The sequence below is a fragment of the Crotalus tigris genome, unplaced genomic scaffold (genome assembly GCF_016545835.1).
Source record: "Crotalus tigris isolate CLP2741 ecotype Arizona unplaced genomic scaffold, ASM1654583v1 scf7180000020216.623372, whole genome shotgun sequence".
Taxonomy (NCBI): Eukaryota; Metazoa; Chordata; class Lepidosauria; order Squamata; family Viperidae; genus Crotalus; species Crotalus tigris.
Genome location: NW_024097909.1, coordinates 428,058 through 489,754, shown reverse-complemented (window position 1 = coordinate 489,754; position 61,697 = coordinate 428,058). Strand labels below are relative to the sequence as shown.

Here is a 61,697-nt window from a genome sequence, read left to right as displayed (position 1 = left end):
CCCCTGCAGTGTGAGCCCCTTTCCTAGTACTGAAGGGGCTCCCTTAGTTGGGGTGGGGGGACTTTTCTGCCGCCCCCCCCCCCAGAACTGCAAGACCGACTTGGCCAGGGGCTGATCACACAACCGAAGCGTGTGGCTTCCTGTCCTCGCGGAGTCCTGCGTGCCAATCGATCCCAGGAAGATGCTTTGGGAGAGGGGGTAAGCAGCTCCCCCCATTGCAGGCTGCCAGGCATGGAGGAGACCCCGGCCAAAAGGAGACAGGAGCCCCCCTGCACCCTCTCGTCCCCCGGAAGATCCGGTCCTGTCAGCAACCGAAGAATTTTCCTGTGGTGCCACTACCCACACAGACCATCCCCCCTCCCAAGGTGGTGGGGCTCCTGGCCGCTGCCCCCTGGGCCGCAGGGTGCTACTCCCCCATCCCATGCCTGTTGGGGTTCGCCTGCTGTCGATTGTTGGCTGCTTCCCTTGCTCTGCGCATCGGCTTATAAAGATTTCCTTTTCTACGTGTCGTGTGATTGGAGGTCTTTGGGGTGCGGGGGGAGAATGGGGGGGCTTGCAGGATAAGGGGGTGCCGAGGAGTCCTCCTTCCACCACACCCCCCTCAGATGGAAACTTGGGGTTCCATCCTTGGCAGACGGTGAGACCTTTCTTTGCTGGCACTGCCAAGCACTGGGGGGGGGGAGAGGGGGAGTCAGATCCCGGAAGCAAAGCTTTTGTGTCGGTCAGCTCCAGAGTGGCCGAGGACTTGGCGTGAGGGTAGCCCCCCCTCACCCTGCTGATCCCATCCTGTTTCTTGAGACGGGGAGCTCCTCCCTTCTAGGGGTGCCCCCCATCTTCCCCAAGCTGCCTGATTTTGGGGGGAGACACACCGGTGGGTTGAATCGTCCGGAGGCTCCAGAGAGGCCGTCCTGAATCCTGCAAACTGGGGGGGCTCCTTGAAAGCCCCCTCCGGGTCGGGTTGAACCCCTCTGAGGGAGCCAGCCCACCGTCCGGGGTCCTCCCCGGGCTCCTGTTGGGGTGGCCGTGGGTGCCAGGAGTGCCCTCTGGGGGGTCAATGGGCCACTGGCTGTCCCTCGCTCGGGTGTGGATGCCCGCCCTGTGCTGGTGTGGGGCTGCGGGAAGAGGCGCCCCAAGTGCCAGCAGGTGCCAAATGCAGCCGGGCAGGCAGGCGCCAAACCGCTGCGCCGGTCCCCACATCAAAGGGACCCCGGCCTGCAGATTCTTTTGGGGGGAATCTCCCCACGAGGTGGGTGAGGGGATGAAACCCAGAGGGTGATCAGGCCCCGGTCTTAATTCCTGGGGTGCCGTTTTGATTATCGTGGCTGTTACGGCCTCGGTTCTGGAGCTTTAGGAGGTGCCCAAGATAAAGCAAAATAGCCCTTGGAGTCCCCTTCCTCTAAAAGATGGAGGTGGGGGAGCAATTAAGGAGAGAGTACAGGAACATACAGGCAGTCCTCGGCTTATGACCGCTAACGGGCCCAACATTTCCATCGTTAAGTGAGACACTTGTGAGTTTTGCCCCACCTTACGACCGACTGCCGTGGTTGCTAAGTGAATCGCTGCAGCTGTTAGTTAGAAACCTGGTGGATTTCAATTCCCAGAATTCCTGAGCCGGCCATGCTGAGTGAGGAATTCTGGGAGTTGAAGTCCACCGGTCGTGAAGGGGCCATAGTTCCTCCATGGTGGCTCAAGAATTCTGGGAATTGAAGTCCACCAGTCATAAAAGAGCCAAGGTTCCCCACCCTTGGACTAGTCTAAAGAAAAGAAGAAATAGGGGAGACACGATAGCAGCGTTCCACTATTTGAGGGGCTGCCTCGAGGAGGGGGGGTGTCAAAGTATTCTCCAAAAACACCAGAGAAACAATGGTTGGAAACTGACCAAACAGAGAAGCAACCTGGAATTAAGGAGAAACTTCCTGACAGTGAGGGCAATTAACCAGTGGAACAGCCGGCCACCAGAAATCATGGGTGCTCCATCACTGGAGGTTTTTAAGAAGAGATTAGACAGTCACTTGTCTGAGATGCTATAGATTCTGCTTGAGCAGGGGCTGGACTAGAAGACCTCCAAGGTCCCTTCCAGCTCTATTCCATTCTATTCTATTCTATATTCTATTTTCCTATTCTATTCTATTCTGTAATTCTATATTCTATTTTATATTCTATTCTATTCTATATTCTATTCTATTATTTCTGTTCAACTCTACTCTACTCTACTCTATTCTACTCTACTCTACTCTACTCTACACTCTATTCCAGTCAGAACTAACTAGCACATTGCTCCAGGGAGAATGGGTGCCAGTTTGTTGTAATGCGGAAACCAATAATCTTAACCACACATGAGAATTAGCCCAGGTGCTGGAAAATGTGGGCATAGAGACCACACAACGGTTGTCTGTCTGAGGAGGGGATGTGGCTGGGGGATGTTTCCAAGAAATGTGGGACAAGCGAGGCCCTCATTGGAACGAAGGAAGGTGTGACGTGACTGTGGGCAGGGGGGGCCAGGCAGGGGTCTGGATGGGAACAAGGTTCACCATTAGCAGACTAAAAGCGCAATTCCCCCCCACAAATAAATAAAGAGCCAGGCTGGTCTAGTGGTTAAGGCCCTTGAGCTAGAAGGCCACAGACCCTGAGTTCGAGTCTCATCTTGGCCATGAAAGCCAGCAGGCTGACTTTGGTCAGTCACTCCCTTTCAGCCAAACCACAGCCCAATCACAGGGTTGTTGTTTTGGAGAAAAGAGGAGGAAGATTTCTCAGATGGTATAGGACGGTTCTCCTGCTTGAGCGGGGGGCTAGACTAGAAGACCTCCAAGATCCCTTCCAGCTCTATTTCTATTCCATTCCACTCCATTCTATTCCATATTCTATTCTGCTCCATTCTATTCTTATTCTGAATTCTATTCTATTCTATTCTATTCTATTCTTCCATTCCATTCCATATTTTCTATTCCATTCCATTCCCTTTTCTATTCTATTCTAATCAAGAAGGTGTGATACAAGTGTAGGGGGGGCTGCCTGGAGCCAGAGGTCCTCCCCCCCCCCCCGTTTTTCCAAATGGCTGATACAAGCCATTGACTCTAATTGCCACGACTGCCAGGGGGCTGATAAACACTGTCACACACTGACTGCCCTGGCTGGGGGCTGATCCTCTTTGTTCCTGCAAAAGCCTTTGATGAGGAGACGCTGCCACCCCTTCACTGGGGGTGAGGTCCCTACTTAAAAAGGACACTCTATCCACCCCTGGAAAGCCGGACTGCTGAGTGTAACTGGAAGGGGGGGGCTAGGAGGGCCTGGGGTTTGGTGGCCACTGAGGGGGTTATGCGACATGCTACCCAAAAATGAAATTTGCCTGCAAGCAAGAACTGGCGGGACCACAAAATAGAGAAAGTCGTACAAAATTAAGATGTTAAATTGCTCTGCAACTTTAGAAATCAAACAAATAGGCAGCTGCCACATAACACCCGGGACTTCACAACTGTCCATAAAAAAAGAGAAGCAACCTGGAGCTAAGGAGAAATTTCCTGATAGTGAGAACAATTAACGAATGGAACAATCTGCCTCCAGAAGCGGTGAATGCTCCAACACTGGAAGCTTTTAGGAAGAGACCTGTTTGAAATGGTATACTAGAAATGGCTGTCCAGACTCTTCTTAAAAACTTCCAGTGTTGGAGCATTCACAGCTTCTGGAGGCAGGTTGTTCCACTGGTTAATTGTTCTAAAAGTCAGGAAATTCCTCCTTAGTTTCAGGTTACTTCTCTCTTTGGTTAGTTTCCATCCATTGCTTCTTGTCCTGCCTTCAGGTGCTTTGGAGAATGGCTTGACTCCCTCTTCTTTGGGGCAGCCCCTGAGATACTGGAACGCTGCTATCATGTCCCCCCTCGTCCTCTCTTCGTTAAACTAGACCTACCCAATTCCAGCCACCGTTCCTTATATGCTTTAGCCTCCAGTCCCCTGATCATCTTTGTTGCTCTTCTCTGCACTCTTTCTAGAGTTTCAGCATCTTTTTTACATCGTGGTGACCAAAACTGGATGCAGGATTCCAAGTGTGGCCTTGCCAAGGCATTGTAAAGTGGTAGTAACACATCCTGTGATCTTGATTCTGTTAATGAAGCCTAGAAGCACTGTGTTGGCCTTTTTGGCAGCTGCAGCACACGGCTGGCTCCTATTTAAGGGATTGTCCACTAGGACCCCGACGTCCCTCTCACAGTTACTACTATTGAGCAAGGTACCCCCTATACTATATCGGCTGGGGGGAGGGGCAGCCCGGGGGGGGGAAATGACCGCAGTGGCGTTCATCAGCATCCTTCTGGACCCCTGGACACGGAGCAACTTCAGGCACTCTGGTCTCCCTCCCTCCCTCCCTCCCTGAGGGGCCAGAGGCCTGACCGCTTCCCCCACGCTTGGGTGCAGCCACCTTCGACCCCAGCGCCCTCGGTGTGGATGGCGTAATAAGGCTTCTGCCTTGACCACGGAGGCGGGTGGGCTAGAAGACCTTTTGAGGCCCCTTCCCTCCATGTCTCACAAGACCCAGAAGGCTGAGCCAGGAAGGGCATCCCAGGGGCCGCCTTCCAAGCCTGCCAGAGACCAAAACCTTGGGGGGGGGGAGGGTGTCCCCTCCACTTGCCAGTCGGGACCGGAACAGCAATCTCTGCATTCTCAGCGGTGACCATTTCACTGGGCAGATGCTGGCAGAGCCCCAACAGGAGGGAGCGATCGGGGGGGGGGGGGGAAGCGAGCGGCAGAACCTGAACTAAAGGTAGAGGGAGTCCTTGACTTAACAGCCGTTCATTTAATGACGTTCAAAGTTACAATGGCACTAAAAAAAATGTGACTTAGGAGCGCTTTTTAGTTAGAATAGAGCTGGAAGGGGCCTTGGAGGTCTTCTAGTCCAGCCCCCTGCTCGAGCAGGAGAACCTATGGAACTCTTTAAGAACAGACTGCATAGCCACTTGTCTGAAACGATATAGGGTTTCCCGTCTGAGCAGGGGGTTGGACTAGATGACCTCCAAGGTCCCTTCCAACTTTATTTTTGTTATTATTAATTATACCATCTCACACAAGTGACTTTCCAATCTCTTCTTTAAAATCTCCAGTAATGGAGTGTCCACGATTTCTGGTGGCCTGCTCTTCCACTGATTAATTGCCCTCACTGTCAGGAAGTTTCTCCTTAATTCCAGGTTGCTGTAAGGACCCACCCCACTTTGCATCTTAAGAAGACAGAACTCTTGGAATAATTCTTCCAACAGGAATCCTTTATTAAGAGAAAATGGTTGCAGGCATGCTAGACAGGACTTGGGGTTCAAGCTCTCCCATTCAAGGTTTTAAGGGGTTCCCCAGTAGTCCCACCCAATCAACCCCCCTTCCAGTGATAGTTTCAAGTATCACAATTCCACTCCCTTTCTTCTTTCTTCCGTCTGGATGGAGACTTCAGATAACTACATGAAAGGCAACTTCCCTCCTTTGATATGTTAACGCTTCGAGGTTACAATAAACACACATTCAGCATTCAGCTCTTTGAAGTGTAAAGAAGGAAGTGAGGGCCATAAAGCCCCTTTGTTCTCCCCCTTCTCTCCCTCTTATGGCAGAATCCAGAGAAGGCAGAATTGGGAGTTTCTATATTTGATAATTTAAAGATGAAATATAATTGGATTCTGACATCCGGCCCCTCTTAACAATAAGAGAGATCCACCTGAAGAAAACACAAGTATAAAATTTAGTCAGGCTTGTTAGGATACTCTGTGTGAAACTTCTTCAATAGCTTCGGGGCTCTGACATGACGTTTATGGACCCACTCATTTTGTGAGGGAGGGAGGTGTTTCCAGGCAACTAGGTACTGAGTTGCTCCATGATATCTCCTAGAGTCAAGGACTTCCTTTATTTCGAAGTGTTGTTCACCCTCCACCATGATTGGAGGTGGTGGGGGGGGGGATTTTTGGCCGTAGAGGTGACTGATGCTCTCTTTTCAGCAAGCTGCAATGAAAAATTGGGTGTATTTGCCTGAGATTTTTGGGTAATTCTAATTCTACTGTTACTGGATTTATGATTCTTTTGATTGGAAAAGGTCCTATGTATTTTGGTCCAAGTTTTTTACAGGGCTGTAGGGACTTTAGGTATTTTGTAGATAAGTACACCATCTCTCCTATAATGAATGGTGTAGGCTCAACCCTTTTTTTATCGGCTTGTGTTTTGTAAGCCTGCCTAGCTTCATCTAGTGCTTTTCTGACTATTGGCCAGGTGTTTTGTAATTTTTCCATCCATTCTTTCAGCGAGGGGATCGTTGGTTCGTTTGGGGTTAATTCTGGCATGGGGTTGAAACTTTGACCGGTGGCTATTTGAAAAGGAGTGTAACCTGTGCTGGAGTGGACTGCATTATTGTAGGCAACTTCTGCAAAGGGGAGTAAGTCCGCCCACTCGGTCTGCTGGAAACTAAGAAAACATCTTAAATATTGCTTAAGTACTGAGTTCATTTTTTCAGCCCCCCCATTTCCTTGAGGGTGGTGGCTAGATGTCAGTCCCTGAGTGGTTCCTAAGAGGGATAAAAATTCCTTCCAAAATGCAGACGTAAATTGCACCCCCCTGTCAGAGATGATGCGTTGGGGTGCCCCATGCAATCTGTAAATGTGTTGGATGAAAAGTTTTGCTAAGGCTTTTGCAGTGGGAATCTTTTGGCAAGGGATAAAGTGCACCTGTTTGGAAAACAAGTCCGTGACCGTCCAGACCACAGTATTCCCATTGCTTTCTGGCAATTCCACTATAAAATCCATGGCTATTTCTCTCCAGGGGGCTGAGGGACTTGCCACTGTTTGCAATAGTCCTGGCACTTTCCCTTGCAACCTCTTTGCCGTGGCACATTTTGGACAACTGGCTATATAACTTTCAATGTCCTTTTTCATGGATGGCCACCAAAATTGCCGTTTAATTAAATGTAAAGTTTTTACAAATCCAAAATGCCCTGCTGATTTTGTGTCATGGCAAAGGTGCATGAAAGTTACTCTTTGAGTTGTTGGTATATATAACTTTTCCCCTATCCAAGGCAACCCGTCTTTCATTGTGCACACATTTTTGTTTTTCTGGAACCAATCATCTGTTTCCAAACTTTTTCTGAATTCAATTCCAGTTTGGCTGTCCAGTTGTGGTTTTAATTTGGCTTGGGTTCTTGTGGTTACTGGTGCTGCCAGTTGTGACTCTGCCATTATTGGTCTAGAGTCTGTGGTTCGTGCGCTGTTATATTGGGGCATGCGAGATAGTGCATCTGCCAGGAAGTTCTTTCTTCCTGGTAAATGTTTGAGCTTAAATTGGAATTGGTGAAAATGCTGGGACCAGCGGGCTTGTTTGGGATTGAGTTTCCTGGAAGTTTTCAGGGCTTCCAAATTTTTGTGATCAGTCCACACCTGGAAGGGGATTTTGTTGCCTTCCAGGAACTGTCGCCATGTGAGTAATGCCCAACGTATCCCATAAGCCTCCTTCTCCCATACGGGCCAGCGCTGTTCTGTTTCCGTGAGTTTCTTGGATGTATATGCACAGGGTTGCAATACTGCATCATCATTTTCTTGTAATAGCACAGCCCCCACTGCCACATCACTTGCATCTGCCTGTATTATGAAGGGTTTGTCCATGTCTGGGTGCCTTAGTACTGGTTCGGCAGAAAAAAGTCTCTTTAGTCTCTCAAACGCTGCTTGGCACTCCATTGTCCATGTTAGTGGCTGGCTAGGTTTTACTGAGGATGTTCCCTTCGTTTTTAGTAAGTTAGTGAGGGGCAAGGCTATCTGTGCAAATGAGGGGATGAATTGGCGGTAAAAATTTGCAAAGCCCAGGAAACTTTGTAGTTGCTTTCTTGTGCGGGGTGGTGCCCAATTTAGTACTGCTTTGACCTTCTCTGGGTCCATTTCAATGCCCTGTGGGGATATGCGATAGCCTAGGTAGTCTATCCTTTCCTGGTGGAATTCGCATTTTGAGAGTTTGGCATATAGGTGAGCGGCTCGCAGCTTCTTTAAAACCGCTCTGACAAGTTTGACGTGTTCTTCTTTTGTTTCGGTAAAGATAAGAATGTCGTCCAAGTAAACAAGGACCCCCTTAAACAGGTGCTCCCTTAGAACGTCATTGATTAATTGCATAAAGACTGCAGGGCCCCCTTGTAATCCAAATGGCAAGACTTTGAATTGATAGCACCCCATGGGGCAGTTAAATGCAGTCTTCCATTCGTCCCCTTCCTTGATTCTCACTCGATAGTAAGCTTCCCTTAAGTCTAGTTTAGAAAAATTTTTCCCTTTCGATAGGTGTGACAGCATGTCTTTCATGAGGGGCAGCGGGTATAGGTTGCTTTCACTGATTGTATTCAGGGCCCTATAATCCACGCATAAACGTAAAGAGCCATCCTTCTTCTCTCTAAAAAGGACCGGGGCAGCCACTTTAGGCTTGGCTGGCTCAATGAAACCTCTCTCCAGGTTTTTTTTTATAAATCTTTCCATTTCCTCCTTCTCCTTTGGGCTCATGGAGTATAATCTGGGCTTCGGGAGTTTTGCCCCAGGCTTGAATTCAATGGTACAGTCTGTGGGTCGGTGGGGGGGAAGCTCATTCGCCCTCTCCTCACTGAAGACTTCAGCAAGGTCCCTATATTCCTCTGGTATTTCTGTTAATCTTTTTTCCTCTCCTATGGATGCTTTTTCTATTCTTGATTCTGGTAGCCTCCCTTGGGGTTTTAAGTCCATAGGGTCCCCCTTCGGGAATTTGATTTCTGTCGTCCTCCAATTTACCCAGGGGTTCCATTTTTTCAACCATTCCATCCCTAGAATCATTGGGCATTCCATACCTGGGGTCACCACAAACGTTAAGTCCTCTTCATGGTTGCCCAGGGAGAGGTGTATTGGCAGAGTGGCTAGGGTAGCTGGCACCCCCCCTGCTATGGATCCATCTAGCTGGCCAAATGAGATTGGTTGTTCCAGTCTCCTGGATGGGATGCCCAGATTCCCCACTAGTGTTGGGCTAATGAGGCAGCGGGTACAGCCAGAGTCTATTAAGGCTTTCACCTTCACAGCTTCGGGCATGGGGGGGATTAATATAGTCACTGTTTTGAAGATGGGTGTGATGCATCCACTTACCAGGGGTTCGCCCTCCGAGCTGTCATCTGAGGCATCCACCGGCCCTGTGGTGTAGGCTGGAGTCCTTTCCCCTTGGTGAGCAGAGGTGGGGGTTTCTGCAATTTCCATCATTCTCATGGCCGTTTCTTTTGGCTTAGCTGAATACTTTCCGGGTTTGTTGATTGGGGATCTGTCTGGGTTGTGCTGGGGGGCCTTTGAGCGGCATTCTACAGCTCGATGCCCTTCTCTTCCGCACTTGAAACATCCCATTTGCTTCTTGGCTGTATCCGATGATTTCACCGGTTGGTGTGTCAGCTCAGGCGGGGGGCGGCTCCATTGTTTTCCTCGGCGGTGCCTCTTCAATATGTCGATCTCTGCTTCCTCTGCCAAGACGTACCATTCCTCAAGTCGATGTGGGTCCCCTCGGGGCAGGCAAGCATCATATAGATCATAGTTTAGTCCGTCTTTGAAACGGCCAAGGAGGATGTCTTCTGGCCAATTCAGTTTGCTGGCAATGGCTCGGAATTCTTGTGTATACTCAGCCACTGGGCGTTTGCCCTGCCTCATCGTTGTTATTCTTTCACGGGCTTTGCGATCAGCCAGGGGGTCTTCAAATCGTCTTCTCAAAGAGGACATGAAACGGTTGAAGTTACTGAGTTCTGGGGCATTGGAGTCATGCAAGTTCACTACCCAATCCGCAGCTGGTCCATCCAGGGCAGATTGCACGATCCGGATGCGGGCTTTGTCGCTGGGAATATCCTGCCCATATTCCTCCATGTAGCTGAGGATTTGGGTTAGGAAAAACCCCAAGCGTGTTGGCTCCCCTTTGAATTTCACTTCCAATGGTGGACGTCTTGGAATGGATCGGTGCCTCTGTTGTGGGTGGTAGTGCCTTCCGTCCAGATTGCCATCTGTGGTCCGGTAGGGGGTGGGAGCTCCTGGATCAGTAGATGTCCCTGGGGTTGCAGGTTCCATGTCCCCCTCGGTGTCTCTCCCTTTGCGGCTCCAGGAACTGGGGCGGCCGTAGGGTTCAGTATTCTCCTCTCCTAGGGAGCTGAGAGTTCTCTTCATCAGGTCAATAGCTTTCTCTAGGATCCAGTCTGAGTACGGTGCCCAGCTTCCTCCCTCTTCACTTGCGTGCAGGGATTTCTCCATCTCCTGCTTCCATTCTGGTTGCTTGGTCCCCCGTCTCAGGGTCACCTTTCTTGATTCCTTTCCCCACTCACTTTTCTTTCCAACGCCCATCGACCAGCGAGGCTTGTGGTCCTGTGTCTCCACCACTTCTTCTCCTGAGGAATCTGGCCTCTCGGATCCCAACATCTGGCAAGGTTCCAACTGGGTCAGCGGCTCTCTTTCCAGGGAGTTTTCCCCCTCTCTTGCTCCATTGTCTGACATGGTAAATTTTTGCAAAATCCCCCGGCAAGGGTCTTCCTTCCAGGTGGATTAATTTTGCAAGTCCTGTCTAATGTAAGGACCCACCCCACTTTGCATCTTAAGAAGACAGAACTCTTGGAATAATTCTTCCAACAGGAATCCTTTATTAAGAGAAAATGGTTGCAGGCATGCTAGACAGGACTTGGGGTCCAAGCTCTCCCATTCAAGGTTTTAAGGGGTTCCCCAGTAGTCCCACCCAATCAACCCCCCTTCCAGTGATAGTTTCAAGTATCACAATTCCACTCCCTTTCTTCTTTCTTCCGTCTTGATGGAGACTTCAGATAACTACATGAAAGGCAACTTCCCTCCTTTGGTATGTTAACACTTCGAGGTTACAATAAACACACATTCAGCATTCAGCTCTTTGAAGTGTAAAGAAGGAAGTGAGGGCCATAAAGCCCCTTTGTTCTCCCCCTTCTCTCCCTCTTATGGCAGAATCCAGAGAAGGCAGAATTGGGAGTTTCTATATTTGATAATTTAAAGATGAAATATAATTGGATTCTGACAGTTGCTTCTCTCTTTGGTCAGTTTCCAACCATTGTTTCTCTGGTGTTTTTGGAGAATACTTTGACACCCCCCCTCCTCCTTGAGGCAGCCCCTCAAATAGTGGAACGCTGCTATCGTGTCTCCCCTATTTCTTCTTTTCTTTAGACTAGTCCAAGGGTGGGGAACCTTGGCTCTTTTATGACTGGTGGACTTCAATTCCCAGAATTCTTGAGCCACCATGGAGGAACTATGGCGCCTTCACGACCGGTGGACTTCAACTCCCAGAATTCCTCACTCAGCATGGCCAGCTCAGGAATTCTGGGAATTGAAATCCACCAGGTTTCTAACTAACAGCTGCAGCGATTCACTTAGCAACCGTGGCAGTCGGTCGTAAGGTGGGGCAAAACTCACAAGTGTCTCACTTAACGATGGAAATGTTGGGCTCGTTAGCGGTCATAAGCCGAGGACTGCCCGTATGTTCCTGTACTCTCTCCTTAATTGCTCCCCCACCTCCATCTTTTAGAGGAAGGGGCTCCCAAGGGCTATTTTGCTTTATCTTGGGCACCTCCTAAAGCTCCAGAACCGAGGCCGTAACAGCCACGATAATCAAAACGGCACCCCAGGAATTAAGACCGGGGCCTGATCACCCTCTGGGTTTCACCCCCTCACCCACCTTGTGGGGAGATTCCCGCCAGAAGAATCTGCAGGCCGGGGTCCCTTTGATGTGGGGACCAGCGCAGTGGTTTGGCGCCTGCCTGCCCGGCTGCATTTGGCACCTGCTGGCACTTGGGGCGCCTCTTCCTGCAGCCCCACACCAGCGCAGGGTGGGCATCCACACCTGAGCGAGGAGGGACAGCCAGTGGCCCATCGACCCCCCAGAGGGCCACTCCTGGCACCCACGGCCACCCCACAGGAGCCCGGGGAGGACCCCGGACGGTGGGCTGGCTCCCTCAGAGGGGGCGCAACCCGACCCGGAGGGGGCTTTCAAGGAGCCCCCCCAGTTTGCAGGATTCAGGACGGCCTCTCTGGAGCCTCCGGACGATTCAACCCACCGGTGTGTCTCCCCCCAAAATCAGGCAGCTTGGGGAAGATGGGGGGCACCCCTAGAAGGGAGGAGCTCCCCGTCTCGAGAAACAGGATGGGATCAGCAGGGTGAGGGGGGCTACCCTCACGCCAAGTCCTCGGCCACCCTGGAGCTGACCGACACAAAAGCTTTGCTTCCGGGATCTGACTCCCCCTCTCCCCCCCCCCCGTGCTTGGCAGTGCCAGCAAAGAAAGGTCTCATCGTCTGCCAAGGATGGAACCCCAAGTTTCCATCTGAGGGGGGTGTGGTGGAGGGAGGACTCCTCGGCACCCCCTTATCCTGCAAGCCCCCCCATTCTCCCCCCGCACCCCAAAGACCTCCAATCACACGACACGTAGAAAAGGAAATCTTTATAAGCCGATGCGCAGAGCAAGGGAAGCAGCCAACAATCGACAGCAGGCGAACCCCAACAGGCATGGGATGGGGGAGTAGCACCCTGCGGCCCAGGGGGCAGCGGCCAGGAGCCCCACCACCTTGGGAGGGGGGATGGTCTGTGTGGGTAGTGGCACCACAGGAAAATTCTTCGGTTGCTGACAGGACCGGATCTTCCGGGGGACGAGAGGGTGCAGGGGGGCTCCTGTCTCCTTTTGGCCGGGGTCTCCTCCATGCCTGGCAGCCTGCAATGGGGGGGGGCTGCTTACCCCCTCCCAAAGCATCTTCCTGGGATCGATTGGCACGCAGGGCTCCACGAGGACAGGAAGCCACACACTTCGGTTGCGTGACCAACCCCTGGCCAAGTCGGTCTTGCAGTTCTGGGGGGGGGCGGCAGAAAAGTCCCCCCACCCCAACTAAGGGAGCCCCTTCAGTACTAGGAAAGGGGCTCACACTGCAGGGGGAACCAACATATGCGGGGGGGGGAACTCGGCGGGCTTTTCAAGGCCTCCCCCCTGGGGGCCCAGAGCAGGCCAGGCTGGCTCCGTTATTCTAAGAGCCCCCCCAATCCAGCACTTGGAGGGGGTCTGCACGAGGCCGGCCACACAGGACCCTGCTCTGGAAGCCGTCCGGGGGGAGAAGCGAGGGCAGGGCCCCGACCCTCCCAGGGGCCCCGGGAACAGGTAGGGAGGCCCCCCATCTTGCCAAGGGGGTGGGAGGGAGAGGGAACAGGCGGGAAGGTCAGACAGGCACTCTAAGCAAATTCAGCATCCCCTCCCCAATTGCCAACTAAGATCCACAGGGGGAAGGGGGGGCTCCCAACACCCCACCCCGTTCATCTGCAGCCCTTCCGGGAGGATCCAGAGGGAGGCTCCACCCCCCGGCAGGACGGTCACTTCGGGGTGGGCTCCGGCGACGAGGACCCGGCTCCAGAGGGCTTCCGCTTGCCGGCCCCCTGGCCCTGCTCGGGCGGAGAAGCCGCGGCCGGAGGGTCTTCGGGCGGAGGAGGGCCCTGGGCGCTCGGCTCGGCCGTCTCCTTCTTCTCTCCGAAGACTGCCAAGGAGAAAGACGGCCAGTCAGGGAGCAGGGGGGGGGGGCGGGGATGGGGGGGCGGCAGTCGCTGCTCACTCACCTCGCTGGGAAAGCATCTGCAGGCAGCCCAGCAGCAGGAAAGTGACTAGGAAGAGGCCAATGGCGTCCTCCACGGAGGGGAGCGAAGACCCTGGAATGGGAGGGAGGCGGGGGAGGCCCGGAAATGGACATCAACTTCCCCCCCCCGGAAGGGGGTAGGCTCTCCCAGACACCCCCTCCCCTCAGTTGGCCCTCGCGTTCTTCTCCACTCCCCCCTCCAGGCAGCCCCCCACACGTGGCCGGGCCCCTCCCCTGCGCCTACCTGCCACGTTCAGCTTCATGGTCTTCTGTAGCCCCTCCTGGCCCAGCCCCACGTGGCTCACGTGGCAGCTGTATGAGCCCCCCTGGTCCCCCGGCTGGAGGGCTGGCAGGCGGGCGAAGCTGGTGAAGCTGTGGGTGCCGTCTGGCGCCTGCCGGTGCCCCGATTCCCAGGTGTCCAGGAGGGCCTGGTGGGGGGCACCGGGGCTGCGCCACTTCCAGACCACGGAGATGCTCTGCGGGTAATAGCCGGCCACCTCACAGGCCAGGTCCGTGTGGGTGTCCAGGGGCACCGGGAGGGGGATCGGGCGGAGGGTGACCTTGGGCGGCTCTGGGGGGGCAGAGAGAGAGGGGGAGGCTAAGGGCGAGGGTTTCTTGCCTGAGCAGAGGGTTGCACTAGATGACCTCCAAGGTCCCTTCCAGCTTTTATTATTATCATTACCCTGGAAACCAGGGAGACGTTGGAGGAGACCCCCCGTCCTATGGGCCGGCTCCACCCAACCCGGGGGAAGGGCGTGCAGCAGCACAGGGGGGACAGGGGGCGCTGGGGGGGCAACTCACGCACGATCCTGAGCTCCACGGCCTGCTGGGCCTGCAGCTGGGGCAGGTAGACGGAGCAGATGTAGGTGCCCTCGTGGCGCACCTGGGCCGTCTGCAGCTGCAGCGAGACGTTGCCGCCCGCCTGGTCCAGGAAGAGCCGGGCGCCCTCCTCGGACACCGTGACGCGCTGGGCGGCCCCGTTGTAGGCCAGGATCACCCGGCCGGCCCCGCTGTGCTGGTGGCGCCACTCGACCGAGAAGGCCGTGGGGGGAGCCGAGAAGCCGCAGTCCAGCAGGACGTCATTCCCCAGGCGGGACTCCAGGCGGGGCGTCCGGGTGAAGACGGAGAGGACGGCTGTGGAGGAGGAGGGGGGAGGGGGAGGAGGAGGAGGGCTCCTTATTCCTTGAAATGAGGGTCTCAGAAAGGGCTTCATTGGGGACCTCCGGCTGCCTCCTCCCAACCACCACACTAGGGAGATAGGTTGGCCTGCAACTCCCATCCTCCCCAGCCAGCTGGGGAACGGATCTGGTCCCCCCATCTACACTGCGGCTCCTGCCTAGGACAAACCCTGCACATTAGTCCAGGATGGCTCCTGCATTTATTAAAGAAAAGCCCAGATGGGGCGGCACCCCCCCAAACAGGGATAGGGTGTGCGTGTGGGTGTACCTGTTGCCACGGCGACCCTGGGAGTCTGCGGTTTCCCGGGCAACGGCCCCTCCTGGTGCAGGATGGTGCTGACGCCGAAGCCCGCCTCGGGGCTCTGGATGGTGGCGATGACCCAGCGGCCCTCCAGGCATCGGGGGGAGCCCGTCCGCCCCGCCAGCCCCGCCGCCCAGGGCACGTGCGCCTCCCGCGGCGGGTAGGGGTTGATCTCGCAGGCGGCCTCGGCCCCTCCGCGGCCCGGCAGACGGGAGCCCTGCCAGCGGGGACGCGCGCCGGCCTCCTTGCCGCTCCAGAGGGTGCCGGAGGGGTCTGCCCAGAGGGGGGAGACGGGCAGGGGGTCAGAGCCGGTGCCCCCCGGAGCCCCCCGCCCCGTCCAGCGCCAGGAGAGAGCCGCCCCCTCCCCCGCCCCCCTTACCCAGCAGCTGGAAGGCCAGGCCGGCCTCCACCTCGGCGGGCAGCTCCGGCTCCAGGGCGGCTTCGGGCAGGCGCTGCCCGGGCGGCGGCAGGACGAGCAGAGCGCGGCGCTGGCTGAGGTCGCTGGGCATGACGGAGCCGGCCCCGCCGCGGCCGCCGCCCGCCTCCTCCACGAACCAGCAGCCCAGCCGGGCGGCGGCCGACGGGGGGGAGGCGGCCAGGGAGGCTCCTGCGGGGAGAGGAGGCGCTCAGCCCCGCCCCGCCCCGCCTCCACCCCCCCCCGCCCCGAAAGGGAAAGCGGCCCCGCCCCAGCGGGAATCCCCGGCCGGAGCCTGGCCGGCCTCTCTGCCGCCGCCGCCTCCTCCGGGGGTCGCGCCGCGGGAGGGCTCCGGCCGGGGGGGGCGGGCTTGGAGGGCCCCTCGGGGGTCGCAGGAGCCCCTCCCTCCCTCCCCCCCGCGGCCCAGGACCCCCTGCCCCCCGCCCGCACTCACCGAGGAGGAGGGGGAGGAGGAGGAGGGGGCGCGGGCGGAGGGGGCACCGGGCGCGGCGGGCGGGGGCGTCCATGGCGATGGGAGCGGCCGTGCAGGCGAGGACCGGGAGCGGCGGAGCGACGCTGCACGATCTGCGTCGGCCGGGGCCGCTTTCACTTTCGGCGGAGGAGGAAGGGGAGGGGCCCCAGGGCGGCCAATGGCCTCGACGCCGCGGGAGGCGGTCACCGGCAGGCTCGCTCGCTCGCGGCGAAGGAGACCCCCGGCCGAGGGAGGCGAGCCAGCCCCGCCGATCCCCTTTGCGGAGGGAAGCGGTGGGGAAGCCCCTCTCCCGGGGACTCCCCGGGGGGAGGGGCTGGCCTTGGCTAACAGAGATTTCCCCCCGTTCTCTGACGTCACGCGTATTTACAAGGGGGGGGGTCTTCCTAGGGCCCACGTGGTGCCACCCAGCCCGATGGGATCTTCCGCAGAGCTCTGGAAGAAAGCCGTCTGTGGGGCCGGGGTCCAGCCTTTGCCCGTCCAGGTGGGCGATCTCATGCCGGCAGTGACCGCCAGAGGGTCACGGCTGGTCCAAGAGGAGTATAGCCGGGCCACGGGATGGGAGAGCACCAGGAGATCCCAGGATTGCTATAACTAGGAAGTCAACCAAGCCTGCTGGAGAAGGGCACAGGGCTGGACCGAGAGTGGGAGGATGAGAATTTCCGCTTCCTCCGTGCAAGTGGACTTGTGTTGGGGTTTGTGTGTGTCCCTGAAAGCTTCTGCTGAAAAAGGACCTGTTCAAACAGGGATGGTAGCTTGGAACAAATCAGTGTGACTGGCACCAGGTCTGTATTTACACCTTTGCACCATCCATATGGGCCCCGTTCTCCGAAAACCTTCCCCACAACCACGAGGGTGAGGTGGGCCCAAAGGGAGACCCCCATCGAGGAGGGAGGGGGAGAGAGCGAAGGGAGCATCTGCTGGAATGGCCCTCTGGGGGGGAGGGGAGGGGTTGCAAAACTGGTGCTACTGGTGGGCTCTCCTCCCTCCCTCCCTAGCCAACCAGTCTGGTCTCCAGCAGAGCCCCCAATAAAGTGACCGCTGGATCCCAGCAAGGCCAGGGCGGAGCTTGCAAAAGGCCGCAAGAAAATGAAAATGACGGGTGACAGGATAGCAGTCTTCCAATATTTGAGGGGCTGCCCCAAAGAAGAGGCAGTCAAGCTGTTCTCCAAGGCGCCTGAAGGCAGGACAAGAAGCAACGGATGGAGAGAAGCCACCTAGAACTAAGGAGAAACTTCCTGACAGTGAGAACAATTAATCAGTGGAACAGCCTGCAGTGAATGCTCCTACAGTGGAAGTTTTTAAGAAGAGACTGGACAGCCTTTTTTCTGAAATGGTGTAGGGAGTTGGACTAGATGACCTCCAAGTTGGAAGCTTTATTATGATGATAATGATGATGATGATTAGTCAACACTGCTAACATCAGATGTTCTTACTTTGACAACCGATGGAAATGTAGCCATCTTTTCTCTTTCGCTCGTAGAGTTAGATGATGCTGGGAGGGGGTGTGTGGATGAGAGTCCAGCCAGTCATAACAACAACAACTCAGCTGTGGGAATCCAAGGGAATCTTAGTTGGCAATTGGGGGAGCGGTGCTGAATACAATAGTATAGAATAGAAAATGGAATACAATGGAATGTAGAATAGAATAGAATAAAATAGAAGGGAATGGAATAGAATAGAAATAGAATAGAAAATGGAATAGAATAGAAAATGGAATAAAATAGAATAAAATAGAATAGCATGCAGAATAGAATAGAATAGAAATAGAATAGAATGGAATGTAGAATAGAATAGAAAATGGAATAAAATAGAAAATGGAATAAAATAGAATAGAAAATGGAATACAATAGAATGTAGAATAGAATAAAAGGGAAGGGAAGGGAATAGAATAGAAATAGAATAGAAAATGGAATAGAATAGAATAGAAAATGGAATGGAATAGAATAGCATGCAGAATAGAAAATGGAATAGAATAGAAAATGGAATACAATGGAATGTAGAATAGAATAGAAGGGAATGGAGTGGAATAGAATAGAATGTAGAATAGAATAGAACAGAATAGAAGATGGAATAGAATAGAATAGGAGGTCTTCTAGTCCAGCCCCCCCCCCCTCAAGCAGGAGGGCCTATTCTACTGTCTCAGACAGGTGACTGTCCAGTCTCCTCTTAAAAGCTCCCACGATTTCTGCCTTTTTGTTTGGTTTTCTCTCTTCGGGATTCTACAATTGCATCCCTGCATTTTCTTTTTTCTCTCTCTCTTTTCCTGGTTGTGTTAAAGCAGGGTTTTTTTTTCAAACTTCGAGTTGGGTGGACTCCCACAATCATCCTTTCCACCTAGCCCAGGGCTAGGCAACCTCGGCTCTTTTAGGACTCGTGGACTTCAACTCCCAGAATTCCTCAGCCAGCAGGAGGAACTATGGCCCCCCCTTTATGACTCATGGACTTCAACTCCCAGAATTCCTGAGCCAGCCTGGCTCCGCTTGGAAGCCTCTCCCTTTCCCCTCAGGATGGGTGGCTCAGGAATTCTGGGAGTTGAAGTCCACAAGTCCTAAAAGAGCCGAGATCACCTAGCCTGGCCTGAAGGCCCGCTTTCAGAGGCGGACGGAACCAACGCTACATCGGCCTCCTCCCGGAAGCCCCGCCTACCGGGGGCCATCTCAAGGCAGGCCGGGAGGGCAGCGGAGGATGCCGCAGCCATTTTAAGTTGGGGCGTTCGCGGCGGACGATTCCTTTTCTTCCAACGGTTCTTTTTTTTAATCCCCGCCGCGGAATCGCAGGGCGAGCCAGGCCGAGGATTCACGAGTGGCGCTTCCTCCGCCCCCCCTACGGAGCCGCTCCGCGCGCCGGAATTTACCCGGGCGGACGAGGGAGGCGGGCGGGAGGCCGTGCCCTTCTCAAAAATGGCCGCCGCCGCTTTTCCCCCCCGCTCCGTAAAAGGCGGTGACTGCTGCCTCCCACACCCGCCTCCTGGTGCGTCACTTCCGGCGGCCAGCTGAGCCCGTCCCGGAAGCGGCTCCTCCACGTGGGGCAGCGGCTAAGAGGACATGGCGGGGGGAGAGACGGGGGGCGCGGCGGGCGAGGCGGCGGCGGCGGCCCGGGGGGCGGCTGCCCCTCCCACCAGGAGGAAGGTGAGGCGCTGCTCCCCCCCTCCCTACGCTGGCGGGGGCGCTTGCAGGGCTCACAGAGCTGGGAGGGAGACCCTGGAGGTCATCTAGTCCAACCCCCCCCGCCCGACCAGGGGACCCCACTGCAGCCCTGCACAATGGGGTGTCCGCCCGGTCTTGGGAAGCCTCCAGGGAGGGGGAGCGCCCACCCCGATGCCCCCCCAATATTCCCCAATCCTCTCGCCCCTCCCTCCCTCCAGGCCGGGCGGAGGCAGCGGCGCTACTGGGACGGGGAGCCGGACCCGGCCGAAGGCGAGCGGGTCGTCCCTCCGAAGGCCAAGAAGGGCCAGCGGCCGCGGAGGACGAAGCCGGCCGGCAAGAAACAGATCTCCGGGGTGAGTGCCCACGGAGGGGGAAGGAGGGTGGAAAGGCGGGAGGGGGAGGGGGTGGAAGAGGGAGGGCAGGGAGAGGAGGGGGGAGGGGTGGGGGGCAGGGGAGGGAGGAGGGGAGGGGCAGGGCAGGTGGTGATGGGTGGGAGTGGAGGAGGGGCGGGCGCATGGAGGAAAGGGCGGGGGAGGGGAGGCTAGAGAAAGGGGCAGGGCAGGGGAGGGGGTGGCAGGCAGGTCATCCACGCCATGCTCTGGGCTTCTCTCTCCCCCCCCCCCCCCCCCGCAGAAAGCCGACCCCTTCCCTGGAGCCGCTGACCCGGTCCCTCCCGAGCGAGTGCAGAAGTTCCAGCGGGGAGCCCCACAGCAGCTGGTGAGCTCTCTGGCCCCCCACACCCCCAGTTGCTCCTGGGCCCCCCTCCCGTGCTCCTATGATGCCGTGTCCGTGTCCCGCAGGAGGCAGTGTCCAGCGAGCGACTGAAGCACCGGCTGGCCTCGCAGGAGGAGAAGGCCCGAACGGCGGCTCGCCAGGCGGCCCGGATGGAGCTGCTGCTGCTGGAGGAACCTGGGTGAGCCCCTCCCCCCTCCTCCTGGCCCCCCACCCAGGAAGGAGGGTCTCCGCCGCTGACAGGAGGGGCCCTTGGTGCCCTCTTGGGCCGGCCGGTTCTCTTGTAGACACTCCACGGCCCAAACCAGGGAACGTCGCCCGTGCTAGTCCTAGCGGTCCCAGCCCTGATGACGCTGCCTAGTTGGGTCAAGAAATGTCTGCAGGAGAACTAGCCGGCTCATGAAGAGAGCATCAAGGAGCCCTCCTGTCTGTCTGTCTGTCTAATCTATCTATTTGTATCTGTATCTTATCTCTATTATCTATCACTATCTTATCTATCTATCTAATCTATAACTAATCTAATCTATCTGTATCTCTATCTGCCTGAGCAGGGGGTTGGACCTGATGACCTCCAAGGTCCCTTCCAACATCATCATTATTATTATCTATCACTATAACCTAATCTATATCCATCTGTATCTAATCTATAATCTATCTTGTCTGTCTATCTGTCTGTATCAATCTAATCTATCTATTTGTATCTTATCTCTATCATCTATCACTATCTTATCTATCTAATCTATAACTAATCCAATCTATCTGTATCTCTGTCTGCCTGACCAGGGGGTTGGACCTGATAACCTCTAAGGTCCCTTCCAATGTTGTTGTTGTTGTTGTTACTATTATTATTATTATTATTATTACCTATCACTGTATCTATCTGTATCTGTCTCATTTCTCATCTATCACTATCTAACGTCTAATCTATCTCTGTCTGTCTACCTACCTACCTACCTACCTATCTATCTATGATAGTTACCTAGTTAGGGCAATGAAACGTCTGCAGGAGAACCAGCCAGCTCAGAGAGCACCACGGACGCCTCACCCCACCCACCTGCGAACTCATCCTGTGGCAAGCTGTTCCACTGCCCCCCCCCCAGCCCCCTTGTCTTTTGCGCAGCTGCATCCTGGCACTCCCGTGTTGAAGAGGGTCTCTCTGCTGCTGCTGCTGCTGCTGCGCTTTTTAGCACTTGGGGGGGCAGGGGGAGGGGTCTCTTGGTTGCAGCCTCCCTGCTACAGGCCCAGGTCCAACCCCTTTGCAGGGCCCACAGCCCTCGGTCATCTGCCCAGAGTGGAGGGGAAGGGGGCGGCCCTCCAGTCCCCGGCCCCTCCTCCACCTCTCCTGTGGGATGTGGGGGGGGCTGGGGGGGGGAGAGGACTTTTCTGTTGGCGTTTGGACCCCCAATGTTGGAGATCTCGACACCTTTTTTGAAAACGGGATTTTGTTTTTGTTGCAAGGACTTAAACTCTTAAGGGGCCTTGCGTTGCTCTTTCAACAATGAAAAAGGAGTCTGGAGGGCAACGCTGACCCTTCCCCTTCCCTCTCCCCCCGCCCCCCATTTCTCTTCCCCGTGTCAGGTTTCTGGAGGGGGACGAGGAGGAGGACACCTGCACCATCACCCAGGCCGATATCGCTGCTGCCGTGGACCTCGCAGCCGGTGCCAAGGTGGAGGGGGGCGCTCTGAAATGGGGTGCACTGGCAGTTACTGGTTTGGGGGGTGGTTGGGGCCCCCAACATCATCACCATCGTGCTGCCTCTTCTCCCACAGCACTTTGAGCTGCGGTTGGATCGTTTCGGCCCGTACCGGCTCAGTTACACACGGAACGGCCGGTGAGCGGGCTCTGCGAAGGGTCTCGGATCACTGAGGTTGGGGGGTGGAGTCTCCTGTGTCCCGCCCCCTCACCCCTGCCTTGCTCCCGCTTCAGGCATCTCCTCCTGGGGGGGCGCCGGGGCCACGTGGCGGCCCTGGACTGGCACACGAAGGCCCTGATGTGCGAGATGAACGTCATGGAGACTGTCACGGACCTCACGTGAGGAGCATGACGAGAGAGGGGGGGAATGAACGAGGGAGGGGGGAGCACGAAGGTCCCCCCCCCACTCAGGGTCTGCAGTCATCGGCCCAACCCTGCTGGCACGGTTCCACTCCGACAGTCACAACTTGTGAGCATTTCAACCCGCAACTGCAGGCTTTGGTTTGGCTGGGGTGTCCGTGTCCACCCGCTCCCCCAAAGGAACCGCTGTGCTTTGAGGGGGGGCAGGCGGGCCCACTTTCCACCCTGTGTGTTGCAGCTGGCTGCACACGGAGGCCATGTTTGCCGTGGCCCAGCGCAAGTGGCTGTACGTGTACGACAACCAGGGTGTGGAGCTCAACTGCCTGAAGCGCTTCCACGGCGTCCAGCGGATGGAGTTCCTGCCCTACCACTTCCTGCTGGCCACAGCGGTGAGCGGGCACTGGGCCCCACCGGCCAGGCCGCCTCTCCGAAGGGGGTTACCTGGGGTCCTTGACCGGGGGGGGGGGGAAGCTCCTGTGTAGCAGCAGTCACACGGACACACACACCCAGTCTGTCTGATTTCACGGCTTGGGTTGAGCTGAGCAGAAAAGCCCCCCCCCAAACTCAGTGGGTTCCTGAATCTGAAGGTAGGGGGGAACCCCGTGCTCATCTAGACTGACCCCTGGCCAAAGCCAGAGCCCTCAGCCATCCACCAAAGTCAGGTGGGATGGAGAGTAGCGAGGTTTCGAAGCCTGGCATGGGTGGATGTGTGTGTGGGGGTCACTTTTCTCCACCTCCCCCCAGAACTCTGTTCTCTGCTCCCCCCCCCAGAGCGAGTCAGGCTTCCTGCAGTACCTGGACATCTCGGTGGGGAAGGAGGTGGCCACCATCTGCACCAAGGCCGGCCGGCTGGCGGTGATGGCTCACAACCCCTCCAACGCTATCATCCACCTGGGGCACAGCAATGGTGAGTGGGGTGGGCTGCATGGGCCTCTCCTTGCCCTCGTCCGGAGCGCCTCCGCCCACTGACCCACCCACCTTTGCCTCCTCTGCAGGGACGGTGACCCTGTGGAGCCCCAGCGCCAAGGCCCCGCTGGTCCGGCTGCTGTGTCACCAGGGGGCCGTGAGGGCCGTGGCCGTCGACCCCTCCGGGAGGTGAGCAAAGGGGCAGTCAGGAGGGGGACGGAGGGAAGGGGGACACGCGCGGAGTGCAGAAGGGTACTCTCCTTGCCTTCTCCCGCAGCTACATGGCCACCTCTGGACTGGACCACAAGCTGCACATTTACGACCTCCGGGCGTATCGGCGCCTCCACTCCATGCTGCTGCCCTGCGGGGCTGGGCAGCTGGATTTCAGCCAGCGGGGGCTCCTGGGGGCTGCCTGCCAGGAGGTGGTGCAGGTGAGTGACGCAGGCTGAGTCTGGCCCTCCCACAGCCCGGGGCTCCTCCTCCCCGACTGGCCCCTCATGAGCTGCCGCCGCTCTCCCCCAGGTGTACAAGGACATCTCTTCCCGCCCGTCGCAGAAGCCCTACCTGTGCCACGGGCTGCCTGGCCCCTCCCACGGCCTCCGTTTTTGCCCCTTCGAGGACGTGCTGGGCGTGGGGCACGAGAAGGGCTTTGCCAGCCTTCTGGTCCCAGGTAAGGAGGGTGGGGGGGGGCGGAGTGGGGATGGGCTCACTCCCGTTTTGTGAGGACTTTCCTCAGCCGGGTTGCCTCCGCAGGTGCCGGCGAGCCGAACTTTGATGCCCTGGAGAACAACCCCTTCCGCAGCCGGAGGCAGAGGCAGGAATGGGAGGTCAAAGCTTTCCTGGAGAAGGTGAGACCCCCAGGACTGTGCCCCCATGCTTCTTTCCCCCACTTCAGCGCCCCCTCATCCCCGGCCTGCAGCGGGGCTCCTCCACAGCCGAGGCTACTCTTCCTTGGCCCTTCCAGAGGCCCCGGATCCAAGAGGGGACTTGGGAGGAGCCCCATTCCCCCCCCCACCCCGTTGTTTTTCCTCACAGCCCGTTCTTCTCCGCAGATCCCGTCAGAGCTGATCAGCCTGGACCCCACAGAGCTGGGCAGGGTGGACCCCATTTCCTTGGACCAGCAACACAAGGAGCGGGCGGAGAGGCTGGTAGGCCAGTGGGCACCGATGGGAGTCGGGGGCACAAGGCGTGGCCTTGCAGAGCTCTGGGTCTGGGGACGCTGACTCCGTGCCCCCCTCCCTGCAGGGCTTCGACCCGGAGGCCAAGGCGCCCTTCTCCCCTCGCCGGAGGCTGAAGGGCCGGGATTCGGCAGGCAGCAGGCTGAAGCGAACGAAGAAGGTGGCCGCCGAGGAAGAGCGGGTGAGTCTCCTCCAGAGGTTGACTGCTCCTCCCCGCCTCCTTCCACCCCCCCCTCCTCCCTGGATCCCAGCCCCCCCCCCATCCTGCTGAGCCACAATGTGGTTGCCAAATGTTTCCTTTTAATACATCAGAGGGTAAGAAAAGGTTCACATTTGATTCTGGAGTATCCATCTGATGGGTCACCTGGTGTCAGCCTCAAAGTAAACAATGCCTCAAGTTCTTTGAAGCGTTTCATCTGGCTCTGGAGTTTGGAAGGGGGCCCTTGGGGGAGGCGGAGGGCTTCTGCCAATTCCAGTTCACATCCAGCCACCTTCCTCCCGGCAGGCCCTGATCCGGAAGAGCTTGGCTGCCAAGGCAGAGACAAAGCAGCTGGTGACACCCAAGGCCGCAGCTCCTGCAGCCCGCAGGTCAGCGCTGGATCGTTTCTGGAAATAGCGGGCGAAGGAGGCTGGCAGGGCACGTTGGCCTCCCCTGCCGTGGGCTGGACGCCTGGCCCCGTGGACCTTCCCCGAAACCCGTCAGTTTATTTGGACTCTTGAGCTTTGATAAATACACACTTGCCATTTGTAGATTTGTAGTGTTGTGTGCTGTCTCTCTGGCCCTGTGAAGGAGGGGGGGCTGCCCCCGCTTCCCCCTCTTCCAGTAGGCAAAGAATGGGGGCTCCCCGGGGCCCGGAAACATCCTTGGGATGAGGGGCCAAAGTGGTACCCCAAAAGTATTCTTGGACATTGGGAGGGGGGGTTATCCTGCAGGCCACAGAGAGCCTCCCTTCCCTAAGGGCTGCAAACCCCCCCCACGTGAACCTGTGGATCTGGGCAACCCCAAGGATCCATCCCTGTCCCACAGACCTGGCCAGACTTGCAGCCTTCACAACCTCCCCGCATTCTGGCTTGATGTGACAGTTCTCTCTCCTGCCCCCCCCCCACAAGAGTCTTGTCCCACAGGCTCCCCAAGTCTGTCAGACTCCACCCGGAGTTTCGGGGTGGGGCGCCTCCTCCGTCCGGCCTGGCAAAAGTCCACTTGGAGCCGGTTGCGCAAGAGAGGACGGCAGCGCGCTCCGCCGGCAGCCCAAAAGACCGACCGGGAGGGGAGGCCAGGCTGTCTGCGCGGGGCCGCTTGGCCTTTGCTTCGCCCCTTGGCTGAATTCCGCGGCGGAAACAGGTGGGAGCGCCTCGTCCCGCAGTCCGCAGAGGGGAGTCCGTCCAAGGCCGGCCCGGGGAGGGGGTTCAAGGGTCGTCCGGCTCCGAGGACAGCCAGGACAGCAGCTTGCAGCGGACCAGGCCCAGCAGGCGCTGCCAGGCGGTGCAGGAGGGCTCGGGGGCGGCGGCCACGGCCAGCATCTCGGCGGCCGTCACGCGGTGCGCGCTGAAGAGCACCTCCCGGTAGCAGCAGGCGTCGGGCGGGAAGCGGGCGGAGCCGGCCAGGCGGGCCAGGTGGCGCGGGGCGATGCCGGCGCGGCGGGCGCAGAGGCCCACGAAGGCGTCCTCCAGGGGCACCAGCGGCAGGTGGCGGGCGGCGGCCAGCACGGCGCCCGCGGCCGGGGCGGAGAGCGCGTAGGCGGTGCCGCTGCAGTAGGGCGGGAAGGCGGCCTCCGGGTAGAGCCGGGCCGGCACGTAGTGGCGGCTGCGCGGGTCGCGGGTGGGCGCCACGTGCCAGTGGACGCGGCCCAGGTAGGCGGCGGCGTCGGGCGGGCCGCCCAGCCGGTCCAGCTCCCGCGCCAGGCCGGGCAGGTTGAGGTAGACGTCGTCGTCGGCCTTCAGCAGGAAGCGGGCGGCGGGGCAGCGGGCGGCGGCCCAGCCCAGCAGCGCCAGCGTCTTCAGCGTCAGGTTGCCGTAGGTGTCGGCGAAGCGGCCCTGCAGCAGGTCGCCGTGCTCGGCCGCCTCGCGCTCCAGCGCCGCTTGCAGCCCCGCCTCGGCCGGCAGCCCCAGCGCGAAGAGGACGCGCAGCCCGCGCCCGCCGCCCAGCCGCGCCGCGCCCCAGCTCCGCCGCACCGCCGCCCGCCTTGCCGCGTGCCCGGGCGCGCTGGCCACCAGCACCAGCAGCCACGGGGCCGGCGCGGCGCAGGGCGGCGGCGAGAGCTGGAAGGCGGAGGGCGGCGCCGGCGCCGGCGGGGCGTTCCCGGCCGGCGGCGGCAGCAGGAGCGGCAGGGCGCGCGACAGCAGCTCCTCGTGGCCGCCGCCCGCCAGGAAGGTCAGCGCCAGCAGGGCGGCCAGCCCGGCCAGGAGGATCCCCAGCGGGCGGCGCCGGCAGCGCTTCAGGCGAGGCGGCGCGACGGACATCGGGAGGGCCTGCAAGAGAGAAGCGGCGTCAGGCCCGCCGGAGAACCAAGGCGGCCCCGCCGCGCTTCCCGCCGCGCGCCCGGGATGGGGGCGCAGACCGGGCGAGAGAGCGCGGCGGCGCCGCGCCGGCTTTCTTCCCTCCCCTCCCTCCCTCCGCTAAAGGCGGGGAGGCGCCGGGCAAACCGACCTTGCTGGGGGAGGCGGCGGCAGCGGCGCTCGCTGTGAGTCCGGCCCGGCTGCCGGTGGCTGAGCGGCTACTCCGTCGGCAGCCTCGCTCTCGCCTCTGCGCGCCGCCGGGCAGGCGTCGTGCGCGGCCCTGCAATTAAGAGAGCGGCCCAGGCCCCGCCCCCTCCTCCTCCCACCCCCCAGAAGGCAGTGATTGCGAACCTTTTCGAGACCGAGTGCCCAAAAACTGGCCCCGCCCCACTCCTGCCCTGCTCCTGCTCTGTCCCCCCATCCCCTGCTCTGCCTCCCCACAGGACCACTCCCAGCCTCCAGGGCCTGCCCCAGATCGCCCAGGCAGCCCAGCAGCGCTATGGCAGCCACACCCTCTGCCCGCGCCCTGCAGCATCAACTGCGTGATGGGGCATGAGGGCAGAGTCATGTCTACGTTGCCTGGCTGCCATATCCTTGGCTGCGCTGCTCTGCGTGGGCCACGCTCAGGAGCGATTCTCCTTCGGGGGGCTACTGGAAAGGAGGGGCTCGTGAGGAGAGGCGAGGCTGGGGCAACGGCACGTGTGCCCACAGAGAGGGCTCCGAGTGCCACCTCTGGCACCCGTGCCACAGGTTCGCCACCACTGACTTAAGGGGGCCGGCCTTGCTTTGATCCCCGCTGCCCTGTCGCCAGCGCTGCCCTCGCCTTCCCCTGCTGGGCAGCCAAAAACTGCTCCAAGGGATGGGCATGCTGGCCAACCATGGGGGGCGAGGAAGGGTCAGGGAAAAGGGCGAAGCCCAGCAGTGGCTTGGAGCTGAGCCGAGGGACAGGCACACAAGGAGGTCTTCTAAGCAGCAGAATGGGGAGGCGCGTTCCTCTCCTGGGAGCCTCCGAGGCCTTCTGGAAAAAAAGAAGTCCAAGGCCTGCGAGTTGCTCCTTTGATGCTTTAAGTCTTACCGTTCTCTGTGTTGTTTTTATCCTCCTGGAGACGGATAGAGGAGCGGTGTCTCGGTTCCTAAGACCATTGGAAATAAGTGTTTTCCAATGGTCTTAGGTGACCCCTGTGAAAGGGTCATTTGACCCCCCAAAGGGGTCGCGACCCACAGGTTGAGAACCGTTGAACTAAGGTGATCGGGGGCCTGGAGACCAAAACATAGGAAGAACGGCGGCGGGACTTGGGTCTGGCTAGTCCAGGGGTGGGCAACCTTGGCTCTTTTATCTCTCGTGGATTTCAACTCCCAGAATTCTGTCCACGAGTCATAAAAGAGCCAAGGTTGCCCACCCCTGGGCTGGTCTAAGGAAAAGAAGAAATAGGGGAGACGTGATAGCAGCCTTCCGGTATTTGAGGGGCTGCCCCAAAGAAGAGGGGGTGAGGTTGTTCCCCAAAGCACCAGAGGGAAGGACGAAAAACAATGGTTGGAAACTGACCAAAGAGAGAAGCAACCTGGAATAAAGGGGAAACTTCCTGACAGTGAGGGCAATTAAGCAGTGGAACAGCTTGCCACAAGAAATGGTGGGTGCTCCATCACTGGAGGCTTTTAAGAAGAGACTGGACAGATGCCATAGGTTCTCCTGCTTGAGCAGGGGCTGGACTAGAAGACCTCCAAGGTCCATTCCGGCTTCTATTCTATTCTATTCCTATTCCTATTCTATTATTCTGTTCCTATTCCTATCCTAACCCCTTGCCCACCCCTCTCATCCTCCCGGAATAAGACCCTCATGGGTAGAGCTGCCCAGGATTTGCTTCATGGCCCCCGATGCTCCTAGAGGGGTCAAAAAAGTCAAGATGGCGGCCAGTTCAAACTCGTGGAGCGAAGGAGCACGGAGGAGGAGCCTCCCTTGCAGGAGTAGGAAAGGGAGTGGGTGGGTGGGTGGGAAAGGGGGCAAGCTTCCTGGGGCCCTCGAACTGGCTATCCCAGGGGCCACTCAGGGGAGGCTTTGGGGAAGACCCCGCAAAGCCCCCTAATTGGACTTCATTCCCAGAGGCCGAGGGCTGCCTGGGACCCCCCCCATTCCACCTCACCAGCCGGGGGTCTTTACCCCTTCCCCTCGTGCTGGGAGAAGAGGGATCCGGGGAAGGGATCAAGAGGGATCCCCTGGCCCTGGGCAGGGTGTAGAAGAAGTACGGCCGGGTCGGGGACCGTCAGGGGGGTCCCGTGCAGGGAAGCCCAACATCGGGGGGGTTCAGTGGCTCCTGGCCCTGCAGTGACGGAAAGGGGATGATGGTTTTCAGCAGCTGCACTGCACCCTCCACCCGTCTCGCCTTCGCTGGACACGGGGGGGGGGAGGGCGGAGGGTGCAGTCCTAGAGCGGGCGCCTCGAGAAGTGCTTCCTGCTTGCGCCCCCCCCTGCCCCATACTAGAAAGGCACCCGGGGCAGCTGCCACCTCTGAGCATCCTAAGGGGCTGCTGGAGGGGGGCGGGTCAGTGGACGGGGCCCACACAAAGGGTTTGAACATCCCTTGATCTGGGAGGGGCCGAGGCTTCCTGCTCTGGGCAGGGATTTGACTGGATGCCCTCCAAGGTCCCTAGGAGTCAAGTTTGGGAAACACTGCATTACACCTTCCTTCCTAACACTTGTCCCACGTTTCTTGGAAACATCCCCCAGCCACATCTCCTCCTCAGACAGCCAGCCGTTCTGTGGCCTGTCAGCCAGGACGGGATCGAAACTGCCTAGAAACCAGCCGTGAGAACTGGTTGAATCACCCGCAAGGCCTGTCTTGTGTTTTGGTGACTGCCTTGCCAAACTGATAAAAACTGCAGCTGTGCATCAGGAAACGGTAAGATTAAGAACATTTCTCTGGCACCAAATGTACCTAGAACAGGGGTCTTCCAACTTGGCCCTTGGATGAGGAATTCGGCGTGCCTGGCTGAGGAATTCTGAGAGTTGAAGTCCACAAGTCATCCAAGGGCCAAGTCGGAAGACCCAGAAGGAGAAAGGCAATTAACCAGGGGTACACACTGAAACTAACACAGGAAACTAACACAGGAAACTTGTGCTACCAGAGAGGTCGCCTCTGAAGCTCGTGATTTTGGCCCCCTCTCCCAGGGGTGAATTTCCTCTTTCTGCAGAAATAAACAGCTGAACGGAACCTCCCTCCTCCAAGCCTGTATTATTGGTTGACCCTGCTGGGAAAACTCAGCCAGCTGCGGCCTCCGAGCCCTCCCTCCCTCCCATTCCTTTCCAAGACATTCCGGTTTGTCAGCCATTTCTCTCCCCCCCACACACCAAAAAAATTCTGGCGCCCCAAGGAGGGGCTGGGTTCTGGGGGGATGTGGGAAGACCACCCTTAGGCAGGGGGGGAGGCCCTTCCAGATGCCAGCACGGGGCAGGTCCTGCCTGGACTAAGCCCTTGCAGCCCCCCACCTCCTGGATGAGGCCTCTTTGGGCAGCCCCCCACCTCCTGGATGAGGCCTCTTTGGGGGAGGGGCCATCCATACGGACTTTTAAAAGCTGAGAGGTCCCCAGCATAAAAGGCATCTAATCCACACACGGGGCCCTCTTGACCCCAAAGGCTGAAGGCTGGAAGGTGCCAATATGGGGGAGGCCCCTCTGGATGTCCAGCGCGCCCCTGGGGAAAGAGCCCCTCCCTGGGAACGAATCCTCCCCACAGCTCCCCCCCTGCAGAGAGGCCTTTGGGGGGGGGCAGGTGAAATGGGAAGGCAGCCCCCAAGGTGCCCGGCTGAGGAGGCCGGACCGGTTGAACCAGCACTTGCCTTGCACCTGGGAAGCTGTGGGCACAGCCGTGGGTCCTGTTTTGTGTTTGTTTGTAGAATTCCTTGAAAGAAATTCAGAGACGAGGTTCGGAGTAGCAGAATAAAGTTTCTTTTATTATCAAAGTTGAGTTTAGTAAAAGAAAACGGTTTGCAAAGCGTGGTGAAACTTTAACCATGCACTCACAAGAGTTGCAGGGAAAAGCCACACCTCCTACAGAAGCTAACAGCAGTTATACCCCTCCCTATCTCCTCCTATACCTACGTCAGCTATTCCTGACGTGGCAGGTCACAAACCTATCAGACGACACAATTATCCTACTTTACCTCCTACTTTACCATATATGGGTATTCTTTTGTTTTCTACATGTGGAGATTCCATTCCATACCTAGTTCCAGGCACGTACTCAGGTTTTCCCGCACATGCTCAATGAGCCTGTTGCTGAGTAGAAAATTTTAAACTTTTCTAGAACCTTCCCATTCAATTCCCCCATTTCTTATTTGGTCACTAGTTTAATATTTTCTTTTATTTCATTTAACCTACTAGTTTCTTCTTTGGTAGTTTTCATTGGATGTGAAGTATTCATATTTTCCAACAACTGGATTTGGTCCTCAATTTCTTTTAATACCATTATGGACTTAGCATTTTGTTGGGCTTGTAATATACCGTGAACTGAACTGTTTACTAGGTTCTTTATTACTGGAATCAGACAAGGTAACATCATTATTCCAATGAATATAATACATACCATAAACAGAGCCTGTTTCCAATTTCTGAATATTCCTCCCAAGAACCCTTCATCATCCAATATCCCTGTCCAAGTTTGTACAGGTACATGTGCAATTCTAACCATATCTTTCGTTATCTGGTTAATTACCATGCCTGAATCGTTAATTTGTATACAGCAATTTGTTAAATTAAATTTTCCACAGACACCTCCTTCCTTAGCCAACAAATAATCTAAAGCCAAGCGGTTTTGCATAATATATGTTCTGGACAAAACACTTTCTTTAGCCAACTTAGTTAAAGCCTCAGCTGTTCTATTGGTTATAATTTCTACTACTGCTTGTAATCGGATAATTCTGTTTAACATATAAATTGGGGTCCTATACCCCCAACTTCCATCTTGGGCCCATGTAGCTGGATCATAATAAGCAATTATTCGTTCGGGTGGCCATTCATCATCTTTCCAATTCCCAATTTTTAACCCTTCTCTCACTTTAGCCACAGATCGCCTTACCAAATTTCCCACATGTTCATAGGCAGGGACACCCAATAATTGTCTTCTTTGTAATGGCAAGAGGAAGAAAGAGGGTTGTATAGCACCCAGAATACAAGACCCAAACCATCCAGCAGGGAGAATATTATATGCAAATGCTCCGCAGATCCAATATAACCCATCAGGAGTGGTCCAGAGGAGGGTATCGTTTTCAGGATCTTTTAGGAAGGCAAGCTCGGGAATTAAAGATAAAAAGTTGTTAGGGACACTTTGATTCGTTTGTGATATCTAAGTATTGTTTTCCCAGGTATTCAAACAGCGCATGAACCCCATAGGTTTAGTTCTCCCACTATGGTTACTCCTCGAGTAACATATATTGCCCACCAGGTTAATGGACATCCTCCAAGTTTCATTATAGGTGTTCTGGTAAGTGAAATTTCCTTTCCATTTCTCAATTTCAGTATAATTAGCTTCTCTAGCATGCCATGGCCATTCATCTCCCATATTGGTTCCCCCACACACGAAGCAATTTTTCAGCATTAACTTCTGAGCAACCTCTTGGGCTAAAGCGATAAACATATTTTTAGCCTTTGGTGGAACAGGGAAACTATTAAATTTTGCAATCTCTTCTTGATATTCCCAATATACTTTTACTGGCTCTGAAGTTAACTTTGTTGAACTCACTTTTACTATAATATACCCATATGGATCTCTTCCTCTTCCACTTATACCAATACCAAAATAATAAAAATTAGTAGAGGGGGTTTCGGATGCCTTGATTTGTAAGCAAATCCGTGTACACTGTTCTGGCTTACAATCTGTTGATACTGAGGCCATAGACAAGTTGAACCCCTGGGGTCCTTTCCTCCATTCCCAAGGGGTCTTGGTGATATACCAATAAGTGTGACTTGGAGCAAAAGCCACCTGGCCTGTACTCGCAGCGGGCATAGCAACTTGGAATAAATATTTTTCTTCCCTCATATAATCTTTTTCCCACTCAAAGTTACCACACTTCATTCCTTGTCTATTATCATGTCCTTGTCCTATCCTTATAGCTTTACAAGTGTCAAAACACACAGACAGCTTGGTATTTCCTCTTGTGGTATTGTGGGCAACGTATCCTCCCTTAGTTTGGGCTATAGCAAATAACCCTTCTGTTCCAGTAACTCCCCCTTTATATCCATATACATAAATGTTAGCAGTAATTGGACCTACTGCTTTTGGTTCATAGCACTGCATCCCTTGGGCTGTATAACACCTAAAATATTGAGTTTGATTACACACACAAGGTTGCACTTTAGTAGCATTACACTCTGGTCTTAGAGTGTGATATAATAAGGTACTAGTAACTATATTCCCTGGCTTAGTCTTTTTAATACATTCTGTGCACTCTTGGCAGGGTCCGAACTTCGTTGTGGTCTGTTTTATAATAACAGTAGTTCTCATCTTTCTAACAGGAAGGGATAAGGAATGGACAGGCTGATGAGTCTGAACAAGTTCTTCCCATAATACTTCACACAGCCCTTCCCATTCAGGTTGTAAATACTGACTCCTAGTATTGTTACATAGAAAGTAGAGATAATCAGTGCTTTCCCCTTCTGTGCCACAACCACTGTACCACAAGGCCTTCCCTATCCAATGGCACCTTGGGTCTCCCCTGGTTGCATTTTCACACATCTGGGTAATTCCACTCATCCACTCTCTACTTTGATTTTTACAAGTCCAAGCTGGATCTCTCTGGGTTTGCCTTGGTGTTACTTCCAGAGTCAGATTACATCCATATTGAGTAGTTTTCCAGTATTGGAACTCTCCCTTTTGATGTCACCCACCTTTTCTCCTGACCTACTTGCTGCCAGTTTGGTTGCAACTTAGATTCACACCACCAAATTTTTGGGTTCAAAGATCCAGTTCATGGGGCAGTGTTCACTCTCTTTGTCATTATAACACCGAATTTGTATCCAAGTTTCATTAGGTTCAAAGATTCTAGGCGGCTCAATCCATAATTTCCCCCAATCGCCACTATTGTCATATTCAAAAGGATATAAGTCATTGTCTTTTTAACACCAGTTTCAATGGTTCTTTTTGAAATGCTTTCCATGTTTTCGACTCCTCAAGATTAGCCTTCTTTACTCGGGTATAATGAGTCCAACCCTTTTTCTTTCGTCCAGACTGCTGTTTCAGAGGTCAGCAACACTGGAATGGTCCTTCCCACTTAGGTTGCAGTTTTTCCTCCTTTCACGTTCGGATCAGGATCCACTGTCCCACCTCAAACTTGTGGACAGGAAATTTCAAAGGGGGTGTTTAGATCAGCAAGCCTTGTTTCCTGAGATAAGACAAAGCAGAAAACAGCCCCAGTATCTAATTCTTTATAAACATGTCATTAGTTTTTATATTGTGGAATTTCCTACTTGAGATGATTTAAAATCAACTTGAATGCATTGAAATAGCCTCACCATTAGATGTTATAGAGCATTTTATGTATTTGTCTACATATCATATAACCAACCATATATTAACCATAGAAAAGTATCAATTATCCCTCCCCTAGCCATTTCTTTTATCCGTATTTACAAACACATTGCTTAGTAAAGAGCCAACAAAGGAGCGCTCACCAACTCTGCTTGAGTTTGTTTGCATACAAATCTTTATTTAAAACATAGCTCATTTATAATCCCAACATTTTCTCAACTCCTTCGTTTTAAACAAGGGTTGAATTACCATTCCTTCAGGTCTCCTAGATATTATGTTTTTATCAGTGTGTCCTGCACACAGACATAAAAACATAAAAATAAAACTACAGTATAGGTGTATTCAAGTTCTTCTCATATTTCATTACTATAAGAATGGGTATTAAATTTCACATCCACCCCACCTTCCTCCCAAAGCAGAATTCCAAGCGGAGAAAAAAGTTAAAATGAGCAGCCCCCCCCCTTTTCTTTCTGTCTCTCACTCTTAAAGCAACACAGCCAGCTGAAAACGAAGGGGGAGGAATAGCTTTCTCTCCTTCACATGAATTTGCCATAAATTCTCTCACATTCTCCATGGAACTCTTCTCATGCAAACACTTGCTAAAACAATAAAACCTGCAGTTTAAATGGGGGAGAAACTCACTCACACACACACACACACACAGAGAGAGAGAGAGAGAGAGACAGGATCAGCATATCCATACATTCACTTCCATTCAAACTGCTTGTACAAACACTTTCACATAGGGATATTTCATTTCATACTTTCTCTTGACAAATCAATAACTATTATTATTATTTCAAGGAGCTGTTCAAAAGCCAATGAGCTCCTTTCCCTCCCCTAGTAAAAACTATCCTCTTCTTCCCACACTGAGTAAACTTGCTGTTCTCTCGCGCGTTTAGGGCAAATTTTTTTTTTTTTTTTAAAAGTGGCCCTTCATTCCACATCCAAAGCATGTTGTCTCCTTATTCTGGTATCCACCTTGAAATCCTCCAAATCCCCTTCCTCTACTCCCATTAACATACTGGTTCCTTTCATCCCCCCTATATCTTGTCTCAAAGGGACTCTTCTTATCCCCAAACTCTCTTCTAGGAGGTTTTTCCTGCTTCATTACTTGCTGTTCTGTTGCTACCATCATCTGTCACCCAAATTAGCGCATAATCTAATTCATTATCTAAACTTTTACATTTCTTTTTCTTCACATAGTTATATAAATTGTGACACTGAAAATAATCTGTGGAGCCATTCCTTGGCCACTCCACATTATCGTCCTCCCACCAAACAAAACAACATAAATTAACCATATCTTCTTTATTCAACCCCAACCTCAAAATCTCCCGGTTATAGGGCGGGGATCCCCATCCAGCCAATATTTTGCCCAAAGGGCCATTCGGGTCAATTTTAAGTTTGGGGTTTTTACGGATCCTTTTAACACACTTTTTCCCCGGATTGGTCGACCCTGTATTGCCCCCCATTTCTTTTATGGGTGCTCAGCCTATCTTGAGTATGTGCGCCTGTGTCCCTCCCAGCAACTCCTTCCAGTTCCACACGTCACCGTCTCCGGATATTCAATAATATCCCCCTCACTCACTCCGTCCTGCAGACCTCCCCGAGGTCCCTCAAAAGGACTTCCACCCGGCCCCGTTGCCAGTTCTCACATCCACACACTCTATCCCGACCGCCCTGGACTCTTGTGTTCTGGTGTTTTCAAACCAGTACTCACCAGGGTCTGCGCGCAGATGTTACCCGGTCTGTCTTCAGGCTGTTCCGCACTTTATTCACCCTTCTCCTAATACTCGTCTTTATTAAAATTTTACGGGTTTTCCAAGAGCTCCGCAGTCCTCTGGGTGGTTCCCCTCCTTTCAAAAGGAAAGGGGTGCACCTAAGGAGGACCCCTCAGAGTCCCAGCGCAGATTGGATCCCGGACGAGCCCCCAATTTGTTTGTAGAATTCCTTGAAAGAAATTCAGAGACGAGGTTCGGAGTAGCAGAATAAAGTTTCTTTTATTATCAAAGTTGAGTTTAGTAAAAGAAAACGGTTTGCAAAGCGTGGTGAAACTTTAACCATGCACTCACAAGAGTTGCAGGGAAAAGCCACACCTCCTACAGAAGCTAACAGCAGTTATACCCCTCCCTATCTCCTCCTATACCTACGTCAGCTATTCCTGACGTGGCAGGTCACAAACCTATCAGACGACACAATTATCCTACTTTACCTCCTACTTTACCATATATGGGTATTCTTTTGTTTTCTACATGTGGAGATTCCATTCCATACCTAGTTCCAGGCACGTACTCAGGTTTTCCCGCACATGCTCAATGAGCCTGTTGCTGAGTAGAAAATTTTAAACTTTTCTAGAACCTTCCCATTCATGTTGAAGCCACACAAATCGATTTACTAATGTTTAACCTTATAAATAAGGCAGTAAACACACCCAACACTCCTTTCTCCTCTTGTTTTCCCACAACAACCTTGTGAGGTGGGCTGGGCTCAGAAAGAGAGAGAGAGTGTGTGTGTGTGAATGTCCCAAAGCCCCCGAGTCAGTTTATATGCCCAAGGAGGGAATAGAATCCAAAGTCTCTCAGTTCCAGCCTGGCACTTTCACTTCTGGTCCAAACTACCTCCGTTGTAAAAAAAAAATAAAATAAAAACACACAGGTTCACAGTGCAGATATATAACTCGGACCCCTAAAATACAGAATTTGATATTTCCTCAAAGGCTTTGATGTTATGGAGCCTATAACTCGACTAAACATTTTTTCTCCTGATGGTAGCAAATGGATTCAAGGCATCTGCGTGTTTGGAATCTCCTTATGGTCTGAAATGAAAAACGGGGCCCTTTGGTTCAAATGGTCGTTAAGAGTGGAAAGAATTCCATACGTGATACTAAATGGATCTTTTCTCTTTTTCAATGCTTTTTGGTTCCTCCTCTTACTCGGTTTAATATTCCCCACCCCCGTCCAAGCAGAAGACCCTACACCAGGGGTAGGCAACCTTGGCCCTTTTATGACCGGTGGGCTTCAACTCCCAGAATTCCTGAGCCAGCCATGCTGAGGGGACAGGGAGAGGCTTCCAAGCTGAGCCACGCAGGCCCAGGAATTCTGGGAGTTGAAGTCCACGAGTCATAAAGGAGCCAAGGTTGTGTGAGATGTAAAAACCCCAAATTTGATACTCACAATACAAAGACAAGTCTGGTTAACAAAACAAAGGTTTATTGGAGAATAACATAAACAGAATAAAAGAGAAAAGAAAAAGAATAGAAGAGAGGAGCATTTGCAAACGCGGCCCCCTGGATCCTTCCCTATGGATTGGATTCCAGGAGCACACTGGCCTGGATCTGCATTTTATACCCCTACAATGCATGTCACATTTAAGCAGCTCTTTCATCTTTATAGATGTACTCTGAAGTTGTACTTTGTTAACCTGACCTCTTCTGTCCATCTGCTGTTATCTTGTTTATTTGTAATTCTCACCTTGGGTCAAAATCCCCCTCTTCGATGTAAGTTCCTGTGTCCGGAGGATTTTTAGGCAGGAAATAATAAACATTTGGTCATATATTGGCATTGCATTGTTACATTTGTGTTACAGTGTTACATTTGTACTAAAGAGACAGTTTCATATAATGGCATTACATTTCTACAATTATTAAAAGAATAACTTTTATTTCCTTCAATCCTCCCTTTTTCTCTTCCACCTGAATTTATTCTTTTATACTTTTAACAGTTCATAACTTCCTATATTTTCTTTAGATTCCTGTGCAAGCAAGTTTTGATATTCTGAGTCTTCTTTCCCAATATTCCTTAAAGTATTGGACCCATGGTCCTTCCTTCTACCAAAGAAGGTACTAAGGAAACAACAGTAGCAGAAGAAAAACTTTTCAACACATAGTCCAGGTTCTAGGAACACGTCCAATCCACTGAAGTTTTTCTCCCACTTAGATGGAAACAATTCAACAGGTGAGGCAGGTTGAAATTTCATTTTCAGGCCGTCCAGCTGCGGAGTTTTTCACTGGAGAGGATATGATGGGGCTTTCCATGGACTCACGCTTTGATTCCTTAAATCAGGAGGACTTGGCATGGTTGAGACCACTCAGGAATGGTATTTCTAGGTGACAGTTCTTTTCACCTAAATCCACTCTCCAGGAAGAATGGCCAGAGACAGGTGGTAAGGCAGCCTGGGCCTGGACAGAGATAGAAGACAAAACCTGCACCATATTATGCAAATACTGAGTAACTTTCTTCTCTTCTTCATTGACATTCTTGAACTTTCATGTAACAAAAGCCTCCCATTTCAAAGAAACAAAAACAACTTTCCAGTTGAGGCCTATATTGACATGGCCTCACCACTAAATGTTGTAAAGCTTTTTTTTTAACTTGAATTTTTTCACATATTTGTTTAACTAAAGTATAAATACAACCATCCTGTTTTAGAAAATATTAATCATCCCTTGCGACCCCCCTTCAGTGGCTGCTTCTGTGTTCTAGCCATTGTTGTTGTTTTTTTCTTTTTTCTTTTCAACATCCCTCTCCCATCTTGCAACATCCACCTCCCATCTTTAGTACATTCTTCTTCCTTCAACATTCTAAGGCTTGTGTTAAGGCATACAATTCACACGTTTGGGCTGACCACGTTAATGGCAGTCTCCCTGCTTAATGCATGCAATTCACAAGTCTGTGCAAACCAACTTAAAACAACTTTCCTGTTTCTTTATTATTCATTCCTTCCTTCCCTTCTGCCACTCTAGCATAACTTCTTTCTTTTCTTCTTCCACCAGTATTCAAGACTCCATAAACATACTTGGAGTCAGTGTATATTTTCTCCTTCTCCCTTTGTCATTTTTACACATTACTTACATGACTCTAATGGTTGGACAGGTTTTAAGAGTATAATAAGAAAACCCCTCCCCCAGACATACCACCTTGTAATGTTCCAATACATCTTCTAAGCCTTAATATCACACTCTATCTCATACCCTGTGCACTGAACACAATTAATACAGTGAGAGCAGCAACAACACCCACAAAGATACCCACAAAATCAGCACATGCGGGAGGTCTTGGTTTTCCTTTGGTTCTAGATAGAAAAAGAAATATAAAGTTTAGTTCTTTTTCCTCTATTACCCCCCTTTCTGTCAGGAAGATTGACTATTAGTCCATGAAGTCCTTCGGAACTTTAGCTTCAGTGGATCTCCTTGGTGAGATTCCACCTTCCACTCCTCGGGGGCTGGCACGGGCCCTTTTACTCGGGAGTAATGGGTCCAACCTTTTTCAGCTGTCCGGATAGCTGTCTCAGCGGTTAACAAGTCGATGTAAAGTCCTTCCCAGGTTGGAGTTAGTACACCCACTGTCCTGCTTTGTATTGGTGTACTGCAAAGTCCAAGGGTGGAGTTTGGGCAAGAATACCTTTCTGTCGCAGGAGAGAAAAACATCTGGACAGTTTGAGTACATGTTTTCTAATTATTTTATCTTTTAATTCAATTCTTGGTAATCCCTCCTTCCCCATCTACTATCGTATCTTCATTATGTGACTCTCTTTTTCTTGTTCTTTTCTTTTCCCAACTCCTTTGTTATGAACAAGTGTATACCTCCTTTAGGCTTCCTGATTAAAATTGTCCACACTTGATAAGAAATGCTAACCACCAAGATGTCCCCAAATGTCAATTTTAGATAAAAATGCCACTGGCTGCCCCCCCCCCACTTCTGGGTCAAAACCTCTTCCAACCTTTGTCCTTGTTTATAAATAAATTACCTAAGCGAAGAGCCAACAAAGGAGAGCTCACCAAACCCTGTTTGCATTTGTTTATTTTATTTATTTATTTATTTACAAATATTTATATGCCGCCCAATCCCAAAGGACTCAGGGCGGCGTACAAGGTTAACACGAGCTCTTTTTCTAACAGTTTTGCATACAAATCTTTAATCAAAACAGCATAGCTATTTATAATCCCAATTTTTTTCTCAACTTCTTTGTTTTAACTTCACAAAAAATAAACAAGTTTAATAAGATATTCTGAGTTACTGAAATAGTTTTTTTTTCCAAACTCTAGTATTGCTTTTAATATTAAGTTAGTCAAATTCCAATTTAATCAAATTCCATTCAGATGGAAACAAATTTCCATTAAATAGGGAAAACACTTATAAATCTAAGCAAAACAATCTAGAGTCATTTCTTTTGGCTGATATTAAACAATTTAAACTCAAAAATTTCCAAAAAAAAGTTGTCCAACAATTACTGACCGCTCTTTTGAATAGAAAAAATTGCAAAAGTGGGCATTAAATTTTCACAGCCACCCCACCTTTCTCAAACCTGAATTCTAAGCAGAGAAAAAGTTTAAAAGATCAAAAAAAACCCCTTCTCCTTTCTCTCTCTCTCTCCCTCTCAAAGCAACACAGCCAGAAAAAGCAGGGGGGGGGAAAGGGGTTGTGTCTGCAGATAGAGTTTGAAAAGGCATTAACACACTTAACATTTGCAAAAGGGAGAGAGCAGAATAGGCAAGAAAATGGTATAGGATTTCCTGCCTGAGCAGGTAACTTTGGGCTGTTCTTGAGAGGAAAAAAATAAACAAACACATCTTTCTTCACTTTGTTTGATGGCCAGACAAACAGAGTGAGGATGTTTCTTTTGGTATCTTCTTTTCTCTTGGGATTAGAAACAATTAACAGTCATATTTACTTCACACACAAAGACTCTGAAACACATATACGTACCAAGACAAGGAAAAGAGAACAGAAAACTGATTGGGAAAAAGGCCTTCTCACTCACACACAGAGACAAACACACATTTCTTTCATTCCCCTTATTTCCCAAAACTTCCTTTCCTACCCTACTCCACATGGGCAGAGCCTAGGAAACCCATTCACAGACACAAGGCATCTGCTGCTAGCAAGATGGGTTTTCCTGTTTGAAGCTACTCAATTTTACAGTTTTTTTTTCTTTAGGTTTACAACAATGACTTACAACAACAACCCATCTTCTTGAGAGTTTCCCTGATTATGGTTCCCTGAGGTTCTCGATTTGACGGCCACTCAAAACTCTTAACACCAGTTTGCTTCCCTTCACGCTGGCCTTCCCCCTTGCGGGAGTAAGAGATCTCAACCTTTCAGGTCTACACTCCTCTGGACTTACCAGTCTTCCCAGAACACAGCCCATCACACTCACACAGCCCTTATCGCAGAAACCCTCCCACAATCACTCTCCTGACCACCCAGGTACAATTGCATGCTTCCCTCCTTCGGGGCAAAAGTTCCTTACCTGGGCCAGTGCACTGGGTTACCCGGTCTGGGCTTCAGTTGTTGACTTTCTTCCTATTTCCTGTCCTTTGATTTTTGTAAACCAGAGTTGTCAATTTAGTTTGGCTCAGAGCCTGCAAAGGGAAACTAGATCTCAGATAACCCCAGGCAGTTGAAATCAACAGGCGCGCTCCTGATTTTACTGAGAACAGTGTCCCCTAGAAGCTCTTAATGCCCGCATTCTCCACCAAGATTGTGAGATGCAAAACCCCCAAATTTTGATACTCACAATACAAAGACAAGTCTGGTTAACAAAACAAAAGTTTATTGGAGAATAACATAAACAGAATAAAAGAGAAAAGAAAAAGAATAGAAGAGAGGACCATTTGCAAACGTGGCCCCCTGGATCCTTCCCTATGGATTGGATTCCAGGAGCACACTGGCCTGGTTTCAAGATCTGCATTTTATACCCCGACAATGCATGTCACATCTAAGCAGCTCTTTCATCTTTATAGAGGTACTCTGAAGTTGTACTTTGTTAACCTGACCTCTTCTGTCCATCTGCTGTTATCTTGTTTATTTGTAATTCTCACCTTGGGTCAAAATCCCCCTCTTTGATGTAAGTTCCCGGTGTCCGGAGGATTTTTAGGCAGGAAATAGTAAACATTTGGTCATATATTGACATTGCATTGTTACATTTGTGTTACAGTGTTACATTTGTACTAAAGAGACAGTTTCATATAATGGCATTACATTTCTACAATTATTAAAAGAATAACTTTTATTTCCTTCAGTTGCCTACCCCTGGTTTAATATATGCGGCCAACACTCACAAGAGTGTTTGAGATTTCTCCTGATTTTTGGCATTCGGCTCCTATAAATAAGGAGGGTGCTGGCTGCCCACCCTCCCTTCCCTTAGTGCCCAGCCCCTTCTGGTGGGGAGGGATGCCCTGCCCAAATGCTTGGCTGTCTGGGGCAGGGGTGTGCAACCTTGACCACTTTAAGACTTGTGGACTTCAGCTCCCAGAATTCCTCAGCCAGCTCTGCTTGTCAGAACTCATATCAACAAATTCCCACTCTCTTCTCATCCTGGGCTCTGCCATACTCCTAGGCGGGGGGGGGGGGGGCAGGGGGAGTGCTTGAGGGTTATTGCCTCTAAAATGTCACACTTTGCTTTCCTGCGTTATTTCTCTGTGAACCTTCCCATCCCTTACTGTCAGCTAGCAAAAGGGAGGGGAAGAATGGCATGCAACCTCGGGGGGGGGGGGGGCAACTCCTTTATCTCTGGCATCCCAGAGAAGGTGCAAGGAACCTAACACCTGGGGATTGGGCCGTTTGAACTGACCGGATGAACTACGGGGTGGGGTTTTTGCTTGGGACACTTTTGCCTATCCATCTGAGCGGGAAACCCTCAGACCCCACCAGGAAAGTAGCGAGGCCCTGATTGGATCTCCATTATATTTATAGTGTACTATACTCTATTTAAACCCCATTTCAATTCTGGTCAGGCTGCTGGAACGTGCTACACTCCACCAGCTGCTGCTTAAACTGTAAGTTTTGGGAGAATCCACCAGGAAAGTAGCGAGGCCCTGATTGGAAACTGTCCTATCTGTAAACAAATCACTAGCCTACAAGGACAGATCATTTACCTAGGGTCTGTAATCCGTGCTCTTCGGGCAGAAACTAGGTGTCCAGTTCAGCCCCTCTACTCTAGTAAGCCTCCCTGCTATCAGCCCCCTTTACCACAAAGATCCTGCAGGAAAAGGGCAGTGTGGACAACCGTAGGATCTGGCAGGGTGAGAGCTGTGAACCATAAACACAAAGCTTTCGCTGTGCCCCTGCACAACAGCTACAGTGCCCTTGCTGACCTTAATAGGGACATTAAGGAGACAGGTAAAGGTATTTGTCAAGACAACTCAAATAAGCGGGGGATTGTGGTCCGAGATGAAGAACTAGATTTTGACAGGGAGAAGTGTGAATCAGGTATTGCACATCAGTCATGCAAGAATAGAAAGGCTCCCAAAAAGAGAAGCTACCTTCTGGTAGGTGATTCAATTATAAGGGATGTAAATTTAGGAAAGGACACAGAGGCTTTGAAAGAGGTCAGGTGTCTTCCAGGTGCTACTGCCAGTAGGGACAAGAAGCGTATTTCTAAAATAATCAAGAATGGCAGCAAGGACTGTGATGTGGAGGCTATTGTACATCTTGGCACTAATGATCTGTCCCAAAAAGATGTACTCTCTGTGCAGAATGATTTCCAGAGCTTGGGGAAGGAACTTAGCAGAATAGGCTGTAGGCTTACTTTCTCAGAGGTTTTACCAGTGTATAAGGAGCAAAACGGAAAAGGCCAGCGCATAGCACAATTCAATATGTGGCTAAAGGAGTGGTGTAAAGGGGAAGGCTTTGGATATATTAGTCACGATGTCAGTAGCTGGTCCAATCAAAAGATGTACAAAAGAGATGGTTTGCATCCATCAAAAAAAGGGACTGAGTTACTCGGCTATAAATTCACAGATTTTCTGGAGGGAAATTTAAACTAAACAGCGGGGACAGGGAGTTAATTGATACGGAACAACCCTGTCCCCGGCAATTTAAAAACTATAGGGCTATCAGTGCATGTAGCATAGATGTGTGTGTGGACAAGAATACCAACCTTGCTATCAAGCAAAATGAAGCCTCTAATAGCGAGTGCCACATAAAGTGCACTAACCAAATAGGTGGTAAGACAATAGGGGAACTCAGACACCACACAGGTTATGTAGAAAGGAAACACAGGGCCACCCACAAAGGACTCAAATGTTTATACACCAATGCACAGAGTATGAACAGCAAACAGGGTGAACTAGAAATTCAGGTTAATGAGGGCAGATACGATATTGTTGCCATTACGGAAACATGGTGGGATGAAACTCACACATGGAACACACAGCTAGAGGGATTTAAATTATTTAAAAGAAACAGACCAAATAAAAGAGGAGGTGGAGTTGCTCTCTATATAAGAAATAACTACATCTCCACAGAAATAGAGTACAACAATGATAAAAACTGTCTTGAATGCATTTGGGTCAATATAAAAGGGGGGGGAAATGACATTGCCATAGGTGTATACTACAGACCACCCAACCAAACAGAGGAAATAGATGAACTTTTTGCTAGTCAGCTAACTAAGGTATGTAGGAAGCACATCACAATAGTAATGGGGGACTTTAACTACCCTGACATCAACTGGGAGACAAACTCCGCACCAAGTGGAAGATCAAACAGGTTCCTGGCAAACCTAGCAGACAACTTTGTCTCCCAAAAAGTAGAGAAGGGAACTAGGGGATTAGCCATTTTGGATCTAATTCTCACTAACAGAGATGAAATGATAGATGGTGTTGAAGCCATAGGAACCCTGGGAGGAAGTGATCATGCAATATTAGAATTCAACATTATAGAAGCACAAGCAATAGAACACAGTCAAACTAGAGTCTTGGACTTCAAGAGAGCTAATTTCAATAAACTTAGAGAGGGCTTGGGAAGGATTCCATGGATGAGAATCCTCAAGGGGAAAACAACTCAAGAAGCTTGGGAAATTTTGAAAAATGAGATAATAAAAGCACAGTCTAGCACAATACCAACAAAGAGGAAAAACAACAGCTCTCAAAAGAAACCAGCATGGCTGCATAAAGAACTCTCTGACAAATTGAAAGATAAAAAGGACAAGTATAGAAAGTGGAAAGAGGGGAACATAACTAAGTCAGAATATCAGCAAATAGCCCGAGCCTGCAAAGATGAAGTGAAGAAAGCCAAGGCTCAAAATGAACTAAGGCTTGCGACCAAAGTCAAAAATAACAAAAAAAGCTTCTTTCAACATGTAAAAAACAAGAAAAAAGTGAAGGAAACGATTGGTCCATTAGTGGGTGGAAGTGGCAAGAAGGTGACAAGCAACAGGGAGAAAGCAGAACTATTTAACTCATTTTTTGCATCTGTCTTTACACAAAGGGAAAAAACAGACCAACCTATCAAAAATAGTGCCATAAAAAACAAAACAGAAACACAAATTAAGATAGGCAAGAAAATGGTTAGTGAGCACCTGTCCAGCCTAGATGAGTTCAAATCGCCAGGACCAGATGGATTACACCCCAGAGTTCTCAAGGAACTGGCAGATGTGATATCGGAGCCACTGAACTATATTTTTCAAAGATCCTGGAACACAGGGGAACTACCAGAGGACTGGAAAAGAGCTGATGTAGTTCCCATCCTCAAAAAAGGAAAAAAAATGGATCCAGGAAATTACAGACCTATCAGCCTGACCTCAATACCTGGGAAGATCCTGGAAAAGATAATCAAACAACGAATCAACGAACACCTAGAGGCAAACAAAGTCATTACTAAAAGCCAACATGGGCTTGTCAAAAATAGATCATGCCAGACAAATCTTATTGCATTCTTTGACCAAGTGACAAAATTAGTGGATCAGAGGAATGCTGTGGACATAATTTACTTGGACTTCAGTAAGGCATTTGATAAAGTAGATCACAACCTACTACTTGACAAGATAGAAAAATGTGGGGTAGACAGAACCACCACCAGATGGATCCGTAGCTGGCTGACCGGCCGTACTCAGCGAGTGGTCCTCAATGGAACTGCATCTATATGGAGGGAAGTGTGTAGTGGGGTGCCCCAGGGCTCTGTTCTGGGCCCAGTACTCTTCAACATCTTCATCAATGATTTGGATGAAGGGATAGATGGGGAACTCACCAAATTTGCAGACGACACCAAGCTGGCAGGAATAGCCAACACTCCAGAAGACAGGCTTAAGATACAGAAGGATCTGGACAGACTTGAACACTGGGCACTAACTAACAAAATGAAATTCAATGGTGAAAAAAGCAAGGTTCTACATTTAGGCAAGAAAAACCAAATGCACAAGTACAGCATAGGTGGCACCATGCTCAATAGTAGTAACTGTGAGAGGGACCTCGGAGTCCTAGTAGACAATCACTTAAATATGAGCCAGCAGTGTGCTGCAGCTGCCAAAAAGGCCAACACAGTGCTAGGCTGCATTAAGAGAGGGATAGAATCAAGATCACGTGAAGTATTAATACCACTCTTCAATGCCTTGGTAAGGCCATACTTGGAATACTGCATCCAGTTTTGGTCACCACGATGTAAAAAAGATGTTGAGACTCTAGAAACAGTACAGAGAAGAGCAACAAAGATGATTAGAGGACTGGAGGCTAAAACATATAAGGAACGGTTGCTAGAATTGGGTATGTCTAGTTAAACGAAGAGAAGGACGAGGGGGGACATGATAGCAGTATTCCAATATCTCAGGGGCTGCCATAAAGAAGAGGGAATTAAGCTATTTTCCAAGGCGCCTAAAGACAGGACAAGAAGCAACGGATGGAAACTCATCAAGGAGCGAAGCAACCTGGAACTAAGGAGAAACTTCCTGACAGTGAGAACAATTAACCAGTGGAACAACCTGCCTCCAGAAGCAGTAAATGCTCCAACACTGGAAGTTTTTAAGAAGAGACTGGACAGCCATTTGTCCGAAATGGTGTAGGGTTTCCTGCCCAAGCAGGGGGTTGGACTAGATGACCTCCAAGGTCCCTTCCAACTTTACTACTACTACTATTATTATTATTATGCTGTCAGCTTCTCCTAATAAGGGAATCTGTAAAGCCGGCGGAGTCGCTAGCGCCTGTGTGGAAGAGGGGAGACGGGCTGGCGGGGAGTTGAAGGGGGGTGAGGGAGGAGGAGGAGGGAGGGAGGGTTGTTAGCTGTGGAATCAGCACACCGGAGGGCTTTGCCAGGGGGAGGGTTCCTTTTGCATTGTGATTCCCTCCCTCTTGGAGGGAGGAATGGACATTTTATGATCTCGGGAAAAAAAAAATCTGGTGTCTGTGAATAAAAGCCCCGGCGATCATCTCTTCTTTCCGCCAGCTTGCCTTGATGCATTCAGTGCAATGGCTTTTTTAAATAGCGCTTTTGGATAGTATGTTTTTTTTAATCTTAGCTTTTTTAAACAAAACAAAACAAAACAAAACGGGTTGGTCTCTGCCCTTGCGTGGGGGGATTGCAAGCACCTTAATTGAGTCTCCCCACCCCCATCCGTGGGATTTTCCTCAGGGTTGCTAGGAGCTGCGCTTAAACTCAGAATCGCCCGGCTGTAAGTGAAGAGAAAGGAGTTGGCGCGGGCGAGAAAGCCAGCCAACGAGCTTTCCTTCGCCTTTTTCCCTTTTTCGTCGTGAATCGGAAGCAAACCAACCTCGGGATTTTCCCTCCTCCCGCCTTTAAACGGCTTCCTTTTATTTTGCCTCCCGCCTGGTCGGGATCCAAAGGCAAGGCTCGGATTGGGGAAGTGTATACTCCACTGCCAGAAATTGTTAGGAAAAAGGAAACGCATTGAGAGAGGGACTTGTCAGAAAACATTTAGATGAGAATCAAGTACGCTCAGTGGAAGGCGAAAATGTTGGAAAGAGGGGATGAAATAGCTGGAATCTGGGACAGCTGTAAAGTCGTATCCTTCTGTTTTGGGAAACTTCCATGAAAAAGTAGTCACGTAACCCCTCGCTTCCTCCACAAAATGTTTCAGGGGTTCTGATTTTTTATTTATAACCCTTTTCCTTTCTTCCATTCTCTTGCTGCTTTTCCTTCAATTGGTCATGTGATCAAAATGTGGATGCTTGGCAACTGGCCTGTATTTATGACGGTTGCAGTGTCCCAGGGTCACGTGATTATTTTTAGCAATCTTTTGACAAGCAAAGTCAATGGGAAGTCATTTAACAACTGTGTTCCTAACTTAATAATTGCAGTGATTGACTTGACAACTGCAGCAAGAAAGGTCATAAAATGGGTGCAACTCACTTAACAACTGCCTTGCTCAGCAACAGAAACGTTGGGTTTAGTCGTGGTCGTAAGTTGAGGACTACCTGTAGTTGTGGAATTCCTTTTGTTGGATGGTTCTATCTTCTGGCATCTAGAGTCTGATCCTGCATATCAGATATTTACATTGCGATACATAACAGTAGCAAAATTACAGTTATGAAGTAGCAACGAAAATACTTTTATGGTTGGGGGTCACCACAACATGAGGAACTGTATTAAAGGGTCGCGGCATTAGGAAGGTTGAGAACCACTGGGCTAACTGGACCTGGGGACAACTCAGCACCCGATGTGACCCTCACCTGACATGACCTCCCTATCGCAAGACCTGTTGACCACACGAAGGAGGGGAACTCCGACACTGACATCCCCTAAAACTCCGCTGAAGGTGTTACCCAACGCGGTAACCTCACCCTCACACACACACCCCATTCCAATCTTGGGGACTTGCATCATCCTGGCACCACAAGTTGCCAGTAAGACGCAGATCACGGACGGGCAGGGAGAGGCCCAGAGCCGTCACAGGGCATGAAAAGTTAATTCTGGAGGAAGTTTGTGAAGGGAGGTACTGCAAAAGAAACCCCGAAGGGGGAAATGAACAACGAAAGTCCCAAAGTGTCTCCGTTTGTGGAATTGAAAATCTGTGCTCCAAAGGGAATCCTCCAGCTTGATAAGTAAGACGAGGAAGGAGAACAGTTTAGCAAAGGCCTCAAGTTCAGAATGGTGTGTGTATGTGTGTGTGTGTGTGTGTGTGTGTGTGTGTTTGCGCACGCAGCACCCCAAAAGAGAAATCGTTCTCCCCAAGCCTGGGCGTGACTGGCAGCTTCCCAGCACAGATGGGGATAAAAGTCCCCGAACTCGGAATGGCGTATGTGGGTGTGCGTATGTGTGCAAGCGCCCAGCGTTCTCTCCGAGTTGTCCCCGTGTCCACTTAAGCCAGTGTGAATTCTTCTGCTCCGACCCAGCCACTCATTTGTGTACATCTGGCCTCTCGGACCCCACACGCATTCTGTGGGGCAACCTCTCTCTTGCGGCTGATGCTGTGAAAAGTCCACTTTGGCCCCCCGTTGCCAAAGAGAGGATGGCACCCCAATCAAGGATGAACGACCCCTAAAAAACACAAACCGGGCAGGCAATCTGTCCAAGCAGGACCCTTTGCCCTTCAGCTTTTCAGCGTAAGGCCCACGTTGGCCAGACAGTCAACAAGGGCAGCCTGGCACTTCCACAGCTGCTAGCGCCTTGACCCACAGTCCCAAGAGGGAAGCTCAACTGCCAGGCAGGCAGCCGCACAGTCTTAGACGGAGTTCCCGGCAGTGCTTCTGTGAGTCAGTCACTCCCTTTGCTTGTCCAAAGACGTGGATGGGAAGGTGGACAGAGTCACGGTTTATCCTCCATGGCTAGCCAGGCCAGTACCTTGCAGCGGGCCAGGCCAAAGTAGCGCTGCCAGGCGGCGTGCAGGTGCTCAGCTGCCTCCCACATGGCCAGTATTTCGGCAGGCGCCACTTTGTGCACACTGAAGAGCAGGTGTCCAGCTGGTAGTGAGAAGCCCCGGAAAAATGGTCCACATGGCTTGGGGCAATGCCAGCATGGCGGGTGCACAGCGCCACAAACATGTCCACCAATGTGCAGAGGTGGATCTGGGCAACTGCAAGGCTCCTTCCGTGTCCTACAGACCCAGCCAGAGTTTCTGCCTTCACAACTGACCCGTGTTCTGGCTTGGCATGAGACATTCTCTCTTCCCCCCCAAGAGTCCTGCCCCACGGGCTCCCCAAGCCCATTGAGACTCCACCCGCCTCCTCCCGGTTGCACAAGAGAGGACGGCAGCGCACTCAGCCAGCAGCCCCAAAGACCGATAGGGAGGCAGGGTTGTCCACGCTTGGCCTTTGCTTTGCCCCTTGGCTGAGTTCTGCAGCGGCCAGAGGGGGGCGCCTTGTCCTGCAGTCCGGAGAGGGGAGTCCATCCAAGGCCGCCCGGGGGAGGGGGCTCATGGGTCATCCCACTCCTCGGCCACTGAGGACAGCCAGGACAGCAGTTTGCAGCGGGCCAGGCCCAGCAGGCGCTGTCAGGTGGTGCAGGAGGGCTCGGGGGTGGCAGCCACAGCCAGCATCTGGGCAGCCGTCACGTGCGCGCTGAAGAGCACCTCCTGGTAGCAGCAGGCATCAGGCGGGAAGCGGTCAGAGCTGGCCAGGCGGGCCAGGTGGCACGGGGTGATGCCAGCGCGGTGGGCACAGAGGCCCACGAAGGCGTCCTCCACAGGCACCAGCGGTAGGTGGCGGGTGGCAGCCAGCATGGTGCTGGCGGCCGGGGTGGAGAGCGCGTAGGTACAGCCGCTGCCGTAGGGCGGGAAGGAGATGTCCAGATAGAGCCGGGCTGGCACGTAGTGGCGGCTGCGTGGGTCCCGGGTGGGCGCCACGTGCCAGTGGACGCAGCCCAGATAGGGAGCCTCGCTCTCGCCTCTGCACGCTGCTGGGAAGGTGCCATGCGCGGTCCTGCAGCTAAGAGAGCGGTGAAGGCCCTGATGCCTCCTCCTCCTCCCCCCCCCCAGGAGAACTGCCAGGCCAGCTGCTTCCTTCCCCTCCCCTCCCAGGGGCACGTAGGAGAGGCCTGGAGCAGTAAGGGCCCCTCCCCAAGGTGAAGGAAAGGCAGGTTTCATCAGTAACCCAGTTTAAACTTGCTTGGATAAACACGTGGAAGCACCTCCCCCACCACCAGCAAGCAATACACAGATGAGCCGAGATTAACTCCCGAGATTAACAACAGGCCAACAATCATAAGTAAACAATACCCCAGATCAAGGAACTGCCGGATCTGCTGAAGAAGCCAACAGTAAACAGTCCACGAGTCATAAAAGAGCCAAGGTTGCCTAGCCCTGCAGTAGACTCAACCCCTCTCCCTACTAGCCTTGACGGTGTTACCTAGTTTGGCCCGTGAGACGTCCGGGAGAAAGCAGAGAGCTCCCAGCTGCAACCTTGAGCTGCAAATACTTCTTGGCAACTCCTGTCCGTCAATGGATAACAACAACGCTCAAAAAGAGCAGGTGGGGTGGTGGACCACAGCCGGGCCGGTTCTCTGGGCTTAGCTGGGTGGTCCCGGTGGAGCCCTGCCCAGCAGGCCGACGGGTGCCGCTTCTGATGCCTGGTGAGCCTCTTAGCGTTCTCCCGCTGCTTCTGCAAGTGATCTGGGCCCCGCTCGTTGAGGTTTTGCCTTTTTCTGGGGCTGTTCGGTCACAGCAGAGGCAGCAGGAAAGGAGAAAGACAGTTTGAGGCAGGCAGGGCTGCCACGAGGCCACTGCACTGCAGGACATGGAGGCCGGGATGTTCCTCTCTGGTGCTGCCCTTGGGCACCTGCAGCCGCCAGACCCTGCCTGCCACCCTCCCTCGGTTGAAGGAGGAGGAGGAGGGGGGACCAGCTACTCCTGTGACATGGGCTGGAGGGAAGCCAGGAATCCCAGTGATTCTCCCCTCCCCCCCAGCCAGCCCGGGTCTTTTAGGGCACAGGAATACCTTTTGGGGGGTTCCACAGGAGAGAAGAGGATCCGTGTTTCCTGCCTTCTGGCACAGTTCCTACCCAAATCCACACAAAACCCACACACCACCCAGTGTTGTAGGGAGGGGTGTAGCCTGGTTCTTTTGGGGAGGGAGCAAAGAGGAAAAGTGGCCCTTTCCCCAGAGCTGGCCACAATTGGGTCAGTTTGCTTTTCTGCCGGGTGACTCAGGCTGGCCTTGTTGGCCTTCGACCTTAACGAGGGAATCCTTGGAAGAGGGAAAGCCCCTCTGAAATCCGCCAGACTGCAGCGCCCGGAGGCAGCATCCTTTCTTTAGGAAAGGAATCCCCGTCTCTAGGAAACGTTCTCAAGTGACCTTTCAACACCCAAGTCAGCCAGGAAGGGATCGAAACTGCCTAGAAACGAGCCGTGAGAACTGGTTGAATCACCCGCAAGGCCTGTCTTGTGTTTTGGTGACTGCCTTGCCAAACTGACAAAAACTGCAGCTGTGCATCAGGAAACGGTAAGCTTAAGAACATTTCACTGACCCCAAATGTACCTAGAACAGGGGTTTTCCAACTTGGCCCTTGGATGAGGAATTTGGCGTGCTTGGCTGAGGAATTCTGGGAGTTGAAGTCCTCATGCCTTAAAATTGTCAAGTTTGGGAAACACTGCATTACACCTTCCTTCCTAACACTTGTTCCACGTTTTTTGGAAACATCCCCCTGTTGTGGGAAAAACCACGATACTTACATCAGAAGACAAGACAACGAAGGGTTGGAGAAAACAGGTTTTTATTCGTGCACGATGGTTCAGAGTATTAGCATGACAAATTCTGAACCCTGAGTTACTCTGAGGGTGTCACTTTTATACAGCTTGCCGCCCACGCTTAACCTAATAGATGACTTCTTATCCACCTTTAACACACTAAAACAGAGAAGTTTATATCTTGAGGCTACACAAGGAAAAAGGAGAAGTTCACACAAACGGTTGTCTTACCACACCTTTCTGCACGGGTGCTATCTTACAACATCTGTGACTTTTAGTTGACACTGACACTTCTTGTAAAATGGTTTCTACATAGCATGAACACATCTCTATAATTATGACACACAGGTTATATGATTTAGGTTACATTTCACAGCCAAGCTTAATATTATCTATTAACTATTATCAGCAACAAGCATTCCTATTAAGATATAGATATATTGAACTATTTCCTGCCCACCTCATTTCCTCCCCTTGAAACTTCACTAAAATCACAAGATTATTGAGGAGTTTCATACCTTGGAGGATAACATAAGGTAGCATATTCCCCTTCCTCTACAAGGGCCATGACCTGGGCTATGGCTCTTTTCTCAACGAGCATAGAGAGGCTCTTGAAAATGGTGCGAGTAACAATAGGTAAAATACAAGGTAGAATTAGACAACCAAGGGCAATGATTCCCACGAGGGCCACGATGGCTTGCAAACCAGGCAGCTTGGGAAACCAAGATGTAAACACTTGGGTAAAGTCAAAACCTTTCCATTCTAGGTCAGCATTATGGGTAAGTTGCCTCATTTCAGTGGTCAACTGCTTAATGGCTTTTCCTGTCTCATCAATTGGCAAACAACAATTGGAAAGGTTGAACTTTCCACAAACACCTCCTTCCTTTGCCAAGATGTAATCTAGGGCCAACCTATTCTAATATACTGCTCTTCGAATCTTATCAATAGTATCAGACAATATATTGAGAGCCTTTAAGATAGGGGAGCAGAGTTCCCTCAAATTCAGTGGGCTCTGGGCTTTGACCAGGAGAGACCCATTTTACATAGTCCTGATCCCAATATCCCAAACAGATTAGATGTCCTACCGGCACAGTATGGTGTCTGAAGAAACAGTTCCTCCCAACCAGGTTAGTAGCCAAAGTCCACACAGCTCCTGAGAAGCGAGTTCGAGCTGTCACGTTTCCAGCATTAAACATGTTATAAATTTCAGGGGTGGCCTCTAATGCTTCCCATGGCCATTGCTCCCCCATGTTGGTACCACCACATACAAAACAATTCTTTATAGTGAGTGTTTTTGCCACCTCCTCAGCCATTTCAATAAACAAATTAATAGCTGTTGTACTTATAGGGAGGGGGTCATCTTCTAGCTTCTTCAGATTATACAGACCAGCCTAAAGACCTAATTTGCCCATCATAGATTCGTTCTACTTGGACCATGAGGTAGGTCTTAGGGTCTTCACCAGTTCCCTCAATACCAAAGCCATATAAACAAAGTGTCTCCCTGTAGGAAGGTCTACAAAACATTCATCACAAGGAGGGACGTGGTCTGAAGGGTAAGGTCGTGGGTCCCCCAAGAGATATTCATCACCACTTACTCCCTTATGATCTCCCTCCCTTGTGGAAAGACCCTGTCCCACAGAGGTTGATACAGGTTCCGGAGAACTTAAAGTGGGGGATGGGGTGACAGCCTTACTGATATTCAGATCATCGGGTTCAATTAGCCAGTCCTCAGGCACACCCTCAACCCCCTTCTCTTTGACTGTGATCCCTCTATACAGAAACAGAGAGTTAATTATAACAGTGATTAACAACATTACCACCACCCAAATTGTTGGGATGAGCCCTTTCCTAATACAGGCAGTTTCCCTCATCCTCTGGGTGGAATCCATAACCAATTAAAAAGACTTTTAAGACTAATGATGTGAACGCAGTTTCCAAGGTAGGGACCTTTTGTTGCCCGTGCGATGGGTGTTAGCTTCCGGAGTAACACCTGCAGGGGTTTGCTTCACCTCTCCCGTTCGCAGGGGTGCAGCGTCCGGGGTGTCACCAGAAGGGGAGAGGCTCCTTCTCCTACGATGCAGAGATAGCTTAAAGGGTTGAGTTGGGTTATATTCATTTTCCATTGGGTGGGGGCTGCCAATTTAACCCTGGACCAATGGATCCACAATTTGATCTCAGCCACCTTAATAGCAAGGGGAGAACACATAACAACAGTATACAGCCCTTTTCCACTTTGGGCTTAAGACCTCCCTCTTCCAATCCTTTACCCAGACCTCCTGTCCCGGTGGTATATTATTTGTTAGTGTAACCAAGACATGGGGTCTTTGGGTTAGAACATATTGGTGTAGCCACTGGACTATAGTGTTAAGAGTCTGCAGCTGTTCTAATTTAACAGTATCTGCCACTTGTTCAGAGTTCTGGACACCTGGTTTAAGTAAGTTGGGGACTCTGCCATACAATAATTCAAAGGGAGACACGAGCAGCTCCCTTTGTGGGGCACACCTTACCACAACCAGGGCCATATTTAAAGCATCTGGTCACTTAAGCTGAGTCTCCTGACATATTTTTGCCAATTTTTCCTTAATGGTCTATGTATTCTCTCCATCCTTCCTCCTGATTGAGCATGGAAACTACAATCAAGCTTCCATGTTATTCCTAGCATAGCTGCTATCTTTTGGGTGGCTCTATGGATAAATTCAGGACCATTATCTGAAGAGATTCTAGATGGCAACCCATACCTGGGAATAATAATATGAAGCAAGGCTTTTGCGACCTCAGTTGCTTTTTTTTTTTTCTTTTTCTTTTCTTCCTTGTAGGGATGCAATCCGGCCATCCAGTGTATGTACATACTATGACTAGCATTGCGTTATAGGGACCTGAGCATGGCATGTCAGTGAAATCAATCATCAAGGAATCGAAGGGATAATTTCCTCTGGGCTGATGTTCTTGAGGCAGTTGGGGTCCTTGCCTTGGGTTGTTGGTGGAACAGATCTCACATCTAGCACAAACATTTGCTGCAATCCTGTGTATTTTGTCAATATAGACCTCTCTCTTCAGGGCATTTGCCAGTGCCGCCCTTCCCAGGTGCAGTTGCTTATGAACCTGTTGCACTGCATCCCATGCCATATATCCTGGGATAAAGACTCGCTGGTCTGGCAAAATCCATCAACCATCTTCCTGCCTTGCTTCCAGCATCTCAGCTTTGTCCAAGTCTTCCTGAGAGTAGTCTGGTTTACCCTGTTCCTGTTCCTCAGGGGTCCACAAAGCTAGACAATTTGTATGCTCAGAAGGTGCCTTTAGTGCAGCAATGTGAGCTTCCCTGTCTGCCTTATTATTTCCTAATTGAATATCTGAAGCTCCCTTCTGATGGCCTTTGCAATGCATTACAGCGACTTCCTTAGGCTCCCACACACTATTCAGCAGACGCAATATCTGTGGTCCATATTTAACATCCTTTCCCCCTGAAGTTATAAGTCCTCTTACTTTGTATAAGGCTCCATGGACTTGCACTGTTAGGAATGCATACTTAGAGTCTGTGTAAATATTGATGCACTTTCCTTTTGCCAACTCCAAAGCTCTAGTTAATGCATGCAGGTCAGCTAGCTGAGCATTTGTACCGGGCGGAAGTTGCTCAGCTTCCCATACTTCCTCCAAAATCACCACAGCACATCCTGCCTTTCGAATGTCTTCTTGCATAAAACTATTTCTACCCGTGTATATTGTAAAGTCTGGATCAAGCAGGGGGACATCTCTCATGTCTGAGCGGCTAGCGTAAGTTTCTTCAATAGCTTGTATGCAATTATGTGTGGTTTCCAAGTCTGATTCAGGCAACAGCATGGCTGGATTCAGTGAGTTTGATTGAATTAATATAATCATTGGATTATGTATTATTAGAGCTTGATACTTCAGCATGCATGGGTTGGTCAGCCACAAATGTCCTTTTGCTTCTAAGACAGCTTTAAGAGCATGGGGTGTGTAGATATCTAACTTTTGTCCAAAAGTCAACTTGTTAGCTTCCTGTGTTAATAACGCTGTTCCAGCACTTGCTTTAAGGCAAGCCAGCCATCCTCTGGCTACGTTGTCAAGCTGTTTAGACAGATAAGTGACCGGGTGATGCCAGGTTCCTATTTTCTGGGTGAGAACTCCTACTGCCACATTTTGCTTTGTATCTACAAACAGTTGAAATAACTTTTCCAAGTCTAGTAGACCTAAACTAGGGGCACACATTAGAGCCTCCTTGAGAGCGGTGAAGCTGTTATTTTCTTGCTGTTCCTATCGCAATGGTTCTTTATCTCCCCCCCTTTGTGGCCTCATTTAGGGATCTTGCTATTAAACTAAAGGTAGGGATCCATATTCGGCAGAAGCCAGCAGCAACTAAAAAATCCTCTTAACTCTTTCCTATTCTTCAGTACAGCAGCTGGCAGATAGTGGATGATGCCTTGCAAAACCGGGGGGGGGGTTGTCCTCTGCCCACAGGTGTGGCATATTGAACTCTTTCCACTTTGTATTTGCTTCTACTGCTTGTGCCAGCATCACCATTCTCCATTCCTCTGCACGGGGTACTTCCATCATCACCTTTCCATATTTTATGGCCATTGTGCCATCCTCTTCAAAGGAGATCTGCACCCTTAGTTTACAAAGCAGATCCCTTCCAATACAATTGGCATATATTCAAACTGATGGGTTATAGTTTTTCCTCCCCTAGTGCAGCTTAAGGGCTCCAAAAAGGGTCGCTGCAATATTTTTCCTGTTGCTCCTTGTATGTTGATAGAGTGAGGGGAGGCTTGGCTTAGGGGTTGGGTTAGGACTGATCGGGTGGCTCCAGTATTCACAAGGAAGGGAATAGGTTTGCCTCCTACTGTTAAACTGACCACAGGTTCTGGGAGGCGGGCTGAACCCAGTCGGTCTCAGTCCCACTCCTCTGCTTCTGCCAGGCCTATGAGGGGAGTCCTTGAAAATCCTCTTCTTCTTTCTCTCCCTCCCTGGCTTCTCCTTGGGCCACCTCTGTAGCTCTTCGCAAACCTGCCTCTTCCCCCTCCTTTTTCTTCATCCTTTTCTCTTTCTGGACATTCACCCTTCCAGTGTCCTTCCTTCTTACATATGGCACACTGGTTTTGTCCTAACACCCTTCCCCATCCTCTACCTCTGCCACCTCCCCTTGACACCCCCATCATAGCAACTGCCAGCAATTCAGCTTTCCTTTGCATTTTCTGATCCTTTTTCTTTTCCTCCTCCTTCTCTCTATTCACAAAAGTCTTTCGGACACTTGATTTGTTTTTTTCCACTAAATTTCCAAGCAAGAAGGTCTGATGTAGTAAAAGGCATATGTTGGAATAGAGGAGCTGTGGCTGTTTCTGCTGGATCATCCTTACTGACAACCAATTGATCTACTTGTCTAAGAGGAGCATTCAAAGATGCTTCCTCAGTCTTTGTCCTCGTTTGTTCAGCTATCAGTCCTCCCACTTCTCTGTCTTCTGTTTGCAGTCCCATCGGTTCCTCCTCTGCCTTGGACCCCCTCAGCACCTCTTGCTGAAGGTCCAGTTTGGGTCCCTTGATCCTGGACATCTGGTTGGATTATAGCTTGTCCCCAGCTTTTTCTATCTTCTAAACTTTTTAACATAGGGAACAGTTTTGCATTTCTGAATCCATGGTGGAGGTGTTTGCAACAAGCCGAGCCACACATCAATATAGGGTGCCTGGTCTGGGTGCCCTAACATGGGATTGAACACTAACTAATGTACTTTTAGAGCAATGAATGGATCTAGTGTCCCTGTGCTTGGCCAGCCTATATTAAAGCTGGGCCAATCTACCTCACAGAAGATCCTCAACTTATGCCTGCTCCACTTAATACCACAATCCTGATCCTCATAAGCAGACTTAAAATACTTTAACATACACCCCAATGGAGTAAGGAGTACAATTTCACCATCACCCCATGAGCATCCCAGGGCACCAGACAAGACAAATGAGGAAAGGGGATGAGAGGAAGGTAAGGGGTCCTTCCACTCGGGATTACACTGAGGGTTTCACTTATACGCGCTAGACCCAGGGAGCCGGAAACTCAACGGTCACCGATGGGAAGTTCGAGCGCCACTCACTCACTGCAAACACACACAACAATCCTCCCACCTTATTCCAAAGAGAGGGTGATCAGTCCTCTCCTCCGTCCCTGCTTACAGGGAGGGATTCCTTATTTCCCTTTCAATACTTGCCTGCAGGCGAATCCTTTGTCCTCTAGCCGGCTGGAAAGTTGCCTGGTCTCCTTACCCTTCACCAGTGGTTCTTGGAGTGGCCGACCGCCAATGCTGGAGCCCTGTGTCACAGGGAAGTCCCTCGGAGTAAAAGGTCCGATGGCGCCTGGGATGTTCCCCCTAACACTACAGGCCCCTGGCATCAGGGTGTGCCCTCCAGAGAGCCCCAAGACTCCTTGCCGTCCTGCCGCCGTCGCCAGATAATTGTTGTGGGAAAAACCACGATACTTACATCAGAAGACAAGACCACGAAGGGTTGGAGAAAACAGGTTTTTATTCGTGCACGATGGTTCAGAGTATTAGCATGACAAATTCTGAACCCTGAGTTACTCTGAGGGTGTCACTTTTATACAGCTTGCCGCCCACGCTTAACCTAATAGATGACTTCTTATCCACCTTTAACACACTAAAACAGAGAAGTTTATATCTTGAGGCTACACAAGGAAAAAGGAGAAGTTCACACAAACGGTTGTCTTACCACACCTTTCTGCACGGGTGCTATCTTACAACATCTGTGACTTTTAGTTGACACTGACACTTCTTGTAAAATGGTTTCTACATAGCATGAACACATCTCTATAATTATGACACACAGGTTATATGATTTAGGTTACATTTCACAGCCAAACTTAATATTATCTATTAACTATTATCAGCAACAAGCATTCCTATTAAGATATAGATATATTGAACTATTTCCTGCCCACCTCACCCCAGCCACATCTCCTCCTCAGACAGCCAGCCGTTCTGTGGCCTGTCAGCCAGGACGGGATTGAAACTGCCTAGAAACGAGCCGTGAGAACTGGTTGAATCACCCGCAAGACCTGTCTTGTGTTTTGGTGACTGCCTTGCCAAACTGACAAAAACTGCAGCTGTGCATCAGGAAACGGTAAGATTAAGAACATTTCACTGACCCCAAATGTACCTAGAACAGGGGTCTTCCAACTTGGCCCTTGGATGAGGAATTTGGCGTGCCTGGCTGAGGAATTTTGGGAGTTGAAGTCCACAAGTCATCCAGGGGCCAAGTCGGAAGACCCCTGACCCAGAAGGAGAAAGGCAATTAACCAGGGGTACACACTGAAACTAACACAGGAAACTAACACAGGAAACGTGTGCTACCAGAAAGGTCGCATCTGAAGCTCGTGATTTTGCCCCCCCCTCCCAGGGGTGAATTTCCTCTTTCTGCAGAAATAAACAGCTGAACGGAACCTCCCTCCTCCGAGCCTGTATTATTGGTTGACCCTGCTGGGAAAACTCAGCCAGCTGTGGCCTTCAAGCCCCCCCCTCCCATTCCTTTCCCAGACATTCTGGTTTGTCAGCCATTTCTCTCCCCCCCACACCCAAAAAATTCTGGCACCCCAAGGAGGGGCTGGGTTCTGGGGGGACGTGGGCAGACCACCCTTAGGCAGGCGGGGGGGGGGGAGGTCCTTCCAGATGCCAGTAAGAGCAGGTCCTGCCTGGACAAAGCCCTTGCAGCCCTCCCCCCCCAGGATGAGGCCTCTTTGGGGGAGGGGCCATCCATACGGACTCCAGCCAGCCAGCCTGCCTCTCTTGTCCAGCAGAAAAAGCTCAGGAGGTGACCGACACTTGACGGCAATAAAATGGTTTAAAAACTGAGAGGTCCCCAGTGTAAAAGGCATCTAATCCGCACACAGAGCCCCCTTGACCCCAAAGGGCTGAAGGCCGGAAGGGGTGATGGCCGTCAATATGGGACAGGCCCCTCTGGATGCCCAGAGCCCCCCCTGGGGAAAAAGCCCCTCCCCATGCTGGCTCAAGAATTCTGGGAGTTGAAGTCCACCAGTCGTCAAAGGGCCAAAGTTGGTTACTCCTGGTTTTAATATAGGTGGCCCAAACTCCCCAGAGTTAAAAGTCACAGGAGGTTCTTTAGCTGCAAAGATGTGGGATTTCTCCTTTTTTTGGGCTCACGTATCCTATAAACGGATTAGAAATAAGGAAGGTGCTGGCTGCCCACCCACCCCTTCCCTTAGCGCCCAGCCCCTTTGGGTGGGGAGGGATGCCCCGCCCACATGCATGGCTCTCTAGGGCAGGGGTGTGCAACCTGACCACTTTTAAGACTTGTGGACTTCAGCTCCTAGAATTCCTCAGCCAGCAGAGCTGGCTGAGGAATTCTGGGAGCTGAAGTCCAGAAGTCTTAAAAGTGGTCAAGGTTGCACACCCCTTGTCAGAACCCGTATCAACAAATCCTCCCGCTTCTACTATTTCTTTCTCCTGATCCGAATCTCACTCTCTTCTCATCCTGGGTTCTGCCATACTCCTAGACGGGAGGGGGGGGAGTGTTTGAGCGTTATTGTGTTGGCTTCCTCTATTGCTCTAATCATGTCACACTTCGATTTCCTGCGATATTGCTCTGTGAACTTTCCCATGCCTTACTGTCAGCTAGGAAAAGGGAGGGGAAGAATGGAACGCAACCTGTGGGGCGACAGGGTTATCTCCGTGTTTCCAGAGAAGGTGAGAAGAGCAAACATCGCAGCTACAGCGGAAAACCTAACACCTGGGGATTGGGCCATTTGAACTGACTGGATGAACTACTATGGGGTGGGGTTTTTGCTTGGGACACTTTTGCCTATCGATCTGAGCGGGAAATGCTCAGATCCTGTCTAGTATGCCTGCTATCAGCTTCTCCTAATAAAAGATCCTTTTGGAAGAAACCACTTTCATGAGTTCTGCTTTCTTGGGATGAGGTTTTGAAGTGGGCCCTCACACCCCTGCTCTAGGGGACTCGGGGGTCTTCCAGGCTCTTCCCCACTCCTCTTGGGGCATCTGCAGGAGCCTTGGGGGGCTGGGGGGGAGCTGGCGCCCCAGGCAGAGCGGCTGCCCCGGATAGACTTGCTTCCTTTGGCTCCCCTTCTGAGGCACTTTGAACCTGGGGCTGCACTGCTGCCAGGCCTCCCGCTTGGGGCCATCCCTTGGAGGCTCTTCCTTTGGGGCAAGAGTGACAAAGACTCCTAGGGACCCTGGAGGCCATCCAGTCAAAGCCCTGCCCAGAGCAGGAAGGCTCAGCCCCTCCCAGATCAAGGGTTGTTCAAGCCCTTCGTCTGAATGGGGGACGCTTTGAG

General features: G+C 51.7%; 3 protein-coding genes and 2 long non-coding RNA genes across 5 annotated transcripts; 2 read left to right on the top strand and 3 right to left on the bottom strand.

Annotated features, from left to right (window-relative positions):
* Nucleotides 1-12,412: 12,412 nt before the first annotated feature.
* Nucleotides 12,413-16,059, bottom strand: LOC120318400 (TAP binding protein). The gene is made up of 7 exons (XM_039365954.1): nucleotides 15,947-16,059; nucleotides 15,457-15,684; nucleotides 15,045-15,350; nucleotides 14,400-14,732; nucleotides 13,843-14,169; nucleotides 13,582-13,671; nucleotides 12,413-13,502 (listed from the first exon to the last, which is right to left on the bottom strand). Exons 1-7 carry the CDS (start codon nucleotides 16,017-16,019, stop codon nucleotides 13,342-13,344), a joined length of 1,518 nt encoding a protein of 505 aa, XP_039221888.1. The 5' UTR covers nucleotides 16,020-16,059; the 3' UTR covers nucleotides 12,413-13,341.
* A 2,907-nt stretch (nucleotides 16,060-18,966) lies between these two features.
* On the top strand, nucleotides 18,967-24,749 carry WDR46 (WD repeat domain 46). The gene is made up of 16 exons (XM_039365944.1): nucleotides 18,967-19,113; nucleotides 19,350-19,484; nucleotides 19,765-19,848; nucleotides 19,932-20,044; nucleotides 21,442-21,529; nucleotides 21,633-21,694; nucleotides 21,790-21,894; nucleotides 22,154-22,304; nucleotides 22,687-22,822; nucleotides 22,911-23,010; nucleotides 23,099-23,252; nucleotides 23,344-23,491; nucleotides 23,575-23,669; nucleotides 23,874-23,969; nucleotides 24,067-24,180; nucleotides 24,505-24,749. Exons 1-16 carry the CDS (start codon nucleotides 19,030-19,032, stop codon nucleotides 24,613-24,615), a joined length of 1,776 nt encoding a protein of 591 aa, XP_039221878.1. The 5' UTR covers nucleotides 18,967-19,029; the 3' UTR covers nucleotides 24,616-24,749.
* On the bottom strand, nucleotides 24,278-26,775 carry LOC120318402 (beta-1,3-galactosyltransferase 4-like). The gene is made up of 2 exons (XM_039365956.1): nucleotides 26,647-26,775; nucleotides 24,278-26,468 (listed from the first exon to the last, which is right to left on the bottom strand). Exon 2 carries the CDS (start codon nucleotides 26,457-26,459, stop codon nucleotides 25,407-25,409), a length of 1,053 nt encoding a protein of 350 aa, XP_039221890.1. The 5' UTR covers nucleotides 26,460-26,468; nucleotides 26,647-26,775; the 3' UTR covers nucleotides 24,278-25,406.
* Nucleotides 26,776-38,391: 11,616 nt separating this feature from the next.
* Nucleotides 38,392-42,158, bottom strand: LOC120318412. Its single transcript, XR_005559484.1, has 2 exons — nucleotides 40,973-42,158; nucleotides 38,392-39,088 (listed from the first exon to the last, which is right to left on the bottom strand). It is a non-coding gene; the product is annotated as an uncharacterized LOC120318412 (long non-coding RNA).
* Nucleotides 42,159-52,059: 9,901 nt separating this feature from the next.
* LOC120318413 lies at nucleotides 52,060-61,289 on the top strand. The gene is made up of 2 exons (XR_005559485.1): nucleotides 52,060-52,124; nucleotides 61,018-61,289. It is a non-coding gene; the product is annotated as an uncharacterized LOC120318413 (long non-coding RNA).
* Nucleotides 61,290-61,697: the final 408 nt, after the last annotated feature.

Bases quoted from the DNA above. Each gene is read 5' to 3' on its own strand.
- LOC120318400 (XM_039365954.1), bottom strand. From the start codon at position 16,019: ATGGACGCCCCCGCCCGCCGCGCCCGGTGCCCCCTCCGCCCGCGCCCC. The intron at 14,733-15,044 runs GTACACCCACAC...CCTCCTCCACAG, and splicing joins CAGGGTCGCCGTGGCAACAG to CCGTCCTCTCCGTCTTCACC. The intron at 13,503-13,581 runs GTGAGTGAGCAG...TCTCCTTGGCAG, and splicing joins GCAGATGCTTTCCCAGCGAG to TCTTCGGAGAGAAGAAGGAG.
- WDR46 (XM_039365944.1), top strand. From the start codon at position 19,030: ATGGCGGGGGGAGAGACGGGGGGCGCGGCGGGCGAGGCGGCGGCGGCG. The intron at 19,485-19,764 runs GTGAGTGCCCAC...CCCCCCCCGCAG, and splicing joins GCAAGAAACAGATCTCCGGG to AAAGCCGACCCCTTCCCTGG. The intron at 23,011-23,098 runs GTGAGCAAAGGG...CTTCTCCCGCAG, and splicing joins GCCGTCGACCCCTCCGGGAG to CTACATGGCCACCTCTGGAC.
- LOC120318402 (XM_039365956.1), bottom strand. From the start codon at position 26,459: ATGTCCGTCGCGCCGCCTCGCCTGAAGCGCTGCCGGCGCCGCCCGCTG.